The sequence below is a fragment of the Lactuca virosa genome, chromosome 1, assembly GCF_052849685.1.
Source record: "Lactuca virosa cultivar CGN04683 chromosome 1, Lactuca_virosa_CGN04683_v6, whole genome shotgun sequence".
NCBI classification, from domain to species: Eukaryota; Viridiplantae; Streptophyta; class Magnoliopsida; order Asterales; family Asteraceae; genus Lactuca; species Lactuca virosa.
The window spans coordinates 256,259,631-256,331,719 of record NC_136426.1 but is presented as its reverse complement, the minus strand read 5'-3'; the positions used below and the strand labels follow the sequence as shown (position 1 = coordinate 256,331,719).

The following is a 72,089-nucleotide window of genomic DNA, read 5'->3' as shown; positions in this document are numbered from 1 at the left end:
ATCCACCGCCAACCTCCGGTCCTCCTAATAGCGATCATGGGGCTTCTAGGTCTTCTCCATCCTTTCCATCGTTTTATCGGAAAAGACATGATGGTCGATCTCAAGTATCCTATAAAGCCTAGCACCATCCCATTTTGATTTGTTCCAGTAAGTTAATCTTCTCCATCTTCCACACACAAACACAATTCCAGTGTTGATTTCTCTTATTTCATGTCCCTTCAAGTAGCTATATTCAGTTTTATTGCCAATTACTATCTTCCTGGCATTCTATCTTCGTTGAATAGATGTTTATGATCTTTACCATGTAGTGTTGGGTGATCAAATCTTTCAACTTCATTCTCATTATCCTCAATCGATTGAATTAGATTAATTTTATGTTCATGTGTTGATTAATTACCACAAGGCTTTTGTTCTCTGTTTTTATCGTTGGAGTTATAACAGAAGCTTTAAAAGGTGCAATTGGTCGATTTTTGGGATATTAATCTGAGATGATTTTCACATGAGAAGCTTTAAAAGGTGCAAACGAGCATAAACAAGTAGTTAAATGTTATCAAAAGGTAAAAAACCTTTTTTTTGTCTAACTGTAGATAATAACTCCAAGATGAAGTTATGATTGTATTCCTTTTTGCAGGTAATGAGAGTTTAATCATATATTCTTTTATTCCTAACTAAAGTAATGTTTATAAAATAAATTTATGTTACTTGCTAATTTACTATGTTGTATGTATTCTGCCAAAATTTACAATGTTGTATGTATTCTGCCTAATTATCCTGTCAGAATTACAACTTGCTAATTTAATGATTCTTTTAGAATCTTTTTTGCCTATTAAAATGTCATCTATTTTGTCGGTTCATTTGGTGGATTAGTGTTTTTGTTAGATTTTGATGATTTTTTTTTCTTTTTAGGTTTTGAAGAGTTTGTCATTCATGTGGAGAAGAAAAAAAATATGGCGAACAAGAGTGTCTTATAGTAGAATGTATTCCGCCAGAATGTATAAAACGAATCTTAGCAGTATTATTCTTTCAGAATGACTTAGTGTTTTTTTGTTGGATTTTGATGTTTTTGATGCGTGATAGGAATGACATGAAGACATTATAGGAATAACGTGAAGAATGAATCAAAGATTGATCACACTCAAAGTTTAAGAATGTTGTTTTTTAAAAAGTACACTTGTTATTCTTTCAGAATGTTGACATTATTCAAGAATGTTCTTTTTGTATCAGAATCATAGATGTAATTATTTGATATATTATTAGTTCAAGAATCGATTTTGTATATTGTTTCATAATGTACTTATTCATGTTTTCTTTTTATTAAAGTATTCTTAAAGGATGTCATAAATTGTTATTCTAATAGAATGTCATTCTAACAGAATCGCATTCTGACAAAATAAAAATATTCTGATAGAATAAAATCGGTTATGTTAACAAATTAAGTTAGAATTAAAATTGAATTAATTAAAAAAAATTCAAAATTTTAAATTAGTAGAATTAATTGTCCCTAAAAATCCGAAAATTTCCTTTTATAAATGTAGTTAATTGTCCAAAATACCCTTTTGCTAAAATTTGTGTGATTATATGGTACATGTTATCCCATTGTAATATCATACACCCTCAAATCATGTCCATTGATTAATTCCATCTGTTGGTCCAGATCTGTGCATTTTGGCACACAATAGTTACTAAAAACAAAATAACCTAAGCCTATATATATATATATATATATATATATATATATATATATATATGAAAATAAGTGTTGTGTGTTGTCACAGATATGATAGGATTGGATAATTGTGTTATAAAATAGTCATCATAAATGAATGTAATATTTATGTAGATATTAAACTTGGACACTCCTTAGGAATAGTGTCCTCATGCTAATTTGGGTAGGAATCGGAAGTAAAGTTGATAATTAATTTGGCAGAAATGGTCCTTTTGTAACTGGTCTTTTGGCAGAAATCGTCCTCTGTCTATGTATGTAGTTATAGTTTTGGATCGTTTCTTTTAACGGCTCATATTTTGTCATTTTGCCATTTTCTGTGTACACGTGTTGTTCGTTTTTGCTGGTCAAAGTTGGATAGGTGTGCATGCTTTGGACACGCGTTATTTTCCTGTGTTTATCCTCCACATGTTTGTCTCTCCCTATTCCACCTGTTTCCCACCGCCAACAAAAGAGGTAAATCTCATCACCTCTATCGATCTACCTCATTTTTCCGAGTACATGTGACACTCCTGTGCTTTTCCGGTCATTCAGCTATGATTCCACCGCGCCGACCTTGCTCCAAGTCATTGTCGATATTCTCTGATTCATGTCTTCCAATCGACTCACCGCTTGGTCTTCCGGTTACAGTATCCACCGCCTCTGAACATTTTTGTTTCTTCTACATCCAACGAAATAAAAGTGATATCAGATACCTTTCTCTACGACTTCTCAAATTCTTTCGGTCATCGCCATCATCTTCAGCCGTCACCACCATCGACCCAACCCCAACGCACCACCATCGATCGTTCATCGCCCCCAACGCAGCACCATTGACCCCTTCACTGCCACAGACCAGCGTCATCGTCCACCATAATCAGCAAATCGCTTTTTGAACAGGTAGTGGAGATGGACGCCAACAAAAGGAACGAAGGTTACTGATTTAATCCATTCTCTTTAGTTATGTCAAATTACTTCTTCTTCATTTTTCCACCATCGTCTGAATCATTTTTTATCAATTGTTGTTTGATTTGAAGGCTTTATTTCACATCTCAGATTAACTGTGGTCTCCATCTTCCCACATCAAAGTCACTTTAAAGTCACCATTTTTGAAGAAGTTCTGAATTGGGAGTTCTATGTTTTAATCTTCTTCATGTTATAATTCTGGATTTGTGGTATTTTGAATTTCTTCATCTATAACCAAGCTTCACAAACCTTCTTAGTGAAAACAGAAACTAATTTGGGCTTATTTGATTGTTTTTTATTGTTCATAATGGGCAGATTTGAAGATGCACATCAACCGCTTGATGAAATGCTTCAAAGAATCGGTAAGCTTAGTTCTACTCCATCATCGATTACATACGCTTCTTATTTACACATTTTTGTTAATGATGTAAACATATATTTTTTTGTTAATGATGTAAACATATATTTCGCACCAGAGGTGGTGGAGCTTCTCAATAGAGTCCAACGGGTCATGCATTCTAATGTCATATCTCCTGGATCCACAAATGTTGTTTTCAAAAGAATTGGTTTTGCCATCCAGAAAGGGCTAGCGGCGCAGCTTGTTGCCCGTTTGCCTTCAATCGATATGTATTGAACTATAATCTATGAATGAATATATGTTAATAATAAAAAAAAATTGATCTAAAAAGAGGTTTTGATCGCCAATTTTATAGACTTTGCTTATCTAACCATTGGGTGTAGAGGCGATGGATCAGAAGGAGATATATCCTGATGCTAACATCATAAGGATACCGCAGATCACATTCATAATATTATAACCTCAAACATGGCTGAGGTAACATGAATCATTCATTCCTTTTATTTATTTTTCCAATGTTTTTATTGGATTTTCTTTCTTACTGATTACTCCATATGCAACTACAGGAAGGAGTAACCTAAATTGAGCCTGAAACAACAAACTGAGAGGCGGAGAAAAAATAGGTAAAACGTTAGCAAACCTGAAACAATGGTGATCTTCTGTGGCTGCAAACCTTTTGGTATGTATTGCCCCTAACTACAGATCAGATCCAACAAATGAGAAGAAAATTCTGCCCTGTAGCTTCACATTTATACAGTAAATCATTGTCTAACTTTTTTATAATTACAAAATGACAACAATAGTTACATCCTAACAGGTACCCCCTCCCTAAAAAGTTTACAGCTTCTATTCTTTAATATGTGTATTAAATACGTTGCTTTTCATATTACATTGCAAAAATTAACAGTGTATTAGACACTCAAAAGCTGAAAGAGTCCACTGCTATAAAAGTAGAACTTAAAGATCGATCCCAGGTAACATATTATTTCCAAATTTTTTTTTACTTTCTTAGATCAATTTCCTAACATATCTTCTAGCTGTCTAACATCCACGTTAAATTGACTTCTAAATGCAGGAATACTTCAAATCGGCTCCACAGTTGGAACTTACATCTATTTGAATTCTGTTATTGACAAAACAAAATCTTTAATATCTAGGTAAGACTTACCCGGCCTGTGGATGGTGGTATATATAATTTTATGAAAATATATTAATTTAACCGATTGGTTTGAAGTTATAATATAGTTGAAGTTATTATAGTTGATGAAAACTCAAAAGAAGTTATTATAGTTGATGAAAACTCAAAAGAAGAAAAAGCAAAACCACCTGAACAACGGTAATGCATTGGGTCCCATAATGGTTCGTGTTTTTTTAATCGACACATTCTTGAAACATCCATCCATTTTCTTTATTTTCTGTAAACTGACTTTTTAAATGGAATTAAAACAAAAAATTGTTGTATCGACTCTTGATAAAGTGGGAGATGAAACTCCATTGACAAAGAAGAAAGTCAATGAAAGCCGTGTTCTGAGGACAATATCTGGTGTGATCATAAAGTGGTGCCTTATGGTGCTATGTGTTGTTGATGTTGAAGCCGAAAATAAAGCTTCTTTTGGATTCATTTTATGGGTTCAAGAAGGGGGTATTCGACACATCTTAAGTTAATTCACTTCCCAGGTAATGACATCACAATTTTTTTTTCCTTTTCTGCTTTCTTTATAACAATAACCCGAATGATGCTTACAATATTGGTCTCATGTATCAAGTTCTTATGATTTAAGCATGAGAATGATAAGATATGAAGTTTCTAGCATTCTATTACTTAATAGCTTTATCATTCTTTTTCATATATTTTCTCTTCAGGTTGTTATACGTAATGAGATGTGATTGCATGGTGCAGTGGACATCAGCTATACTAAGTCTAGATTATGACAATAATCAAGATAAAAGTTTTGGGGGTGAAGTAGTGGCGAGATGGTTAATATAAGAAAATATAGAAAATTTTGTTGCATCATGGTTTTAATAAAAAAATTATTTCTATCAATGCAATTATTGCAAACTGGAAAATATTCTTCATTGTTCAAACATAAGCTCAAACTCATGCTTATTATTTTTTTTTTGACTCTTAATGTGAGATCACTCCCAATTCCAAACTTGAGGTCTGCAACATGATCTATTTTAACACTATTCATGGATGCTTAAGATATGTTTCATTATAACAGTAAGAATTGGCTTTTTTCATCTTAAGTCGTTGATAAACTGCAATCTATAGTTTACTCTTTGCTAGAAAATTAATATTTTGCACAAAATCAATAGTGAAGCCATCACGTTCCGCAAACAAATTGTCCATAAATTACTCAAGCACGAAGTGGCCAAAATGATCGGAGCTGTCTAAATCTATCCCCGCAAAGCGGGGTTCCTCATCTAGTTGTAATTATTTTTATCTTTTTGTGTCTATGTATTTTTACAACACGACTTAAAAATCTAATTTTATATAATAAAAATGCTATCTTCGATTGTTTATGTTTATTTTCAATTATTATAGTTTAATATTTCAGTCTATAAAGTAATCATTGTACTATTAATCTAAACATAAAAAAGTTGTTCGTCTTTTCAAAATATTTCATATTATTAATTTAAAGTAACAAGTATAAAGTTACATACTTAATATATAAGTTATAATAATCAAATATAAATTTTTGCAAATCTATTAATATGTCTCAAGTTTTAGAATTGTTTTATGTTGCAGACGGATGTAGTATATCATTATCATTTATTATATATAAATCTCATTTTTATCATTGTGCTTTTTTTTTCATTCTATACATATTGCATTGTACAAACTCATGATTTTATCAAATATTTACACATACAGAACATATATCATATATATATATATATATATATATATATATATATATATATATATATATATAGCTAGGTTCAGGTGTTTAATGTATCTATTGTGTTATTGTATGCATAAATGTGGGCCAATCAAAATTTAAAATATAAATAAATAATTAAATAAATAAATAAGGATAAATAGGTAATTTGATAATCAGTTTCCACAAATAATATCCTATAATTATGGTAAATATTGACTTTAGCTGCCTAGGTTTTCTCCATCGGCTTTTTAAAACCACCACATATTCGATCCCAACCATTACTGCCGATGTTGAAGGGCACAACACAACCATAATTACCGTCATCACTGACGGTCCTCCACCACTCGTCGCCTTCATCCACCAATGTCGGCCAGCAGGCGGAATCAACTGCAAGGCTCGATTTGAGACGAGCAGATGCAATTGCGCTGTGAAGAGGCATCATGGATTCAACCATTCCCAATGCCCCAACAATCCTGAAGAATAACACCATAAAGTTTAAATCGATTTTGCAGAATTTAGAAATAGGGTTGGTTGTAGTGCATGTTTCGGTGTGTTTTTTTGTATGTGTAATCGGTAAAGCATCTACCTTGAAGCTGCACGAGGGAGTGTTCTTGTAGATGACGAAAATGGAGAAATATGTACATGTTTTGGGGCTAGGGTTCTTGAAATTATGGTGGTTTGAGATGCGATTGTTCGCATACCAGACATTAACCCTGATCTGCTTGCAGATGCAATTGCGCTGTGAAGAGGCATCATTGAGGATATGAGTGCAAGCCCAGATTTTCAACTCCGAATCTTAGATCGTTCGCAGGTAAGAAGTTTGCAATATCTCAATTTTGACTTTTCTGTTTGACCATTCAATGGCGAATATCCTTAGATCAATCCAGTTAAATTCAAAACCCGATTTCATTTGCTCCGATTATCACACTACCTACTGCGAATTCAATACCATTTGTTCCGATTGTAATCACTATTCTGATTTTGACTTTTTATTGATTGATAATCCAAATTGAGATACAATGCAGTTCATGCGTTCATCATCTGTTCATCATAGGACTTCGAGATTTGCTTTCAACAAACATATGTGCAAGAATATTTTTATTGACTTTAACAACTTCTTGTAGAATAACCATAGAAAGGTAAGAATGTTCTGATCTTTTGCTTCTCGATTTTATTATATAACAAGTGGAGAATGTTCTGATCCATTGTTTTGACAAAAATTCAGTGGAGTGTTGATGGGTTTTGGGTTTGATTGTTCTTGATAGAAATGGATGAATGAAATGGATTTCTGGGGTTAATGTTTTACATGAAATTGTTTCTTTTGCTTAACAGAATTCGATGTGGTGTTTATTGCTTGAAATTGCCATGGAAAGAAGATTAAACAATAATAATGAGTGGTTGTATTTCTCATTTGCAGGTATACATGAAATCAAGAACAAGAATGTTCTTGTTTTCTTGGCTGGGAACGAAACGAGAGATATCAAAGCAAAACATGGTACATATGAAACTTACAACATTCTACTGGAATGGAATCTTGAATTCTGATTCGGTCAGAATAGATACTTGAAGATGAATATTGTATGGGATGAAGATGAACAATGACCACCAATCTTACAAAAAAAATGGATTATTCTACCAGAATAATATACAATATAATGAAGAAAATATATGTAATAGTATATTCTGGTAGAATGATTTATATATTGTGTTTTTTTGTTATTAATAAGTGTAACATTCTCATAGAATACTATATAAATTTTTTTTCTTTTCTAAGAATGTAATGAAATTTTTTTTAACTTGTAACCAAAATTTTGTTATTCTTCAAGAAGTTCATTAAATCAAAATATATATTATGTCAGAATGTGTATTCTTGTATGGCTCAATCATATTTGTTATTTTTCAATATATTGATAAACACATTCCGTCAGAATTTTCGAATTAGGAGAATTATCATCCATAGAATCAGATTTTTAAAATTAATAGAATCTATTTTCCCTTAAAATATGCAATTTTCCTTTTTTAAATTTATGTTAATTGACTAAAATACCCTTAGAATGAAATTAGATGGTATTTTTTAATTATATTTAATTTAATAATATGTATTATTCACTTTCCAAAAATAAGTAAAATGATTGGCCCACAATTATGCATACAATAACACAATACTTAGTTTAAATAAAATAACCTAAGCCTATATATATATATATATATATATATATATATATATATATATATATATATATATATATATATATATATATATATATATATATATATATATCAGTGTTGCAGAAATCGGTCTAATCGGCCGATTAATCGGTGATTAATCGCTAATCGGACCTCCACCGATGAGATTTATTGCTAATCGGTCACTATAATCGGGTTTGGTCAATACAGGTCAAACTCGGAATTAATCGGACCTAATCGGGTCTAATCGGACCTAATCGGACTTAATCGGACCTAATCGGGTTTGGTGAACGTAGGTCAAAGTCGGACCTAATCGGCCCTAATCGAACCTAATCGAACCTAATCGCCGATTAATCGCTTTTTTTGTAGGATTAAAATTAGATTTATAAATTTTTGAATAATTTTCTTCATAATTAGTGGTCCCCGATTAATCTCCCGATTAATCCCCGCCTAGCCGATTAATCCCTAATCGCTAGTCCACCGATTAGCGGCCGATTAGTGATTTCTGCAACCATGATATATATATATATATATATATATATATATATATATATATATATATATATATATATATATATATATATATATTAAAACAGAAACCTAATTACATCACCTAAAACAATCTGGCTCCTTCAATGTTTTTCATTGATTAATTTAAACCGCTGATGTCATCGTAACAAAAGGGAAATACAATACGCCTTTGTTACCGTTTATAACCATTTTTCCTCCAAAATAGGGATTACTCTCTTCCTCTTTCTCTTTCTGATGAAGATAATATCAAGAGCCGATGATCTCTCCAATTTCTATCCATGTTCTTCCTCTTCAAGAGACGATGATATCTCCAATTTCTATCCATGTTCTTCTCCATCAATGCATCTCCTACATCGTGTTTGTCACCAACAACTTGAAATTGAGATTCACTACCAAAGATTATTCCCATTGCGCTTTTCTTCTTTTCAAGGTATTTGAACTTTTATGAATCTGCAACTGGTTTTCCATTTTGATTATTCTAACGAGAATTTTGATTTGAATCACTCTTATTTGGGTTTTAGGTTTATATTATGCGTATCCGATTTATGTTTCTATCTATGGTTTTTTAGTAATCAAATTGAAATGATATTGATTCGTTCTGGATTTGACTGTGATTAACGAAATCAAACAGGCTATTGGATGTGAAGCAAGGTGTAAACAAAGATGGGAAGACAGTCCTCTTGGGTGAAAATTCTTAAAAAAGTACCATTTCGATTGACAAAATGGTTAAAATTCTTAAAAAAAGATAATTTGAAGATTTCTAAATAACCTGTATCATTTCAGATATTGACCTTTTGGTATAGAGCTCCAGAAGTCCTTTTGGGCGCTACTCATTATTCAATAGCTGTTGACATGTGGTATGTTGGCTACATATTTGGTACTCATTCTTTCTGAATTAATTAAGTCTGTTATGTATAAAGTCAAAAAAACACTAATGTGTTCTTCAAATTTGAAGACAACAGTAGTCAGAACACAGCCGATGACATTGTTACCACCTACACATACTATGATTATACTTCTGGATTCATCCATCATTGCAATCTTACTGATTTGGAGGTACTAATTTTGATTTCTACTACCAAACTTTCTTATAATTCGTCAACATTTAGGATCTTTACCCTAATTAAAAGAAAATTTTGTTTGGAATCATATTGATTAGTTCTGTTTTGTAGCATGATAAAATTATATTTCAACTATTTTTTAAAAGTATGTACACATTATATCATCCTACTTTGCAAATATGCAATAGGATCCCAATATTTGACTTTACCGGTTAGACTTTGGCCAAAAAGTTACTTCTTCGTCCCTTAATCTATGGCTTAATTCACTGAGTTTGTTATTCCGCAAACAAGATATTATAACAATAAATTTTTTAATTGTTCGTAACAAACTATGTTGACCAAGTCTATTATTGTCAATTTGTTTTAAGTTTAAATAACAAACTATGTTGACTAAGTCTATAATTGTCAATTTGTTTTAAGTTTAAAGGTAATCTCCTTAATCTTTGACTTAAGCCACAAAGTTTGTTATTCCACAAACAAGATTTTATAACAATAATTTTTTTTATTGTTCATAACAAACTATGTTGACCAAGTCTATTATTGTCAATTTGTTTTAAGTTTAAAGGTAATTTCCTTATGCCCAATGGTATAATCGTCAACACGAGCACATACTCTAGAAATTTTAATTTCTTTCATGAATCTTATATTCTTATTTATGCAGCATCATTACAATTATACTGTCAATCATAAACACTTTCCAAAATAATTATGTGTATATTTATCATGTTTCAATACATAGAATCCAGACATTTGTGATTAAATCGTTTAATAAGGAAATATTATCTTTAAATCTTTTCAAATTCATGTACCCTTATCAATTTCAAATCCGGTCATTTAATTATATCTTATTAATTATGGATGTAAATCATATATTTTTTTATAATTATTTTAACTTAATATAATATCAGGACTCATGTTTTCCAATTATACCATTTTCCATATTTTGTTATGATATATAGATATAGATATCTTATAAAATCACTGTCTACCATTCTATATATCCTTATTAACCCTATATAATATTACATATCATACAAATCACGAAAAAAAATTGTTTCTTCAACCTCTCAATCACGAAAAAAAATTGTTTCTTCAACCTCTCTTTACACTCGTTGCTGCCTACTTCCATCATCCATCATCGGTAACAGGTTTCATTATCCTTTGCGATGTTTGTTTTTGTTGTTATATTATGAATCATGTATGGAATGGTGTTTTGAATATGTTTATCATGTATGCAAACTGCTTTATTTTTTCCTTTCTTTCGTGTTAAAATATTTAATAATTCTAACTCTTCTTAATTCACATTCTGTCATCGAACTTCCTTTGCCGAATGCTATTTGATTTCTGTCTTTATTGAATTGAAAACTGTTTTTTTGGTGAAGGTGCGGTTTACACTTTTTCCTTCATTAAAACAACAATCGCTGTCAAGGTGCATAAAACCAACATTCTGGAATATATCGATGTATTAGGCAACAATGTTTACAAATAATATGGACCATTTATGTTACAATCTCCTAAATGAACATGTATTCAATATATTCTACCACGTGGATCATAATATAATTTCACTTTCAATGTTGTCTCATATTATCATTAATAACAATTATATTTCAACTATTTTTTAAAAGTAAATACACATTATATCATCCTACTTTGCAAAATCTGCAATAGGATCTCAATATTTGACTTTACCGCTTAGACTTTGGCCTAAAAGTTACTTCTTCATGCCTTAATGTTTGGCTTAAGCCACTGAGTTTGTTATTCCACAAACAATATTTTATAACAATGTTGACCAAGTCTATTATTGTCAATTTGTTTTAAGTTTAAATAACAAACTATGTTGACCAAGTCTATTATTTTCAATTTGTTTTAAGTTTAAAGGTAATCTCCTTAATCTTTAGCTTAAGCCACTAAGTTTGTTATTCCACAAACAAGATTTTACAACAATAATTTTTTTTATTGTTCCTAACAAACTATATTGACCACGTCTATTATTGTCAATATGTTTTAAGTTTAAATAACAAACTATGTTTACAAAGTCTATTATTGTCAATTTGTTTTAAGTTTAAAGGTAATTTCCTTATGACCAAGGGTATAATTGTAAACACGAGCACATACTCTACAAATTTTAATTTCTTTCATGAATCTTATATTCTTATTTATGCAGATTATCATTCCAATTATACCGTTAATCATAAACGCTTTCCAAAATAATTATACGTATATTTATCATGTTTCAATATATAGAATGCAGACATTTATGATTAAATCGTTTAATAAGTAAATATTATCTTTAAATCATTTCAAAATCATGTACCCTTATCAATATAGAAACAATCATTTAATTTAATCTTATTAAAAAAGATTTAATTCATCTATTTTTGATATATATTTTTATTTAATATAAAATCACGACACATGTTTTCAAATTATATCTCTATATTTGTTAACCAACTTCAATTCGATATTATCTTCACCAATATTCTTTAATTCCATTCTTTGTATAATCATGAGGAGTGTTATAGATGCTTCAACAACTCTATTTGCTAGAGGTGTTGGTAAAACTGTTATTTCCATATGTTCAGCAAATGGACATTGCTTACTTTTGATTTATTACCATATCACATTAGACAAACCTCACAATTGCAGATGCGTTCATTAAAATTAATAAGATATATGTTTTTTAGACTATTATACTAATTATTTTAAATTAATATATACTTTTATTTTAATATTAGATATATGTTATGTATGTTAGGACATTTAATATAATTATGCCCTATAGAACATAATATAATTTTAAGATCCATTTATAGGTAAAAATCTGTGTAATACACATGTTGATAACATAAATGAGCAAAAATAACAACGTACTTTGAAAGTATGTTGCTATAAATAACAGAAATTGTTCATGTTACTATTTTTTGTTAATAATTTTTTTTATAGTTTTTAGAACTCAATAAAATTATATATTTCAGGACATAATCCTAAAATAACAATCGAAATTATATAGGTTTTGTTCATAACCCTAAAAAAACAAAGTATACTTCGAAATTAAAAAAAAACAAATAATATTTAAATAATAAATTCCAAAGATGTTCGTATGTTTTTTATGCGTTCCTCCTCGTTTAACGCGGGTTATAATCTAGTTATATATATATATATATATATATATATATATATATATATATATATATATATATATATATATATATATTAATTTGAAATATTCATTATATACTTATAGATACTATCTTTGTAATTTGTTTTTGCAAATATTTAATTAGTCATTACGATTTTGAGTTATAATAATATTTTTTTTATTAACCATGGTTTCCACTGGTTTAAACCTAGTGTGTAAATATATATATATATATATATATATATATATATATATATATATATATATATAATTTCACTGAAAAATATTATTGAAACTAAAAAGAAATAAAAAAAATAAAAAAAACCATTTTTAATTTTTTTTCAACGAATATATCCATATATATGCGATTTTTATATTTATAAAGTCAAAAAAGATTAGATATCTTAAAATATTTGTTATGTATTTCTATTAGTTTTTTTAGTGTATCTAGGGTTTTTTGGTTTATGCATTTCCTATTGATCCTCCCATTATATATATATATATATATATATATATATATATATATATATATATATATATATATATATATATATATATATATATATACAGGTTCAAATGTGGATAAACAATTATTGTGTGGATGTAAAGATTAATGTGGACCGATCATTTCAAAAACCTAGATAGAGGTAAAATTGTAATCTTCACTATTAATTAATTTTGGTAATTAAATTATTAAATCATTAATCCCTTTTATTAAGCAAGTTTTTTCTAATGATTTAAAACCCTACACATCGATCCAAGCCCCAAAAGATGTGACAACTCGATACTTTTTCAGTCAACAAAAGTCAATTCCGTTAAATAAAATTTCGAATTTTATATATTCTGTTAAGCTCGTGAGGTTTAGTAAATGATTTAAAATATATAAATAAAATTTGTATAAGTTTCGGAACCAAAAACACTTGAAAAACTAAGATTTTTCCTCGAAAATTAACTGATCTCGTTCAGCACCACGTTTTCGGCCGAAAACCCTCAGGCCGAAAACGGATTTCGGCTGAGAAACCACTTTCCGGCCGAAAACCCAACCGCTATAAAGGTTTCCACCCGCAAACTTGATCATTTCTTCACCTTTCCACCCGAAACACTCTCAATTCTCTCCCAAGGATCATCCACAAACGTCCATATCTTCAAATGGGATCCTTTGAATCTTCATATTTTTCCTCAAAGAACACCAAGAACAGCCTTCATATCTTCAAGGAGCCGAAAACACCAGCAGAACCGCAAACCAGTTTTCGCCCGAGAACACCCTTGGAACCGAAAACCTCTTTGACACTTACACCATTTTTGGTAACTATTCCTAACATAAAGACAAGTGTTTTTTAACACTTTAAATTAATGGTTTCGCTAATTTAAATACAATTATGTGTTTAATCATCATTAGGATTCGATTAATTCCACGTACAACAACTCGATGGTCATCTTTTTAGTCCGCTATCCAGCTGCAAGCATACACTATCTATGAGTTCATACCCCTACATTTTCACTGTTTTTAATGTTTTTAGGGGGGATACAAGTAAAACACAAGGATTTTTGTGTTATTATAAAAACGCTTTCAAACAGATTAAAAACTTTTGCAATTGATACAAACCGAGAAATTTCTACATTTTATAAAAATATTCAGATATTTTTATCCCTTTTGTAACATGCTGAGCATAAGGGTAGTTTTCAACATACAACCATAATTGCAAGGTTTTCATTACAATACATAACATACAATCAGACTATGGTCGATATAGTTTGGGAACATTACATAACTTTTACAGAATTCAATACATGAAACAAGAACATACATACAAACTATAATAGGTATAGTTTGGGATACATTACATGGTTTTACTAATTTATGAACATTTCTCATAAACAAACATATAAACTATGGTAGATATAGTTTATGGTATACAATACTATTTTCTCGGATACAAGAGTACAATACTAAATAATTATTTAAGTATTTCTATTTTTACTCTACAAGTTATACATACAGTATCAAGTACAACAGAACACTACAACACTACACGTAAACTAGTTAATACAGGGTTGTGAGGCACTACTTCAATTGTACCATTCGGGGTGTGGAACTAAATCCTATACAATATAACCAGAGTCTCCTGGAGGGAGAGCATGAGATTTGTGTATAGATCTATACATGACTGACAATCCCACACCTGAACTGCTAGCTACAGTTAGGCAGGCATGCCTGGGGTGACAAATGTCACAACGATTCCGACGCCTGAAGAACGTTGTAGAGGTCACTAGGTCATATCAAGCATGGTTATACGAAACTCATAACAGTATAAACTAACCATAAGTTTACGGGATTTTCAACTCTTCAATTAGTTTTATTTTAATTAATAGAACTATTATACACTACAACTGGAGGATTCCAGGGAATACAAACACATGTTTTTATTTTAAGTAATAAAACTACAATACATTTCTGGTCGTATCCAGGGTTTTCATACATAACAATACTATACATTACTGGTGATATCCGGGGGTTTCATACAAAGGTTTTCAAACAGTACATTATTATACTTAACTACTGGTGGTATCCAGCGAGTTCATACAAGAGTTTTTCATACAAATCAATACAATACAAGATAGCTGGTGGTGACCAGGCATACATACAAATATATTCATATACAATTACAGCATAAAGTAACAAACATACATTTGGGTCTTAAGGTCTAAGACTACTTTTCATTACTAAAGAAAATATTGGATTTTCTTGAGAAGCATACAAACATTTTCACAGATTCAAGGACCAGATTTCATTACAAAAACATACTTATGAACTCACTAACTTAAATGTTGATAAACTTTCAAAACCACTTGTATTCTCAGGGAACCGGTAGACAGGTACACCCACAGGTTTTGAGAAGACGGAGCTTTTAGAGTCACGTATTTTGTACTTTTGGTTATACATTTTTTATGTCATACAACTATGTATTGAACAGATGTAAATACTATATTCAGTCAATGTAATGGTTTTGTTTGCTTTGATTACTATTATACAATCGTTGTGATAGTGTACATGACGTCCTCCGCCCACGAACGTTTCCGCCGTTCCGGTTTGGGGGTGTGACAAAAGACATCGACATTCTTCTTCACGTTCCCTCTCCATCGTCAGTCGCCTTCCTCTTTGCTCCTGCTGCCGGTTCTTCATCCTCATCGTCACTGCTTCTATTATTGAACGATTTGGATCCAAAAAGATAACGATTCTAAATAAGAGAAATACAAAGGTTTTTCAGTCAAGAGAAGCTCCTAAAAGTTGAAAAACGGCGATGGAATAAAAGGTTTTGACAAAGCTAAATCCAACCTCTAATATTGATTTTATCATCATGCCTATTTTTTATTCTAATTTTCATTATTTTATTCAATTTCAAACAAAAGTGAGTAAGTATGTAGAATGTAGAATCATGTGCATAATTTTTCAAATGGCTATAAAGAGATGAAAGTGAAAAAGAACGACAGTTTTTTCACATATTGAATAAATTTCATTTTTTGTTTGGGTGAGTATTCATTAAAAGAATTAAGAACAATTAATGATCCTTTTAAAATGGTCATCAAAGCAATTCAATATTGGCATGAATCATCGTTTCCTTGTATTTGGTCTTGATTATTGATTTTAATGGTTTTAATTCAATACTCAATGCATTGGAAATACTGAAATACACATCAAATGTGCATTAACGGCAAACATAATGTGTTTTTTGTTCTGTTTATTTTTTCAACATCACCGGTGAAAAGAATGAAAACTTGACAAAAGTCATGAATTAGTCACCTATAATGTATTCTGTCAGAATCTATTTGTATAACAGAATCTATTTGTATAAATGTATTCCATAATCTCTTAGAATAAATTTAATATGTCGGAATATCACTTGTATATATGCAAATCAATTCTTTAATTTTAATCTTCTAATTATAAGAAAATTGGTTAATTCATTCAGGAATCTTAAACAAGATCATGTGATATGGATGTTTTATGGTTGAAATCAAGTTAGCTTGCAACGATGAATTCTCTCAAGTGTATTTTTATATTCGAAAAAAAGATTAAGTGTCGTCTGGATTCTAGTAGAAGATTAAATACATTATGTATTCTGATAGAAAGTGAAGTTTATTCTATTTGAATGCATTCTGATTTTTAGATTTTTTAATGCTTTATGAAATCATTGTATGGTAGAATTATATGTTTCATAATTGTAAAAATTAGAGTCACGTGCATCATAAGCGAATGTAACAGAATTGTATGTATTCTTAAAGAATATTATTGTAAAAATCTTTTTTTGGTGTATCTCTAAAAAAATAATATTGTAGATTGGTAATGTTTGATTATTTGTATTCAAATTTCAAGAATCCCAAATCATCTTATCCATAATAATTAACAAAAAAATAAATCAAGAATGAAAGCATTTTTTCATAATAAAAAATTAAATTTTTATTATTGTCTGAGTGTATTATTTTAGAATATATTTAGATTATTGAAAAAAAAAACCTTATCTTTTAATTTTAAAAAAATCAGTTTTTTTTAAATGGAGAGAATTAATCTTGACCTAAAATCTAGAATTTTCCTTTTTTAAATCTATCTTAATCGACTAAAATACCCCTATAATAAAATTAGATGATGTTTTTCTATTATCTTTAATTAAAATGATTGGTTTACAATCATCCTTACATCCACGCAATAAGTAACATCCACATTATAACCTAGCCATATATATATATATATATATATATATATATATATATATATATATATATATATATATATATATACAGAGAGAGAGAGAGAGCAATGATCATTTGAGAACTCATAGTTTCCCGAGAACCCGAGAACTAAAGGTGGAATGTTACATCAAAAAAACGGATGACCAAGATCATTTGTGGCATTTTTGTAAATAAATAGGAACTTATTAGGGCGGGGGTATCTTAACTTAAAAGGGAAAGGGTATTATAGGAAACAAAAAAAATAATTTAATATTATCCTAAATCACAGATCTGGAGAAAAATATCTCGTTCTCTATCCCTCTCCCTCTCACTCTCTCTCTCTCTCTCTCATGGTTTAGCCTCCAACGACCAATGTACCTATGTCTACAACCATCGCCTACAACGACCTTTGAGATCGTGATTCATGACCACCGCCTACAACGGCCTTCGAGATCATGATTCATGAAATATCCGTCACCGTTCCTTCCTTCCTGCCGTCGTCGCCTCGTCTACTGATTGTATCACATCATCACTCAGGATCTTCTTTGACATCTATGGATCCACAATCGATCCAACTTTTATCTCCGATAATCATCAATTGACATGAAATCTGAAATCCTCCAACAATCAAAGCTTCTATATCACAAACCGTCCAAAATGTGTTGACAATGGCCATGCACACAACAACGACTTCTCATGCTCCGCTAAGCGTGAAACTTTCAGAGTTGACAACCTCCAAATTCAACCACAATTCTTCAGTGTAAGTTTTATATATGAATATCCTTATGTACAAGCATGGATGCTATTCAATTGTGTGTATGCTGTACAGTTTATGTTATTAGTTTCGCCTGATCAATTATGAAATGTTGTACTTTCTTTGAATCATGATCGGTAATAAAACTGAAATCAGATTGGTAAGGAAATTGAATCCTAAGTCTATTGGACATCCGTGCGTTAGAAGCTATATTATAATCTAGTTCTGTAAAATTTGTCGAATCCATAGCGTTTGATTCTCATATAACATGTATATGCTTAATATCTTACAATTTTAGGTTGCTAGTATTGAAATTATTCTGAAATTTAGTCATGCCTTTGTTAATCTAAGTTAGGCATCACTAACGTGTAAACGAGATGTGGTTGGATCATTAACTTCCTTGGCATTTCTATTTGGATAACATTTTAGCTCTTTTAAAAGTTCACACACTTGATGAAATTGCCTCTTGTTTGTTATAATTAAACTAAAACATCCACCTACTTGATCTACTTGTAGTGTGTGTTTCCATAGAAAACATCAAGTTTCTTTCTGCAGCCATACATGCAAAGCATCTGGGAACTCCAATTCAACTGTCAGCAACCTCCATAAATTAAAATTGGATGACCCCATTAAGAACATAGGTTTAGATGAAAATAGCTTCTGTTCTGTAGGTGTATGCACACATCCTTTGAGTGAAACTGAATCTGATTCACATTTGGAGGAGGAAAAAGTTGGAGTATTGCTTTTAAATCTTGGAGGCCCAGAGACACTTGTTGATGTTCAACCCTTTCTCTATAACCTCTTTGCATATCCGGTATGTGTATTTGTACAAATAATTCCTTTTTGAAAGTCTAAAGAAAGATTCAATGCTAATTTAGTTCCAATATTTTTCATCATGCTAACAATTTTAGTGTTTGGGACAGGATATTATCCGTCTACCAAGGCTGTTCTATTTCCTACAACGACCTTTAGCACAAATCATTTCTGTATTAAGAGCAAGAAAAAGTAAAGAAGCTTATGCTATTGTTAAGACATGCTATTGTTGATGTTTGAGTTTTCTAATTGACTTTCATCTTATTTTTATATTGCATTTCATTTTAGTATATATTTATGATTATAGTTGTTTGTTGTAGGCTGCTGCTCTAAATTCAGAACTTGAAGCTAAGAAATTACCTGCTAATGTCTACATTGCAATGCATTACTGGCATCCTTTCACTGATGAAGCTGCCCAACAGATAGTTAACTTATTATCATTTAATCGTCCTTTTTCATTGTAATTGCTCATTTGAAGACACATCTCCCATTTTGTTACCGAACCACAATTGATTTTCGTTTATTCTTTACAATTTTGGAGAATAAGTGGTTTACCATCAACATGGCATTTCAATTCCAACACATAATAATAATAATAATAATAATAATAATAATAATAATAATAATAAATTAAAGATTACCATAAAGTGGTCATCAATTGAGATTGTTAATAATGATGTTTCTTTTTTTATCCATGACAAATTAAGAGGGATGGGATCACGAGGCTTCTGGTGTTGCCTCTTTACCCTCAGTTTTCTATTTCAACAACTAGGTCAAGTATACGTGCACTTCAAAACATCTTTAGGTAAATCATAAATGCTTGATTTCATTTTCTGTCAGATTCTTGATTTTGAAACTCATTAATTTGAGTCACATCACAATCACATGCAGTGAAGACAAAGTTTTGTCTAAGCTTCATGTTGCTATTATCCAGTCTTGGTATCAATGATATGGTTATATCAAGTCTATGGCTGACTTTGATTGAAGAAGAGTCGCAAAGTTTTAATAAATCTCAAGAGGTAAGCTTTTTTGTTGATTGCTTTTAAATATTAAATACCCTGAAATCTCAAAGTGGAAGTGTAATAAAAAAGGATGAACCAAGAAATAGCAACCAATAGGTGAAATTTCTCTGAATGAAGGGAAAAGTGAAGAACCAAGTCAATATGCTATGCTAGAAGACGGTGAGGAGTTGGAACTAAAAGAACTATAAGCAACATCAAATCCATTAACATGTTATGCTCATTGTGCAACCAATAGGTTACATGGTTGCTCCCTTTGCAAAGACTAGGTTCATTTACTTGATACTCATTTCATTTCTTATTCTTGATTCACCAGTAAATCACATATGATTCACAAGTAAATCACATGTGATTCACAAGTAAATCACATGCGATTCACATATAAATCACATGTGAATCATAAATGAATGACATTTGATTCACATATGAATCACATTTGATTCACATGTAAATTACATGCGATTTACATGTAATTCACAAATGAATCACATGTAAATCACAAGTGAATCACATATGAATTGCATGTGATTCACATGTAATTCACATATAAATTGCATGTGATTCACATGTAAATAACATGTAATTCACATATGAATCACATGTAATTCATATATACATGTAATTCATATATGAATTACATGTGATGCACATGTAAATCGCATGTAATTCACATATGAATTACATGTGATTCAGATGTAAATCACATGTAATGCACATATAGATTACATGTGATTCACATGTAAATCACATATGAATTACATGCGATTCACATGTAATTCACATATGAATTACATGTGATTAACATGTAAATCACATATGTATTTTTGTTAGTGTTTTTGCATCAATCAATTTCTTTTTAATATTCTTGTAGATTTAGAAGAAATTGTGATGAATAATGAAGAGTTGAAAAATGATAAATTGAAGAAAATATGGAAATATTGACACGAAGACATGAAAATGCTTTGAAATTTGTAGCATTTTTTTTGTTTTTTATATTTTATTTTGTATCGAATAAAATACTTATTATATTGTGTTTTATAGATTAGTAAATAAAATTAGTTTTCTTATGATTTTTTTACAAATATTATAGTATAAGAAATATGCATATGCATTTGAAAAAAATATGCATATATGTACCTAAAATGTTGATTTTTTTGGTTAAAAAAGTTAGAGTTTTTTTAAAAAAAATATTTTAGTTTTTTTTTTAAATTTACTGATTTTTAAATAATTACTTTTTAAAAAAATGCAGTTTTTTTTTTTTGAAAAAAGTTGCAGTTTGTAAAAAAATACAGTTTTTTGAAAAATTCCAGTTTTTTTTAAAAAGTTTGCTGTTTTTTTGGAAAAAAATGCAGTTCTTTTTTAAAAAATTGCTGTTTTTTTGGAAAAAATGCAGTTTTTTAAAAAATATTTTTTTTTTCAATTTTTTTAAAAAATTCATGTTTATTGAAAAAAGTAAAAAATCTTCATTTTTTTTAAAAAAATCGAAAATTATTTTAAAAAAAATCTGAAATTTGATTTATTATGTTAATTTTTAGAACATTTTATTAATATTCCAATAACAAAAAAAAAATTAAACATTAAATGAGATCGGTAAGATGACGATCATGTCCTTAATGAGTTGATTTTGATCTAACGCTCCACCTTTAATTCTCGGGTTCTCGGGAAACTATGAATTGTCAACCGATCTCACCCCTATATATATATATATATATATATATATATATATATATATATATATATATATATATATATATATATATATATATATATATATATATATATATATATATAGAGAGAGAGAGAGAGAGAGAGAGAGATAGGTTCATGTGTTTTAACTAAGTATTGTGTTATTGTATGCATAAATGTGGGCCAATCAAAATTAAATAATAAATTAAATAATTAAATAAATAAATAAGGGTAATTTAGTAATTTGTTTAGTAAATTCCAAAAATAATCCCTATAATCATGGTATTGACCTATAATCATGGTATTGACTAATCATCATCCCCTGTGTATATATCCATCCCCCCTCTCTGTCCACTACTTTCACTCCTCATTCTCCAACCTTCTCTAATGGCGGAAATTGGGTTTCCTCTCCTCTGTATTCTTTTCACTTTATTACTCCCATCCATTCTTTCTCGCAGCCACTTACCCACTTCCACTGAAGAAACTTCGGAGCTCGATGTGTCTGCTTCCATCCAGAAAACCCTCGATGTCCTCTCATTCACTCCTCGCCCTTCACAGTCGCTAATGGCCTCGTCTTTTGACTCTTCATCATCTTCTTCGCTTCTCAGTCTGCAACTGCATTCTCGAGTCTCTGTTCACAAATCCTCACACCAAGATTACGAGTCAGTTATGTTAGCTAGACTCGCTCGTGACTCGGCACGAGTGGAATCCCTTCAAACCAGGGTAGATCTAGCCGTTAATGGCGTCAGTAAAGAGGATCTTAAGCCGGTAGACACTGAGCTTGCAGCTGAGGACCTGGAAGTTCCGGTAATTTCAGGTACGAGTCAGGGAAGTGGAGAATACTTCTGTCGAGTGGGAATCGGTCGTCCGACGAGTCAGGTTTATATGGTGCTCGATACCGGTAGCGACGTCAACTGGGTACAATGCGCACCCTGCGGCGATTGTTCCAGCAGTCTCTAGTTGTTCTTGTTTGGGTTGATTTGAAAGAAACGGAGGTAGGAAGGGATGGTTGGAAGGTGGTTCGGTGGAGGCAGGGAAGAAGAACCGAAATCAGATGTGTGTTTGGATTGAGGCTGTGAAATCAATGGGCAAGCAGAAGAAGAAGAAACAAAGGGTTGTTGTTGGCTGGATAATCACAGGTTTCTCTAATCTTCTTTCTTATTTTGATTGATTTACTATAAATCAATGAAGTTTAATCGATAGGTTTAAATGAGTTTTTGGGTTTGATTGGTTGAACACAAATCATGGTTGTTTTGGTTGCTTATTTGACAGATGAATGCTTCAACTGAATTGAAAGTTGTTTTCATGCACACCAAGCGCTCGCTAAAATGCTTCAACTGAATGGTATTTCTTCGTTTATAGCATTCTATCAAAAAAGAATATTTTTTATGATAATCATGAACATATTCTGTTAGAATTCCCCGAATTAATATAATTATTGGTAAATGAATTCCAATTCTATCATAATGGAATCACGAATTCCAATTATGTTGGAATGGAGTATGAATATTTTCTCACTAATTTATTCATTGGATTTGTTTCTACAGAAGCTGATGCTTGAAGAACGGACCACGCGATTTGAACGACGCCTCTTAGCAACATTATTCTTTTAGAATGTATTAGTGTTTTTGTTAGATTTTGATGTTTTTTTTTCAGATTTGAAAGTTATTTTAGTTTTATTCTTTAAAAATAAATGTAATTCTTAGCAATTGTTACATGTATTCTATAAGAATTAATGTAATTTTTGTTTTAATTATTCAATTGATGGTTCGAGAATTTTGTTATTCTACAAGAAATTTTTAAAGTCATGATCAAGAAATATGTTCAAGAATATTTTTATTATTTTATGGTTCAAGAATATTTTTATTTTTGAAGATACTCAAACATATTCTGTCAGAATGTCCGAACTAAAAACCTTATAATTTGTAAAATCGGATTTTTAAAATTAATAGAATCTTTGATCCCTTAAAATATGCAAATTTCCTTTATTAAATCTATGTTAACTGACTAAAATACCCTTCTAGTTAAATTAGATGATATATTTCAATTATATTTAATTAAATAATATGTATTAATCACTTTCTTAAAATAAGTAAAATGATTGACCCACATTTATGCATACAATAACACAATAATTACTTTGAATAGAATAACCTAAGCCTATATATATATATATATATATATATATATATATATATATATATATATATATATATATATATATATATATATATATATATATATATATATATATATATATATATATATGGGAAAAGTGAATATGTGGCTGTTATGTACCTAAACTTATGTATAAAACATTTTAAACGACGTAGTTTTAAACAAAACAAATCCAATTTCTTTTTCTCTTAATTTTGTTTTTAATAGAATACCATTGAATTAAGTTCAGTTATGGAATGAAAAAAATCAATTATATATATATTTTTATTGCGAATAATTATTGAAGTTTATAGAGAAAATAAAAACCAATATTTTTTAACGAATATAACTCAAATGTTTTGTCTTTCAATTGAAAAACTATATCCAATGATTTTGTGAAAAGCTTAATTGAGTTATGAAATGTTCTTTTATCTTTTATTCTATTACTTTTCATTTACAATTTAGTAGGGTTGATTAAATGGTCACGACTTTTAATGCTTTAACTTCGACATAATGAAGAAAAAGAATATTAATTTGATCGATTTAGTAAGTCACATGATTAAGGAAGAATTGTAAAAGAGATTTCATGATTAGTTTGGATATAAATGGATCAAAACTACATTGTTAGGGGGGTTCTATATATAAATTGTTAGGGGGGTTCTATATATAAAATTAGGTACATGACAGCCACATATTCTCTAAGCTATATATATATATATATATATATATATATATATATATATATATATATATATATATATATATATATATATATATATATATATAGAGAGAGAGAGAGAGAGAGAGAGAGAGAGAGAGAGAGAGAGAGAGAGAGAGAGTTGGTACCAAAAAAATCCGATGAGATGAAAATGCGATAACAGATTCCAGTTTACACGCAATATTGTTTGTCTTTGTCGTACTAGTATATGAGTTGTCCTAATAAATTTCTTTCCAATTAAATGTGTATAAATACCATGCGAATTATTTTCACATTTTCATGTCATTGTAGAACAGTAATATAATACTTAACGATGGTTCTTAGGCCTATTAATGCTGTACTTTTTGTGTTGTTGCTTTGTGTAGTTGACAATATTTGTTGTGAAAATCATGTTGGAGAGGAGACAACTCTGAGTGGATATCTTGAGGGTAATAGTCAAATTGGTTGTATCTCCAAAACAGACATATCATGTGGAGTTATTAAAGATATAGATGAAGGACATGAAGTGGTTAACCTCGCAGGAGGACTAGATGATGATATTAGAGAAGGACTCAAGGATTATATAAAAGAATCGCAAGCGGTAAGTGTTACATCATTGCCTGGTACAGTTGTAAACCAAAGTATTAGAGGCCTTATTAGTTTTATTCAATTTGTCCTTGGTATTATTAATCCGAACCCGGTGCTTGGTGGAGGGGATGGTGGAAATAATCAAGGTGGAACAGGTGGTGGTGGTATGTCTGGACGAGATGGAAAATGATGAAGTTGGAATATAAAAGCAATTTTTATATATAATAACAGGGGAGCAAACAGTTTGCTAACCATATAACCATATATGTTTTTAAGTAACCATGTACAATTTGATAGAAGATGCATGTTTTATATATTATATATGTATTATATATCTTATTAAATCAATAAAACCATTAATTATGAAATATTTGTATTAATTGTTATATTGAACTGTATTTTTATTATCAATATTAAACAAAAAGCTGTTGGCCGTAGTTTATGATAGGGGTGTTCAAAACCGGATATCCGAAAATTTCGGATAGTACCTATTGACATCCGAATCCGTATCCGAAATTTTGGATATCCGAAATCCGGATATCCGAGATTTCGGATATTAAACCGGATATCCGAAAATGTTGACCCTTCAAAAATATGTTGGATTACAAAATGAAGCATGTTTTAGCTACTTTGTAGCTATAAATGAAATATTTTTCACTTCGTTTAGTTCATTTAAGGGTCGTAAATAAAAAAAAAGTTTCTCTTGATCATTCTAATTAACACGGGAAGTGAAATATATTAATTTATTGCTTAAGATATGTATTTACGTTAGCACAAAACGGTTAAACAAATCAAACAAAAAATATATAATCAATATGTTTCACACATTAAAAAGGTAGACAGAGCAACATTACTTGATTGTGTTAGATACTTTTAAAAGTTAAAAGGTTGGCACTATTTAATTTCATTTTTTGATATTCATATGTGTTTATCATTAAAATCTAATGTACTCAACTTGGCAGAAACATGACATGAAATTATAGATACATTTCACTCGAAAAAACATAAAATAAACTTAGTACCCAAAAATTCAAAAAAAAAAAGCGTAATTAGCAGTGAAACATGCCAGATTAAAGTTAACAAACAAATACACAAATGCCCAACTCTTCCCAAATATTACTTTTTGAGATAAAAAAAATAATTGTAAAATTAAATATTTCGGATATCGGATATCCGAAATATCCGAAAATTCAGAATATGACTATCCGTATCCAAATCCGAAATACCGGATATCCGAATTTTTGATATCCGAAATTTCGGATAATTTCGGATCAGATTTTTCAGATGCGGGTATCTTTGAACACCCTAGTTAATGAGCATGGAAATTATGGATTTTAAAAATGATCCTTGCAATGAAATTAATTTATCTACATATGAAACTAACAATGATTGAGCAAAAACAAGCGATAGAACGAAAATATGAACACAATAAATATAGGAACAAATTCTAATTATAACACATATATAAAATTACTTAAAACTATATACACGTGTCGATATCTTGGAGAAAACACCAATTTGCGGCGTGCTTTTCGAGCAGTATATATAGTTTGTGTTTATGTCATTTGAGGAGTTTTTGGCATGTGCGATTGGGGGAGACGCTCGGCAGGTGTTTCCAGAGACTTATAACCAAAGAGTTATACTAGTGTACGGGGGTACGAAGGTTAAGCTATGAGATGAGTTAATGTATTTTATCGTGTTATTACATAATTATATGTATGTAAGTATTTTATAGTGGTTTGTAGATCCCGTGAGCTACAAGATTTTATTATACGATGCTCTTACGAACCGGTTGATTAGTTAAATGTTAATCTATTTTGTAACATCTAGTTTCAAGATGTTTCTTATTTTGGAATGGCGGACCATTATTTGAACAAGAAAAGGTGTCAAACTTCAAGGGATGAAGTTTGGACCTTAAAGGGATAAGGTTATTAGGCTAAGTGTATAAGTCGTTAGGAAAAAGTTGAGTTTTGGGCAAGAAGGACGTTTGTGCTATTGTTGAATTCGACCTTGTTGCTTTGGACCTTTCACAGCTTGCAACTTAGGGTGTCACGGAATCAAAGCTAGGCAGCCCAAGCCCACTTCGTTTTTAGGGGTTTATCCAATATTTAATGATGTTGCCTCCATATTTTTAGATCATTTGGTAGCCTCCATCCTTTGAGACCATCCCTTACCCTAACCCTAGCCTCCATATTATTCCCTCTCCATTCCTTTCTAAGTTTAAAGTTTTTGGTGCATTCTTGATGTTAAAGTAGGTGATTCTTGGAGCATTGGAGTGTTGCTTCAGTGTAGATTTAACATCCCTTTGTGTTTCTGGACGTGGGTGAGTCATAAAGTTCCTTCCTTTATGATTTTTTTCTTAGGTATTGGTTGATATATGTGGTTTTGGCCTCTTTTATGGATGTTCTTGTAGTTTGATCAACTCTAGGACTTGGTTATGGCCATTCTAAATTTATAGACCTCTGTCATGTGATAAAAGGGCCATGTATGCTTTCTCTTTAAGCCATGCACTTAGTTTTGTCATTATAAATGGGATTTTGGACCTAAGGTTTGAGATATTGTTTGCTTAAACCATTAGAATGGATAAAGTTGGAAACTTTACCAATTAGGACCATTGTGTGATTCGAATATGAGATTTGGAGCCTTGGAGGTACCAGACTTAATGGATTAAGTCCTTAAAGTAGAAGGTTGTTAAGTTGGATGTCATGGTGCGACCCTCTATGGGTCATGGGGCGAGTTTTGGAGAATTCCATGCTATTTTTTTCATTTAGTGTTACGCATTGTGATTGGTAAAGATGTATGACATGAAGGTCGTTGACCGTTGACTTTAACCTTGACTTTTGACCGTTGACTTTTTGACTAGTTTGACTTTTGGTGAAACTTTCGAAGAATTGAGTATTTGACTAAAGACTAGTCTCAGTTTGACATTAGGTGGCTTGTGTAGGCTATTTTAGTTGCAGAGGTCGTTGTTGAGCGTTTGTTCTTTAGCTGTAACAATCGGTAAAAATTGGTCAGAGTTCGACGGTCAAACCACCGCAAACCGCTATGTGAAAGACCAATTGTGGGTAACTTTATGTTTATATTGTATACGAAAGATATAATATTCATAATTAGTTTAAGAATATCAAAAAAAGCTCAAACCATCTATCACTAAGGATCGAATCGAAGATCACCAAAAATTAATTCTGTTTGTGTCGTTAAAAATAAAATTTTGCATTATGTATATCTGAGAGTTATGGATAAGAAATTTGAATAGATTACATTCTCCTGATCGGTAGATATAAAGAGCATCCAAAACGGAGATCGTATGAGGATTTGATGCAGATTTTAAGTTATAAAATCAGTATTTATCTGATTTTCCCGAAACGAACCGTGCACTGCTTTGTCTGAAATAGCTACGCTCCTCCTAAACTATTTTAAGCACGTTTTTGGACCCAGACTATGGTCTATTATTTTATTACATTTTATCACATTTTTAATCTCGACCAAAATTATATTCGTAAAATCTGTCGAATCTTAAACAATTAATCGCGGAACTTTAGACGTTAATTCCCAGAGTTCCGTATATCCAAATTAAAACCCGTCTGCATTTCTGGAATCACCACGACCAGGACAATAAGCATGAACTTTCAGAAAAGTTTTTACATGTCGGGATTTATTATCACACGAGTCGAGAAATAGGAACAACGTCACTAAGTGTATTTGACACATGTTTAATTTTGTAACGCCCCATTTCTGGTATGTGATTTAAATAAAGTAATTTTCATTTCTTAAGGGGTACTCGATGAGTCAGTAGCCCGACTCGTCGAGTAGAGGCGGGATTTGCACGCGATTTAAGTTGGCGACTCGACGAGTCCATATTCCCGGACTCGGCGAGTCTGCCAGTCTGGATGAAACCCTAATTTCAAGGGTTTGCACCCTATTTAAACATCTTATGTTCCCCAAGACCAGGCTCCCTCACCCACAAAGAGTCCCATACGAAACCCTAGCCGTTCTTAAGCATTTTTGGAGCATTTTCTCACTTGTGAAAGTTTTAGTGCATCTTGGGGATTTGGGAAGAAGAGAGAAGAGAAGTATTCAAGGGGAGCAAGTAGATCCCGACTTCTGGTTGCATTTCAGTCCCTTTTGAGGTATCAAGCTCGAATCTTTGCTTATTATCAATTAGATCTCTTGAGAAGTTTGTTCTTGTTGATTTTGAGCCCTTTCTAGACTTTAAGGTCGAATTAAGAGTTAATATGATGAATGGACTTCAGATCTAAGCTTTCGAGAGCCTCTTAAGCTCAGGGTTGCCACCTTTATTGAGCCAAGTTTCCATTCCAAGCTTAGATCTCTTCCTTTATCTTATTTTGGGTATTTGAGCTTCATATTAGCATGCATGCACGTAAAGTTAGAAACTTTACGTGAAAAACCAGCCCTAGGAGCCCAGGTCTATGAATGGAATGCACTGGATTCGAGCAGAATCGACTGTTTAGTAATGACATGCATGGGACTCGGCGAGTCGTTCTTCAGACTCGACGAGTCGAGTCGCGAGTCCCCGATTTTCCCCATTTGAGAGTTTAAGGTGGAATCAGTGAGTAGGTAATAGACTCCGTGAGTTAAGGCTCAGATCTAGTAGTGGAGGGACTCGACGAGTTGTTCATACAACTCGGCGAGTCAAGGACTGATCTCATTCATAGGATGAAGGAGGACTCGACGAGTTGTTCATACAACTCGGCGAGTCAGATGAAGATGAACTAGATGTTAGTATCGAATAAGAACTCGTCGAGCCTTTGCCAAACTCGACGAGTAGAAGCGGGTAGAGAATTAGAAATGATAATAGGGACTCGGCGAGTTGGCGGCCCAACTCGGCGAGTCCGGTCAACTGAAAGTTGACTTTGACCAGGAAGTTGACTTTGACCAGGGGTAAAATAGTCATTTTACCCTGAGAGTAGTTATCAGTATCTGATTTAGTGTTTATGGGATTTGTAGCCGGGGAGTTCTGGAGCAGCAGTCAGACAATTTCAGATTTAGCATCTCAGCAGCCAGCATTACGAGGTGAGTTTTCCTTCCAGTAGGAAAGGGTCTACGGCCACAATGCCGGCCCGTTTAGACAGCAGTAGTTCCGGACTTTGGTTCGATGCAGTAGTTCAGTATGCTTGATGTCTTTGTGATTCAGGCATGTTTATGTGTTAGTTAGTCCGGATTGCGGTCCGAGGCTGTATGCAGTATATGTGCTTATGTTATATGCTATGATTATGTTATGCTATGTTCAGTTAGCCTGGACTTCGGTCCGATGCAGGGGGCAAGGCCCCAGTTAGTCCGGACTTCGGTCCGATGCAGTTTCCGGACTTCGGTCCGATGCAGAGGGCAAGGCCCCAGTTAGTCCGGACTTTGGTCCAATGCATTTTCCGGAGTTCGGTCCGATGCAGGGGGCAAGGCCCCAGTTAGTCCGGACTTTGGTCCGATGCAGTTTCCGGACTTCGGTCCGATGCAGTGGGCAAGGCCCAAGTTAGTCCGGACTTCGGTCCTATACAGTGGGCAAGGCCCAATATGTGCTTTATATGTTATTGTATGGTATGTGGTAGTTTGGGGGAGCTCACTAAGCTTCGTGCTTACAGTTTCAGTTTTGGTTTCAGGTACTTCCGCTAGCAAAGGGAAAAGCTCGGGATGATGGCATCGCACACACCACAACTTCATTTTTATCTTGGGAGTTTTATTCAGATATTTTGATATGATTGATACAGTGTTTGTTTTGACACAGTTACTTTGACTTTTGAGTTACTCATTCTATGGTTCTTAGTACATATGACATTCGATGATGTGATTTTTAGTAATATTAAAACAAAAATTTTTGGGTCGTATTTTGGGATGTTACAAATTTCCCAAAAATATCTAACCAAAAGTCAATGAAGAATTTTAATTGTCGACACCGGTGAAGCCTCGATGAGGAAGAGACATCCAAGAAGCGACCACAGGAAAAACCGGTTGTCAACCCCTCTGCCTTTGTTCCCCTGTTTCCTTCACGGTTCGTCACTGGAGAAACCTACTCCATCCTCCTCCGTCCCTTCCCGTAGATCAGGGCTACTAAAACACCCTCTTGATCGGTGATAACAGATGCCCTTTCCCCTCCTTCACGTTTACCGTCGTGTGAGAAAAAGAAGAATGACAAGGAGCTGCCAGAGTAACCCCTCTAACCAATGTTGTTGGCAACGACGGTCATCAATCTCCGCCTCCGCCTTTGTCTTCCTTCCTTGAACAACACAAGCCGTTCCTCTATTACTAACGATGGCTGCTGCTATTGTCTTTTCGACTTGATTTACTGCCGGCAACAAAGGATTGGAAGCCGATTGGGGAGCGTCAGAGGTTAAATCCTCCTCCCCGCTGCTTTCGTTCGATTTCCTTCTCCGATTTGCTACTGCCGCTGTCCTATGTTCTGCTTCCGTGGTCCTCTTCTCGAATTGGTGGAGGTGAAGACGCAACTCCCATTTGTACATTTAGGGATTTTGGCAAAAACAAACCCTTAAATTGTAGTTTTAAATTAAAACCAATCCCTTGAAATATATCCTTACAAAGCAAGTCCAGGGTAGGAACGTTGATAGTGTCGGTTATAGGCTCATCTTAGATCCCAGATTTGTTTTGTTACCGTATAAAAATTTGCATTAGGTTTATACGGGGTCTTTGTTCACTTATACTAGTTGGAAGAGACTGTATTTAGTGCGATAGTTTGTGACTCAAAACAATAAGTGTCAATACCATAAATTAAGTAAGATAACACTTAATTAATACCACGACACGAATTTACAAAGTTTATAAATTCGAAACTTATGAGTTTTACATATAAACTATGAAAATGCTTGTACAAGGCTTTTAAGAGTAAATTTGGCTATTTTATATTTTCACAAAGCGAGATATGACTTTATTTTATATAAATTGGTATTTAAAACCCTTATATAAAAAACATTTTGGTCATGGGAACCGTAAAAATATGATATAAATTTGATTTACTTATATATTTATCAAATGGTGTACTTTTGGATTTGAGAAAGCAATATTTCTAAATGAGTCTAAATATAGTTTTATAACTCAATTATTTTATACTTTTGATAGAAAAGTATGTATTTATAAAGGCTGGTTAACCAGATAAATTTTATAAAACACTTTTGAGTATAAAAATACTTTGTGTCAAAACGTGTAGAAATCACCAACAATTTTGTTGACGTATCTTAATACATGTATTCTCAGGTTATTTAGAAGGTTATTTAGAAGGTTGGAAGTGTTCACACAAAAGAGTCTCTGTTATTTTTATTATACCTTTGTAAACGCTGAATTGTTAGGCGTGTGTCTCGATTTAACAATAGTCTTGTCAATGTAATTTCTATTTTGGTAATAATAGAAGATTATATTTGTAGTCTTCAATGTATGTTCAATAACTGTGATTACTGATTTACGCTACGCACCTCAGCGTTTCTGCATGCGGCTGGGGGTGACATTAGCATGGGTGAGTTTTCTCACTGTACTATGAGTGCCATTATATGGCCTTGTATGCTGGGATATAGGCACTGTCTGGTTATGATTGTATGCGTAGACTGGTTTTGTTAGTTATGCAATATTTGTTTCTTTATATGATGGGTTTATATGTTTGTCTAAGAGTCGATGACAACATCAACTTAAGTGTTGTGAGTCTAGATACTCATCTACGAGTTAATGACAATATCAACTAAATTGTGGTGAGTCTGGATACTTATATCTAGTAGTTGATGGAAAGATCAACTAAAGTGTTGTGAGCCTAGATACTCGATGTTATTTAGGCGGATCGATCTTGGTGCCAAGAGCCTTGGTTGTATTCTTCTATGTATATTATTGTATTTGGTATTTTAGGAAACTCACTAAGCTTTGGCTTACAATTATGGATTATATGTTTTCAGGTACTTCATCAGATCGTAGGAAGGCAAAGGCGTGCCTAAACACACATATCAATAATTTTACGTTTTGAGATTCTGCAATGAAATACCTTTTTACTCTGATTTTTGGGATTATGGTTTATGAACAAATAGTTTTACTGTGATTTGAAGGTTTGTAAATGATCGGATACACTTCAAGTACGAATGAAACAAAAAATAAATAACACAAGAGTTCTCTAAATGTTCCTTTCACCAAGAAAAGAGGTTTTGTCTTCACAAAGAAGACAGGTTTGTCACAAAGACAATTGCCACAAAGCCATGGACATAAGCACACCATTAGGGTTTGCCCTAATGTTGTATATATACTAATCTATACAAGTATATCCCTTGATTGACGGGATTGATTCTAATCTATACTAAGAACTGATCTTATCATACAGATACGAGATCTGATATATTCTATATTTATCTATAATAACTGCCTAATATACAAAAGATTACAATAGAACAACTATGCTATAAGATGACGTTGTTGAACTTGTTAAGCTGATGCTGGTATTGTCGACTCGTAGATGCTGACACTGATAGATCAGCATGTTATGTGTTTAACTCATCGGATCATAAGATGTGACCTTACATGATTATAATTCATTGAAAAAGGGTGTTTACTCCTTTTTAAAAACAAAAATTTTAATGAAAAATCGAGACGTTACAAGTTGGTATTAGATCCTGGTTTGAGGGATTTGGATGAACATTCATGGGATTTCAAACTTAAACTAAGGTTTTGAAAATTTTAAATCGTTATAAAAGGATAAAGGAGATGCGATGTGTACAGTCTGCCGATGATCGATTAGAAAAGTGGTTCCCAATATATCCACACTTGTTATATATATATATATATATATATATATATATATATATATATATATATATATATATATATATATATATATATATATATATATATATATTGAAATGTGAACTGCTAGAAATTTATGTTAGATTTATCTGATCTTTATAATATCCGGTTGACATTGAGTTTTCTTGCGATGTTCTACTTGAATTTTAAGCTAATATTATTGGTTGTTAGAGGAATTCTTTTGAGTTGTACATAATTAGTATTTCCTTTTTTTGTCTGATGAAGCCTTAGGGTAGATAAATCCATTTGAATATTTATCTCATCCTAGATTATGCACGACTTCCATTAATGAGGCTACTAGCGGCAATAATGGAAACTTTTAGTGGTACAAGAGCAAGGGTGGGAGTGATCCTAGAAGGAGATTCTACGAAGGTCAGTGATGTGTGCTTTTTTGAGTGTGTGTATGTGTGATTAGAACATTTAGCAGTAGTTTCATTTAGTGACTTTGGAACTTTGAGACAATTCTTGGGACGAGTACAAATAGGTGTGGAGGGTAGTATGGGCCCATACTGTCAGAAGCACATGATTCGTACAGGGATCATGAAGAGTCAAAAGGTTACTAAGTTGGTTGATGGTAGATAGTGTGGTATAGCACTAGGGTTAGATGTAGCCCATTTCTGTTTCTATCGATCTTTCGGTTATTGTTACTTATGATGAGGATTAGTATGGTAGTTGTTCGGGCCTAAGTGGGCATGGAAAAATAGGTTTAAGTGGTGCAGACCTACGTGATTTGGTTGATTCTAAGGTCTCTAGGTCCTTGTTCTAAATTGTACAAGTTTGATTCAAGAAACTGAAAAAGGAAGCAACTGTGAAAATCGATTTGGGGATTACAACCTTTGGTATGGTGGTCAACTGATGGCTTGTGTTTTTGTGTTTTACGACAGGCTTGTATGATAGGTTTTATAGGTTATAACAAAAAACGTGAAGTGAAACAACTTAACTTAGGGTGTAACATCCTGAAATGAGGTACAATTATTATTCTTGAATCTTTCCTTATTTTGTCAAAATTAGTCCCTAAATGTTAAAGTTTGGCAAGTCCGTACGCGGGGTGTACGCATGAGTACACGCAACACACTCATGCACCATGCAGCATCGCGAAGACCGCCTAGTACGCTGGACGTACTAGGCTCAGATGCAAACCCTAATATGCATTTGTCCCCTTTAAATAGATCATGATGGTCTCATTTCTAGTCACCCTTATCAGCCTCCAACCCTCTCTAAAAACCTAATCTCGTGTTTGTGGCTTGTGAGTGTGATTTTGCAAGTTTTAAGTGATTCTTGGCTCTTGTAGTTGAAGAAGAAGGTTAAAAAAAAGAAGAAGGTGCCATCAAGATTAGAGATCCAGAAACCTCCCACCTTTGTGCATCATTTTTAGGTATAAGGCTTATACATTGGCTAGTGGTCTTCAAGATCTCTTTAGTATAATATTTATGAGCTTAAGTCCCCATGTTTGGACCTTTTTAAGTTTGAGACTCTCCAGAGAGTTAAGTTGTCCTTTCATGCATCTTTGGGCTTCTGGTTGATAAAAATGTTTTCTTGATCTTTCCTTTGCCCCCATGCATGAGTAAAGTACCTTGGAATGGATGAAATGATGTTTTAGCCTATCCTAGCTATGAAAAGGCTTAACGACCACGACTTTATGAATTAATAGGTCTTAAATTAGTCAGATCTATGGATGGAGTGGTTGTCTTAACGGATTAAGACCAAAAATGTAAGGAAATGGAAGTTCGTGGAGTACACCGTGCATACTCCCAGTTACGTGCATGGTAGTCCAATGATGCCCCGTCGCATGCTTAGCCAGGTTGTACGCCCAATGTTAGGGGTAGTACGCCTATCGTACTCGCTGGGTGTTGAATTTCTGTTGACTTTGCTAATTTTGACTTTTGATCAAAGTTTAGGATTTTGGACCTAGGGAGGGGTAAAATGGTCCTTTTTTCCCTTACTAGGTTTAACCGTGCGCTTTGCACTCGTGAGTGGTTTGGACCTTAATTTTAACTAAGGTTAATTATTTTGTTAACTAGGCAGAGTCTAGATCCTGCAGATTGGGTGCTAGTTTGTCGTGTCATCAGTATCTGGTGAGTCTCCTCACTTACTCTTACTTGTATGGTAGGTTAGCTGTAATACCATGACCAACTGGGTCTAGCTGTTATCTTATGTTATGTTATGTGATGATATGATAATTTTTTGTGACTGGGGATGCTGATAGCCAACCAGGGGTTGCGGATAACCTTACGAGCATGCTGTTAGCTCATCGGGACTACTGATAGTCCCAGGGTTGTAGATAATCCATAGTTGTTTACTTATGCTGTGTTATATGTGGTATCTTGGGGAACTCACTAAGCTTTGTGCTTACAGTTGTTGATTTGTATGTGGCAGGTACTTCACAAGACTACGAGAAGGCAAAGGTCTGATTGTACATACGCGCCGGGAATTTACTAATGGGACATGATCTTTTATGTACTCTAATAACTATGATATTTTTGGTTGTGAGATGAATTGTAATTGATCTGGTTGTGAAACTATGTTTTTGTAAGTTTTTAAAAACGAAAAATTTGGTCTAAAATTTGAAGTGTTGCATAGGGTCTCATATCATTCTTGCTCAAGTGTATGTGGACGATATCATCTTCGGATCTATGTTTTCTCTAATTGAGAGAAATAAACTATTAAACATCAAGAACCCTAGCAAACCCTAGGTATGTCGAAAATACTTGGGGTTTACATACCTCTTGATTATTATAGCAAATAATCACACAAATAATCCTTTCATGAAAACCTTAGAAAGCAAGCACCAGAAGTTTTAGTGCTTCTAATGGTTTGTACCCAAACCCTAGTAAAAAGAAGACAAGAGAAGAGAGAGGAGAGGGGAGCAAAATTTCGGCTCTTACTTTAAGTATATGGTGGATGATATGGCCTTATTTAACTATGTATTTTAGGCCACAACATGTTTTCGGTGGTGTTTGGACTGAAATCACATGTGATTTCGGTTAAGCCTTTGGGTTCTGGACTGGGCCTTGTTATTTGGTCTAAGTATATATAGTGTTATTTCAGCCTTGTAAAGGGTGAGAGATGTTTTTATGTGACTCCATAAGCCAAGAACGTGTTCTAGAGAGAAACAGAGAGAAAACCGAGTGTAATTAAGAATCTTATGTACTAGACTATCATTAAGATAGTGTGCATTGAAGATTCATCTTGTGTTCTTGTTCCATATCACGTTTTGCATCATTCACTTGATTGGGATTCCACATCATAAAGTGAAATCGATTGATACATCACAAGTTTGGGTTTTACAGTTGGTATCAGAGCTAAGGATTGGTTTCAATCGGGTTATTGCAAAATATTAACGGTTTCTCTTGGAGCTTCTTGGTGTTTTTGATTTATTTTTGACAAAGTTTTTGCCATTGTTCTTCGTGTTCTTCACTATTTTAGGGAGTTTGATTGAATTTGGGAACAAATAATTGAAAATTTCGTGTTTTTGGTAAAAAATTTGCGAGATCTCGGCGGCAGACCACGTTCTTCGGTCAAACCCTAGGAGATCTCGATGGCCAGCATCGATTTCGGTTAGGGCGCGTGTTCTCGGTCAGGTTGCACCTCATTCTCGGTCTGCAGTCTTGCATGTTCTCGGTGCGAGATCTTGATCACCTCCACTTCTCGATGTTCAAGATCTCGGGTAAGAGTATTCGGTCTCGCATTCTCGGTGGTATTCTCGGATTTTCAAGATTTCGGTCAAAAGGCCTCTCATTCTCGGTCTAAAACTTAGTTTTTGTTCCTAAAGCTTCGTATTTGGTCAAAAAGCCACGTATTCGGTTAAATACCCTTGTTTTTTGTCTTGAAGCTTCATACTCGGTCTAGAAACTTTTGTTCTCGATCAAGGTTATTCTTTGGACAAAAAGTTTGACTTTCAAGTTTGACTTTCAAGTTTGACTTTCAAGGTTTCAAGTCAAAGGGTATTTTTTGGCTTCACAATAAAATCTATTTTTTGGTAAATTTTTTTTTGGTGAATAATGAGTTCTTCAATCACCAAGGTAAGTGAAACCTCATGTTCTCAATCCTGTGATGACAAAATAAATAAATACCGTGAATATAATGAGTTATTAATTAGGGAAATTGAGGACCTCAAATATGAAGGATATACTCTCAAAAAGGCCTAAAAGCCCTTCAAAGAAAAATTAGAGGCCCAAACCAAAGACCTAAAAAGAATTAAGGAAGAATATAGCACCAAATGTAAACACTATGACTATACTAAAGTGAAAATTGTCAAAGTAACCGCCGAACTTGATGAATTAAAAGCTAAATATAAAGATGCTAAATTTAACTTTAAGAAATTTGACGTATTAAGTGAGGTAGTTGTGTCAATGATAGAAAAACAGTTAAAGTTTAAAGATAATCAAAATAAGGGTCTAGGGTATCATAATGTTCCACCTCCCTTCAATGATAACTATATTCCACCCGTTGAAAACAATGAGGTAGAGATACCTGCTCAGTATGGCCAGCCCCCTGTACCAGCTTAAGTTAAGACTAAACAATCCGGACCAACTGAGAGTATTGAGGTGAGCGATACTAATGCTTCTACTTCATGTGCAGGTAAAGTAGTGGAAGATGAGAACAAGGAGAACATAAATAATTCTAGTTCTTTTAATTCTGTTGATTGTCTAACCAATGTATCTTAGAACTCTGAATCTATTGCTTCTAATTCTTTTACTTCTAATGAACCTGCTGTTGGTAAATACAGGCCACCAAAACAAGTGAAACAGACTGCTTGCTGTAACTGTGCTTGTGGAAACAATCAAAGACATGGCATGGGCACGCTACCAGGGACAAGCAGAAACTGTTGGATAAGGTGTCTAAGTCCATAACTATATTTGGTATGTACTTGACCCGACCCGTCATGGTCCATTTGGGTTGCACTTCACCGGAGCAATTTGTATGTATAGTCTTTTGAGAATAGTGTATTTATGATTTATTAATATATTATAAGTTATAATATATTAATATGAAATCATATTATTTAATTAGTACTCATCAATAATTAATTTGGAATTAATTTAGTGATCCAAACAGGCTAGTATAATATGGATTCTAATAGTATGGGCCAATGGATTATTTAAGATGGGCTAAGCTTGCATGGAAGTCCATGGAGCTTTTAACCCATGGATCCTATGGAAATGAAAGGTCATGGGTATTAGGGTTTACATGGATGTAACCCTAATCCTCCATAGTATATAAAGAAGTCCAAGGCTCTAAAAATCGGCACTAGTGTGTGAGACTTGAAGCATAGCCGATTTTGTGAGCTTAGTATACTCTCTCAAGAACTTCCAAGTTGTTGTGGTGATTTGTATTTCCACTTGAGGCATTCACATTATTGGTGCAAGGCTCTTAAAGCTCCAAGCAATCAACTACAAGAAAAGGTATGTATTTCTATCTAGTTTTTTTATTGTACAAGAACCTACAATTGCATGCTAGATAGGACAATGCTTTGGAAATCAATTTTGCATGTATAATAGAGAAAACATAGTTCCAAAGCATCTAGGGTTGTATGTGCACCTTAAGGTTGTTAGGATGCTCAAAACCCATCAGAAACAACTTCTACGTGAAGAAATATACATGTTTCCACTGTGGAACACTTGGACACATTGCCATAAATTGTCCAAATCGTGCGTATGTTCCCTACTACAAACAAGGTTGGGAGAATATGCTAAGAGGGAGATTCTCCAAAGAAACCCTTCGAGGTCACGTTCACGCAATGGTGACTGGAATGCTAAAAAGGGAAAGAATCGAACTCCCATGGACAAGATGCCAAATTCAAGAGATGGTTCAGTTAAACAAAGATCGGTTAGGTCGAAGTCATCTTGGCGATCGTTTTCAAGTTCTAAAATGAGTGTTGAGGCATTCACCCGATCAAACAAGAAATGGCTTAAACCGGACTACAGATGGGTACCAAAAATTCACACTCCTAAATCATCTAATAATTCTAACATTTCTTCATCTTCTATGTCTGATAAACAGGATATGTCATGGGCAAGAGTATCTTGTGTAGATAGTAATGGTTGACCCAACTTCAAAATGAACTGGGTTCCCAAGACCAACTAATCATGCACTATGTGCCGGAGCAGCTATGGAGGAATATCATCAGACTTCGGTATGTTAATAGTGGCTGTTCCAAGCACATGACATGAGACATCTCTCAACTGCACGACATTCAAATCATTAATTGAGGGTGTGTGTCCTTTTCTGGAAGGGAGAAAGAAAAGATCACTCAAATGGGGGCTGTTTGTAATGGTGTGTTGAATTTTGAAAATGTCAACCTCGTTCCGGAATTGAGACACAACTGAGGCTGAATACGCTGCTGCTTCGGCTTGCTGCTCTCAGGTTATCTAGATGCATCTTCAATTGTTGAATTACGATTTGGGTTTTCTTCTCGATACTTCTGATTTTTTCTTAAAATGATTCGTTTTGAAGACAAATTTTTAAATTTGCACTTTTATTTTATTTTCTTTCTTCCCCATGCACAAATTAAGGGGGGGGGGGGGGGGGAATCAAAAATACAAAAAAATTGTAAAATCAAAAATACCAAAAATATGTTTTCTTTCGTAAGTGTTTTTGGGAAGTGATATGAAGTTTAGTGTTAAAGAGAAATCTGAAATACGTGTAATGCACAGAAGCTAAATTGTTTAGACTTTGTGTTCAATGTGCTGGTAGGCACGAAGGATTCAAAATGAAAAGACTAGACTATTGAAAATGAAAGGACTTGACAATGTTAACTCATCTGGACTTAGATAGTTACATTTGGACTAAACATAAAACGCTTGGATAGATTGAGCAGTGAGATAAACAAGGGAGCCAACAAGATACATTAAAGTTACTTATCATCTAGAATTGTGGCTTAACACTTCTTCGACGTATGGACTTATGTCCTTAATTCTGGTGCTGATAGGGTGACTGGGGGTTCTGATAAAGTAGGTCTGTGTGAAATTGTTTTTCTTTCTTATCCTCTATGTCAGTCATATGTTGCCCCCTTTGCGTGATCGGAAGATCCGACCTGGGATGCAACATATGCATCTCTATCTATGCTTCTCTCTATCTATCTATGTCAGTCATATGCTGTCCCCTCTACGTGATCGGAAGATCCGACCTGGGACACAACATATGTATCTTTCTACTTCCATCTATGTTAGTCATATGTTGTCCCTCTGCATGATTGGAAGAGATCTGACCTGGGATACAACATATGCATCTTTATATCTATCTTCTCTCTTAAATAATTGAACACTGACCTAAAGTAAAGAGTTATTTGGAATTCCTTGATTGCTAGGGTATGTCGTGAAGTGGGGAACACATTCTAGTGCACTTAAAATTGAATTAACTAAAGGCCGACTCTAGATCTCGCTGCTGAATTTGAGTGGACAACATTATCCTTGGTCGTCGTCAGCTAAATGGTTTATTTAGGAATATAGTTGAAATGTTTTGTCACTTATAATTTGTCCAACTTGCATATATCATTTATGTTCAAGTGGAACACAATATTGGTGATTGACCAGAGCTATTCATGCAAGTGTGTGCTGGTAAACGATATTAATTTGCTTGACAACTTTTGATCCCAAAAGTTTTTGTTTTGTACATTTTGTATCTTATTTTTATTTGTTAAATTTGTTTATATTTTTCCTCTATGCACAAATTTAGGGGGAGAATAAAAAAAACCAAACAAAAATCATAAAATTCCAAAATCCAAAAATATGTTTATTTCTGTTTTTTATTTCTTTTTCAGAAAAAGCAAAAATCCAAAAATATTAGTTTTGAGCTATTTTAATTTTATTTTTATTTTTAGTTGTTTTATTGTGTGCTAATTTTATTTTTATTTTTGTTTTTATCTCAAAATGTCATTTGTCTTAAAAAAGCAAATTCGAAAGGAAGAAGAGACTCAAGGAAATTGTATCAGAATTTTCTGATCAATGAGAAGAAACGTGAATTGACGGTCATTACACTTCACACTACTTTCATAAGGAATTGAAGACATAAAAAGTACAAACTGTCAGTTAGGCAATATCTTTCAAAGAACTGTCGTATTTAAGGAATTGAAGGTCTGAAACTGTACAGATTGTCAAATTGGTCTTGTCAGTTTTCTTTACCTAAGAACTGTCATGGCACCACGGTGATTCACCCAACCGGGAAATAGATATCGCTGAATGTCTCGCCAAGGGCCAAGTTAACTTGTTAACTTGAAAAACTGTGTTGAGATCTTTGATCAAGGATATGCAGGGGCTAACAACAAAATAATGTTGGGTTTTGAGCATTCTAACACTCCTATGGTGTACATGCAACCCTAGAAACCTTGAATCTATGTTTTCTCTATTATACATGCAAATATTGATTTTTCCAAGGTTTCATCCTATCTAGCATATCATGAGGTATATGTAATATAAAAAGCTAGTAGAATGACATACCTTTTATTGTTGCTTGATTCCTTAAGACCTTGTGAGCCTAGCACCCCAAGTGTGATGCCTCAAATGTTTCACACAACACCAAAACTCTTGGAATGACTTGATAATAGAACACTTGTATCACAAATTAGGCTAGCCCTCTCCTTTTAGTCTAAGTGCTGATTTTGCTCCATATGAGGTTCCTTATATAGTGTCATGCAATTAGGGTTACACCATGCAAACCCTAATGTGCATGACCTTTTACTTTCTCCGTGATCCATGGGTTTTAACCTCCATGGAGCATCCATGGAGCACCCTATGGGTTTTAGCCCAATCTTATGAACCATGGATCATAAGCCCACTATATAAGAATGAATGATTTACACAATCAATCCCCATACATTTAATTAGTCTCTTTTTTATCATAAAATTAATTCCAAATTAATTCTTGATCAATACTAATTAAATAATATGATTTCATATTTATATATTAGAGCTTATAATATATTAATAAATCATAAGTTTCCTTTTTTCTCATTTTGTCTATCCAATTGTTGTGATGACATGCAACCCAAATGGACCATGCCAAGCCGGGTCAAGTACATACTAAATATAGTTATGGACTTAGACACTTCATCCAACAGTATCCCACTTGGATAAGTCTAATAACTATAGTTACATGTATGACTTCAGGATCCGATAAGCAATCGTAGCTCTTTCAAAGTCTCGCGGAACTAGGATGATGTGCCATTTAAGTCAAGTGATCATATAATACTCTTTTCTCAAGATATCAGTTGGACTAATACATGGAAGACCGTCGTACTTATTGTCTAGCAGTTTGTTTCCCGATTTCCTATTTGTTTGACATAGAACTTAATCGAACACATCAATTTAGTTCTGACCGGGCCCGACAAATAAGTCAAAAAAAAATCATTTAGGGGCCCAAGATATCGCTTCTAATCCTCCAAGGACTAGAAGGAACAGATAAGCTTCGACTCATATGCTTGTAGTAACTATTCATCAAATTGTACACAACAACACGTTTTATAGCATCAAGTTACTGATGCGTTTTCGTACTATCAATGTACAGCCAACTCACAGTTCAACAACTCATATCTCTTGGCTTGAAGAATCATATGATATTACCGTCTCACGATCACTCGAGATGAATTCCATGAAGTGATACAAATGAGCGTGGGTTGAATCCAATACCCAGACCTTATGAGTACTCATGAATGTTGCAGAAACCATTGCTATGTCTAATATAATTTAGACAAATCTACAAACCCAATTCATGACAGTCTTATATCAATACGTACTTCCAAAGTATGATCGACTGTGGATAGTTTGAATAATAAAATTATTCTGGAAGTTAAAACATGCAAAATGAAACAATAGTAAATGAATAACATAAGCCAGTACCATACTAGTAAATAAAAACACCTTTTATTTAAACATCAAATGTTGATTACATTTCAACTATTACAAGTTTTGAAAGCTATCTAACTACTAAAACTAATATCATCCTTCAGCCTGATGCTCCTCGCATGCTGTATATGCTTAACCCTACTCAGTCCCTTCGTGAGGGGATCTGCTGGGTTCTCATCTGATGATACCCTCTTTGCGACGGGGAGTCCTTCTTCTATACGATGTCTAATGAAATGGTATTTTCTGTCTATGTGCCTAGATCTGCCGTGATCCCTTGGTTCCTTGGCTAAGGAAACTGCACTCTCGCTATCACAAAAAATCTCCATGGGCTCCTTTACAGTTGGTACAACTCCAAGGTCTCCAATGAAGTTGTTCAGCCATATCGCCTCCTTTGGTGCCTCGCTTGCTACTATGTACTCTGATTCGTAAGTAGAATCAGCTACTGTCTCCTGCTTGGATCTTTTCCAAGTAATTGCTCCTCCATTCATGGTAAAGACCCAACCCGACTGAGAGCGGAAATTATCCCTACCACTCTGAAAGTTGGTGTCGCTATAGCCCACCACTCTCAAGTCATCACTCCCACCGAGTGTAAAGACCGAGTCCTTAGTCCTCCATAGGTACTTGAGAATGTTATTCACTGCAGTCCAGTGAGCCTTGCCAGGGTTCCCTTGATATCTGCTGACCATGCTCAAAGCAAAGGCCACATCAGGGCGAGTACAAGTCATAGCATATATGATCGAGCCCACAGCGAAATCATATGGTACATGAATCATCTCAGCTATCTCAGCCTCTATACTCGGACTCTGAGTCTTACTCAGTTTGGCGTTACTCTGGATTGGTAAGTCTCCTTTCTTGGAATCCTGCATGCTGAACCTTTTCAGCACCTTATCCAAGTAGGTACTTTGACTAAGTCCAATTTGTCTCTTACTCCTCTCTCTCAATATCCTTATCCCTAGGATATAGTTAGCTTCTCCAAGGTCCTTCATAGTGAAATACTTCCCAAGCCAGGACTTTACCTCCTGTAAGGTTGGGATGTTATGTCCTATGAGTAGTATGTCATCCACATACAATACCAAGAAGCTAACTATGCTCCCACTAGCTCTGACATATACACATGACTCATCTTCGCTTCTCGAAAAGCCAAACTCTTTGACTTTCTCATCGAAACAACGATTCCATCGGCGAGATGCTTGTTTCATTCCATAGATGGATTTATCAAGCTTACACACTCTATTAGGGTACTTGGCATCGACAAAACCCTCTGGCTGATTCATGTAAACATCCTCAGCCAACTTTCCATTAAGGAAAGCGGTTTTGACATCCATTTGCCATATTTCATAATCATGAAATGCAGTAATGGCTAGCATAACTCTAATAGACTTAATCTTCGCTACTAGTGAGAAGGTCTCATCATAGTCAACTCCCGAAGTTTGAGTAAAGCCCTTTGCAACCAGTCGTGATTTGTAGGTGTGTACCTTCCCATCCATGTCGGTCTTTTTCTTGAAGATCCATTTGCACCCGACTGTCTTATGACCCGGTACATTGTCAACCAAGTTCCAAACTTGATTGTCATACATGGACTAAATCTCGCTGTCCATAGCCTGCGTATATTTAGCAGACTCAGGGCCTGCCATGGCTTCCCTATAGTTGTTAGGTTCATCCATATTTACCAGTTTACTATCACTGATAAATGTATCACCTTCTACATTAATATAGAAACCATAATATTGCTCAGGTGCATTCCTAACTCTAGTGGAACGTCTTAGAGGCACGGGCTCGTCAGTTGATTCAACAGGAGTTTCCTCCTCAGGTTGATTGCTAGGGATTGAGGTTCCTTCACCACTTGACTCTTGAAGCTCTTCAAGGTTAATTTTCCTCCCACTTTTTCCTTGGCTTATGAACTCTCTCTCATGAAAGACTCCTCTCCTTGCCACAAAGACCACATTATCACTGGGTCTGTAGAAGAGGTAACCAAAGGATTTTTGTGGGTAGCCGATGAAAATACACCTCTCACTTCGAGGTTTGAGCTTGTCGTGAGACTCGCGCCTCACGAAAACCTCGCAACCCCAAATCTTGATGTGGTCCAAAGTGGGAAATTTCCCAGTCCACGTCTCCTGAGGTGTTTTGGCAACCTTTTTAGCAGGTACGAGATTAAGGATATGGGCGGCAGTCTATAAGGAATACCCCCATAATGAGATTGGTAACGAAGCTCGACTCATCATTGAACGAACCATGTCCAACAAGGTTCGATTGCGCCTCTCAGCCACACCATTCAGCTGTGGTGTCCTAGGAGGTGTCAATTGTGAAACAATTCCACATTCCTTAAGATAGTCAAGGAATTCGATGCTAAGATACTCACCACCCCGATCGGATCAGAGCATCTTGATCTTCCTGCCCAACTGATTCTCCACTTCCTGCTTAAACTCTTTGAATTTTTCAAAGGTTTCCGACCTATGCTAGATTAAGTAGATATAGCCATATCTGTTGTAATCATCAGTAAAAGTCACATAGAAGCTGTTAGCATCCCTTGTGGCAATTCTGAAGGGTCCACACACATCAGTGTGTATAAGGTCCAACAAACCTTCACCCCTAGCACAAGTACCAGTGAAGGGTGACTTTGTCATTTTTCCAAGTAAACAAGATTCGCAACTATCATCTGATTTTAGGGTTAGATCATTCAAGTTATCTCTTTTACAAAATCCGTAATTGTATTGAGAAATTGAGCAAGTAACAAGCACTAAACTGATTTCCATTGAATAAATTTAGGTAAATCTTATTCACAAACTCTTACGCTCCCGAGCTTGTGAGGAGTATTGGGTGTTGTTGGGAACATTCACATAAAGTTCAATGAAATCTTTCAATTTAATTCTAAGAGCTTGTTTAGATTAGGTTAGTAAGGTTAGGGTTAATCAAAGAGCTTGTTTTGGTTAATTAATGTGGTGAATGGGAAGTGTTAGAGCTTGTTAACACTTTCAAGTACCAACTTAGATGGAATTGAGCAAATATCATGTTATCTTGGAATCGCACTGCTAAGTTGTCATACATGGAGTTGGAGTCCATACAAATTCTGAGTTTAATTCACTCATTTAGCTGTTTACCTGTGTTTTTAATTGTTTGTTTAATCATTGCATTCTAAACCCCCCTCTCTTTACTATTATTGACCACAGTACCTTGTGCAAAGAGGTATAGACCAATTGTCCCGTGTCTCTGTGGATCGACCCGACTTGCCTTGTACTACCTTTTAGTGCAATATAATAGTTTTATTTTGGAGTATATCGTACCCCTATTATTTGTTGGGTTTGATACGCCTAATAAATTGGCGCCGTTGCCGGGGACATGGTGTTACTAATTGTTTATGCGAAGATCTTTCCTTATAGGTACACCACTGCCAATTGATTCAGAGATATAGAAAACTACAAAGAAGTTAAGGAAGCAAGCCAAGATTCGTAAGAAGAAACCGGGCTCCGGGACTTCTTCATCATCTAACCCTCCTGTAATCAACATTTGGGAGGACATACCCCTCTCAAGTGTGTCCGCATCAGAAACAGAAAGTCTCTCACTCTCACCACAGCCATCCTCACCCAAAAATACCACTCCACCACCTTCACCTTAATATCCCAAACACTACACCCACAAAAATTTCAACCATTACTCACACCATGGGGGATAACCATGGAGGGAATCGACCTCCAAACCCACCACCCAAACAAACTCTCCGTCAATGGTCGAGGCAAGAGGTTACTCAACAACCTATTTGCATCACATATCCGGCAGCCACCAACTTAGAACTAAAATCCGGACTCATCCACTTACTTCCCACCTTTAGAGGCTTGCAAAATGAAGATACTCACAAGTTTCTAACTGAATTCCATGTCGTATGTGTGGGAATGAAACCACACAATGTCACGGAGGATCAAATCAAGCCTAGGGCATTCCCCTTCGCAGTGCAAGATGCAACTAAAGACTGGCTCTATGACCTCCCAACGGGGATGGTTACCACTTAGGTAGATCTTGCACGACTCTTTTTAGACAAATACTTTTCGGAGATGAAAGCTTCAGCCCTACGGAGGGAAATCATTGGAATCAAGCAGCATAACAGAGAAGCTTTTCACACATATTGGGAGAGATTCAAGAAAATTTGTGCCCGATGTCCAAAGCATTGAATCACCGAATACCAGCTCCTCCAATACTTCATTGAAGGCATGACTCCAATGGAAAGAAGGCTTCTTAATGCTTCAAGTGGTCGATCTCTACCCGACAAGACTCTAACCGAAATCCGCAACCTAATCAAGAACATGGCTGAAGATTCTAAACATTCAAGCCATGATGAAGAATGGTACATGGATGCACCTCGAGGTGTAAAGGAAGTCCAAACTCCTCAAATTGAAGCTCAATTATCCGAGCTTACGAAAGTGGTAATGATGCTAGCCAAAGACAAAGGTGTGCAACCCACACCCCGCCCTTGTGGTATTTGCACTCAAGTAGGGCATCCAACCGATATGTGCCCACAACTTCAAGATGAGGATTATGCGGAAGCAAATGCTTTAGGAGGATATTCTGGGTCAAACCAAAGGGGATTTGAGCAGCCACAGAATGACCAAGGATAGAGCAACAATCAAGGTTGGGGAGGAAATCAACAAGGAAATTATCAACCAAATCAACCACATCAATACCAACAAAGACCACCATTTCCTCAAAATCAACAAAGACAACCTATTCAACCTCAAAATTTCCAGCCAAGGTATCCAACACAACCACCTCTACAAGCGGGTTCCTCAAGCATGTCACTAGAAGATATTGTCAAAAGCCTTGCCACTAGCACTCAAAGCTTCCAACAAGAAACCAAGGAAAGCATAAAAAGCTTAGAGCAACAAGTGTCACAACTGGCTCAATCTGTGAGTAAGATGGAATCACAAGGCAAGTTACCATCTCAAACCGAGAAGAACCCAAAACACAATGCATGTGCCATTACCTTAAGAGGTGGGAAAAGCTATGAAGGTCCAAGGATGTCGGATAAAGAAGAGAAAGAGAAAGAGATTGAGGTAGAAGAAGCTGTCAAAGAAGAGGAAAGGAAAAATACTTCAAAGTCAAAGAAGCCAATAGATACCGAAGTGAAAGTCACACCAACTCCATTTCCTTCAAGGCTAACAAGCACAAAGAGAGAACGGGAAGATGACGAAATCATGGCAATGTTCTGAAAGGTTGAAATCAATATCCCTCTTTTAGATGCTATTACACAGATTCCTAGATATGCTAAGTTTCTTAAGGAACTTTGCACATCTATGAAAAAGCTTAAAGGAAATAAAACTGTGAAAGTTGGGGAAAACGTTTCGGCCGTGTTACAAAAATGGCTACCAAAAAAAAATGCAAAGATCCGGGTGTATTCACGGTTCCTTGTAAAATGGGTAACCTTTTTGTGCCACGTGCCATGCTAGACCTTGGGGCATCAATTAACGTCTTACCCTATTCAATCTATAAAACAAAGGGAATTAGACCTTTATCAAAAACTGGAGTCATCATTCAACTTGCCGACCGGTCTTTGGTACACCCAAAAGGTGTATTGGAGGACGTATTAGTGCAAGTCAATGAACTTGTATTTCCCGTTGATTTTTATATTTTGGATATGGGTGATGAAACCACCCCACAATCGAGCTCCATCCTTTTGGGGAGACCTTTTATGAGTACCGCAAAAACAAAAATAGATGTAGCAAACGATACTTTGTCTATGGAGTTCGATGGTGAGGTGATCAATTTTAATATCTTTGAAGCTATGCGTTATCATAGTGATATTCATTCTTTAAATTTCATAAATGTTATTGATTCATGTAATAATGATTTTTTGAGTTGTCAAGCCAAGATGTGCTAACCGCCATCTTGAGCAAGCATTTTGATGAGACAGGGATCAAGAATCTGGCTGATAAGTACACTTTGGAGGATGAGTTGATTGAAGCAATCAACTACTTGGAAAAAGCACAACCTATGAGAGTTGAACCACCGTGCATGAAGCTCAAAAATTCTGATCCGAAACTCCTTCCATCCATAGTACAACCACCGAGTCTTGACTTGAAGACTCTTCCCGACAATCTCAAGTATGCCTATCTTGGAGAGGAAGAGACATTACCGGTGATGATTTCAACCAAGCTAGCAAAAGAAGAAGAAAAAGAGTTGGTTGGAATTTTGAAAAAGTACAAGGAGGCTATTGGTTGGACCATTGCAGACATAAAGGGGTTGAGTCCATCATTATGCATGCATAAACTATTGATGGAAGAGGACTTTAAGCCGACCCGCGAAGCCCAAATGAGATTGAATCCACCTATGATGGAGGTGGTGAAAAAGGAGATCATGAAGCTCTTGAATGTAGGTGTAATCTATCCCATTTCTGATAGTAAGTGGGTAAGTCCCGTGCAAGTTGTCCCGAAAAAAGCCGGAGTCACCGTTGTCAAAAACTTCAAAGGGGATTTGGTACCCACCCGTGTGCAAAACGGGTGGAGGGTTTGTATCGATCATAGGAAGTTGAATGCTTCCACCCGCAAAGACCACTTCCCTTTTCCATTCATCGATCAGATGTTAGAAAGATTGGACGGGAAATCTCACTATTGCTGCCTTGATGGTTTTTTTGGTTTTCACCAAATTCCGGTTGCCCCGGAAGACCAAGAGAAAACCACATTCACATGTCCTTTTGGCACCGTTGCGTATAGACGCATGCCCTTCGGCTTGTGCAATGCACCCGCGACTTTCCAACGATGTATGGTGAGCATATTTTCAGAATATGTCGAAAATATCATAGACATTTTCATGGACGATTTTACTGTTTATGGAAATTATTTCGATGAATGTTTGCAAAATCTCACCAAAATCTTACAAAGGTGCATTGACACGAACTTAGTCCTTAATTATGAAAAATGTCATTTTATGGTTGACAAGGGCTTGGTACTTGGACATGTGGTTTCACAAAAAGGTTTAGAAGTTGACAAGGCCAAAATTGATGTTATTAAGAGCTTACCAGACCCGACAAATGTTCGGGAAGTGCGTTCTTTTCTTGGTCATGCAGGTTTCTATCGACGGTTTATCAAGGATTTTTACAAAATCACGGGGCCGATGTGTCAACTTTTACAAAAGGAAGCCGATTTTGAGTTTGGTGATGCATGCAAAAGTGCATTTGATCATTTGAAGGATTTATTGAGATCCGCCCCCATCTTTCAACCGCCAAATTGGGATCTTCCATTCAAGATCATGTGCGATGCTAGCAATACCGCGATTGGGGCAGTTTTGGGACAAAAGGTGGACCGAGCTCATCATGTAATTTACTATGCATCCAAGACCCTTGATAGTGAACAAAGCAACTATACTATAACAGAGAAAGAGTTGCTTGCTATTGTCTTTGCGTTAGAGAAGTTCCGGCAGTACCTCCTTGGAACCAAAGTGATCATATATTCGGACCATGCAGATATAAAGCACTTACTTACCAATAAAGATTCGAAACCGAGGTTAATACGGTGGATGTTGCTTTTGCAAGAGTTCGATATTGAGATCAAAGATAATAGCGGGAAAGAGAACCTAGTCGCCGATCATTTGAGCAGAATAGTTCAACCCGAAGATGCGACTCCCATTCATGACACATTCCCAGACGAGCACTTGTTTTCTATCCAAACACCACCTTGATATGCGGACATATGCAATTTCATGGTCACGGGGAAGTTCCCACCCGATCTCACAAGGTACCAAAAGGGATAAGATCAAGAAAGATGCGAGAAGGTACATTTGGGATGAGCCGTACCTTTAGAAACATTGTGCAGATCAGGTAATAAGATGATGTGTTGAAGAACATGAGGTACAATCTATCCTCAACTTTTGTCATAGTTATGCTTGTGGAGGGCATTTTGGTCCTCAAAGAACTGCCAGGAAAATTTTAAACTGTGGATTTTATTGGCCTCGACTCTTTCATGACTCTTACATTTTTTGTAAAAGTTATGAGAGATGTCAAATGAAAGTTCCCGAAATCAAATGCCTTTGACCCCCATCTTGGTTTGTGAAATATTTGATATATGGGGTATTGATTTTATGTGTCCTTTTCCTTCATCCTTTGGGAATTTATACACCCTTTTGGCTGTTCATTATGTTTCCAAATGGGTAGATGCAAAGGCAATAAGAAATGATGATGCTAAAGTTGTTGTAGATTTTGTTAAGGCTAACATCTTATGTAGGTTTGGAACTCCAAAAGCCTTGATCAGTGACAGAGGCGCACACTTTTGCAACAAAACTCTTGGATCATTTCTCAAGAAGTATGGAGTCCAACAGCGGGTGTCCACAACTTATCACCCGCAAACAAATGGACAAGCTGACGTTTCAAACAGAGAAATCAAGTCCATACTTGAGAAGAAAGTGAACACAAACCGCAAAGATTGGTGTTTGAGACTAGAAGATTCCCTTTGGGCATACCGAACTGCATATAAAACTCTAATTGGGATGTAACCTTATAGACTTGTGTTTGGAAAAGCCTGTCATCTCCCTGTTGAACTAGAGCACAAAGCTTTCCGGGCTGTCAAAAATCTAAACATGAAGATTGATGAAGCGGGTGTTCACCGAAAGTTAGAGATTCAAGAGTTGGAGGAAATAAGGAATGAAGCATTCGAGAGTTCACGCATCTACAAAGACAAGACCAACGCATTCCATGATAAGTACCTCTCCTGTAAGACCTTTGAGATTAGTCAAAAGGTATTACTTTATGACTCTAGACTTAAATGGTTTTCCGGTAAGTTACGGTCTCGGTGGGTGGGACCGTTCATCGTTACTAATGTATTTGATCATGTTGCAGTTGAGATTAAGAGTAACAAAACTAGAAAAGTGTTCAAAGTTAATGGCCACAGGTTAAAGGTCTTTTATGAAGGTTTCCAAGAGAAAGACATTGAGGTTGATAGCTTGGAACGCCCGTACTACATTGAGTAAATCTACAGGGCAAAGTCGAGCCAACGACTTAAAACAAGGGCAACTAACCGGGAGGCAACCTGGGGGTATTTCTGTCTTTTTCTTTAAAAACATTTCCATTTCTTTGAAGTTTTTTGTTTTTAATGTTCCAAATGCATTTAAACATGTTTTTAACTCACCAAATGGACATCGGGATGCAAAAACATTTCATTTGAATGAGAGGGGATTTTTGGGTTCAAAAAGTGGGAAGTGGCAAGCAGAGCCGTACACGGCCGGTGTTCATTTTTGCCTTATACTGAACACGGGTCGTGTTCAATCGAAAAGAAAATTTTGGCAATCAGAGGGGTACACGACCCGTGTTCATTTTTGCCTTATACTGAACATGGGTCGTGTTCAGCATTTCCCATGAATTTTGACCCCAACACGGGCCGTGTGAATTTGGCCTGTTGGAACACGGGTCGTGTTCTCGATTTTCCATGAATCTTGACCCCAACACGGGCCATGTGAATTTGGCCTGTGGGAACACGGATCGTGTTCCTGCAGCAGACCTGATGGTTTTTAATGCATAAAATCGTGTTTTTTTGCCTCATTCATCCATAACTCACCCCCAAAACAATTTCCCTCTTCCAAGAACCCCTAGGTCCGAAACTTTCACAATTTTTTTTGTGCTTTTGGGCTTGATAATTCATGTAGGCAAGCTTAGGGATGTTGAAGAGGAGGTTCTCACCACCAACTGCAAGGCTCCAAGAACGATTCGGTGAATTCTTTCCATATCTTTAATCGTTTATATTTTGCTTTAAAATTCAATATGTGTGCACTTGTGACTGTTTTAGAATCTTACCCAACCCGACTACCATCGCCCACCACCTTCTGGTGATTAGATAGGTTGTTCCGCCCTCTCCAAGCATCGGGGACGCTGCTTATATTCAAGCTTGGGGAGGGGTATAGTTGTACACTATGTTCATTCATGCATTTCATTCATATTCATGCATATGCATTTCATTCATATTCATGTATATTTAAAAAACAAGTAGCAAAAAACAAAAAAAAACAAAAACAAAAAACAAAAACAAAAAACAAAAACAAAAACAACAAAATATTTTCTTTTGCACCCTGCATTTTAAAATATAAAACCCAAAAATATTTTTCCTCTTTGCTTTAGTTCCAAAGTTTTTTGCATCCTATTAAAAAAACTTTATACGAGATGATGACACTCTTTACATATGATAACTCCATGAAGCGGGAAAACGAGAAATCAAATGAAAAACAAAATACTCAAGGCGACCGGATGGTTACCGGAAGTGTAGAATCAGCTGTCATAACTAGGGGACCCAAACACCGTAATTCGAGACCCCAACCTTAGATAATTAAAAAATGGCATACTGAAATGTTTTTGTGGGCGGTAATAACAACTTTAGGATGATTTACTTCTGAATGTTTAAAAAGAATCTTTTTCGGGAACTCTGGACCCACAGAACACGGACCTATTTGTTGACATGCGTTACCCTCGCGGTAACAGAGAGCTTAAGTATCAGATCCACACAGTCAAGAAAGAAGAATGGGTACAACTATCATATTAAATACCCAAATCAGAATTTCAAGTACTTAATTGAAGAAACTTTCAGAAATTCAAAAGTTGATTGAAGAATTCAAAGCTCAAAATGAAGATACAAATTCAAGTTCAGTCAAAATCAAAATCCATCTCAAAGTCAAATCTGGCGAATGAAGAACTGTCTGATATGATACTTGTGGCTCTCGAAAAAGTGAAAGCATAGGAGTTGGGGCCCTTCGGGTGGGCTCACTGTTTCAGCGAAAGCTGATTCGCCGTGACGGGTTCTTAAGGATGCGTCGATTCTGATTCTTGGCCATCTAGTCTTAAGGACATGAGATCCGGACTGTGTTATTTTCGCCCATAAAGCCAATTAAGGTATGAAGTTTAAATAAAACTATGGTTGGATTATTGGGTTACACCGTTTCGGGTCTTCCTCACTTTGGGAGCCTGTGATATGTGGAAGGAACCAGGATGATTGCCTAGGTATTAATGATTGGAGCCACATTGATGTAAAGTCTGATGGTACTTATATAGATAAATTACTTGTGTTCTTAAATTTCTCTTTGGTTCCTTTTGTTTCTTTAGTGCTTTTGTACATATTTTTTCTTTTTCATGGTTTTCATTGCATGCATTCATTCCTAGCCTTTAGGATGTTTCTGTACCTTTTTGCTCTATGTTTCTTTTTTCCATCTAGAAATCGTCCTGTTTCGTCTGATTCTTGTTCTTTCTTGAGGACAAGAAAGGTCTAAGCTTGGGGAGATTTGTTAGGTGCATTTTGTGCACCTTTTTGCACATCTTTTAGCCCCTTTTTATGCATTTATTTAGCATAATTGTTCTTCATTTGTCTTGCATTTAATCATATTCATGTTAGTCTCTAGAACAACCTTATTTGCACACTTTCATGTCTTTTTCAGGTAAACCGGAGGTTGGAACGCACTTTCGGAGGTGCCGGGAAGCATTGGTGAGGATTTCGGGATGATTGGGCGAAGAACGGAAAAGTCAAAAAAATCAAGTTTGGAACCGGTGACAGAAGACTACACGACCCGTGTTGGATTTACACTGCAGAATGGACACGGGTCATGTTGACCATTTGGGAGCTGTTGACTTCACTGAACACGACCCGTGTCAGTTTAGTCTATTTTGACACAGGTTGTGTTAGCCTTGCTGAGCAGTTTTGAGCATCAAACTTTGGAGTTGGAATCGAGGATTAAAGGTCATTTTCCATTCAACACGACCCGTGTTGATTTGCTCTATTTTGACACGGGCCGTGTTCGACCCAAAGACCAACTTTTGGCAGGTTTTCCTATCTTTCATATTACGGGGTTAGGGTCATTTTTACACATACACATCATATCATAGCACATTTTGTGAGGGGATTTCGAAGGTTTTTGCAAGGGTTTGATCGTTTAGCATTTGGAAACATTATTTCTCTTATTTGTAAGTTGTAATTGCACATTATTTCCATCTTTTCAACTTGTGATCTTGTTCTAGCCATGTGTGGCTAGAACCCTAGTTTCTCCAACTTCATGTCTTGACTTCTAAGTTGTGATTTCAATCATATGACTTGATGTTTGCTTTTAATTTCTATCTAGTGAATTTGATTTTGCTTTAATCGAATGTTTGATTCTAATTGTGATTCTTATTGGCCATTTGAATTAGGGTTAGGTCATTCAAGTTATCTCTTTTACAAAATTCGTAATTGTTTTGTGAAATTGAACAAGTAACAAGCACTAAACTGATTTCCATTGAATGAATTTAGTGTAAATCTAATTCACACACTCTTACGCTCCCGAGCTTGTGAGGAGTATTGGGTGTTGTTGGGAACATTCACATAAAGTTCAATGCAATCTTTTAATCTAATTGTAAGAGCTTGTTTAGATTAGGTTAGTTAGATTAGGGTTAATCAGAGAGCTTGTTTTGGTTAATTAATGTGGTGAATGGGAAGTATTAGAGCTTGTTAACACTTTCAAGTACCAACTTAGATGGAATTGAGCAAATATCATGTTATCTTGGAATCGCACTGCTAAGTTGTCATACATGGAGTTGGTGTCCTTACAAATTCTGAGTTTAATTAACTCATTTCGCTGATTACCTGTGTTTTTAATTGTTTGTTTAATCATTGCATTCTAAACCCCCCTCTCTTTACTATTGGTGACCACAGTACCTTGTGCAAAGAGGTATAGACCAATTGTCCCGTGTCTCAGTGGATCGACCCTACTTGCCTTGTACTACCTTTTAGTGCAATATAGTAGTGTTATAGTAAAATTCAAAACTTTTGATGTATTTAAGAAAAGATAATAGTAAAATTCAAAACTTTTGATGTATTTAAGAAAAGAAGAAACATAAGAAAACATATCTTTCACATATATTTTCCGGATATAGAAGAATGATAAGCGTAAGGGTATTCATCTTGAGTATTAATTATAAGGAAAAATACAATGAAAATTGCATTTTAAATCAAGTTTCCGAATTTAGAACAAAAGAGCAAATGTAAATAAGGATTACTTGTTTACAGTAGATTTTAAAATAAAAACAAAATGTATATATGATAAAAGGCATATATGAATATATCAAAGTTGACTAAATCAAAATTATGCCTCACGACTATACACATATTAATTGGTCAGATTGATAAGGGTAGACTTATAGTCTGTATATATGCGTAGGAACATGGTACCAAGAGAAGCAAAATAAACAAAAACAAAGTTAGACCATGTATTGTGTGATTATTAGGAGTGTGCAAGATCTCAAATCAGATAGAGAGCAATAAATAAAGTGTGGGGGAAAGAAAAAGAAGGTAGCAACGGTAATGATTGCTATTGTTAAAATTTTAAGGACAATATCCGTAAGTAGATCTAAATCTTAGGTTGAGATATATTTCAACTTCAATCCTTGATGTATGTTGACGGTTACATAGAAATGTAGAAGTTTTAAAGTGTTTGCTAAAGTTTACTAGAAATTCACGAGTTATCTATTAAGTTAAACTCTATTTGTGAAAAAAAGAAGCACTACAACTGGTAATTGAAAATCTCACAGTTTTGACCTTTTTAGGATTGAGTCGAACAATGGTTAAAACGGATAAGGTAAAACTTGGTATATTTAAAAGAATAATTACATTTTGTTGAAAGTGTGTCACTGGAAGTTAAAAGTGAACACTAAGTTTTGCATTGCTGTAAAATTTGAAACTTTATAGATTATAAAACTAATTTGAAATAAAATAAACAAATAAGGTATGTTTGAAATACAATCATTAGAGATGTCTTATGAACATGTTTGAAGTAGAAATTTGCATAAATATCATGTTGGGTTTCAAGAAAACACATTAAAGTAAATTACAATGTCTAAATGAGAAAGCGGTTAAAAATGTCAAAACAAAAGTGGTTTGGAAGATCTGAAGAAGCTTTTACACATAATATGAACTTGAATGTCATATGTTTAAGTTTTATAGCATAGAATTTAAACACTCTTATAAAAGAAAATGTCTCTAAGTTTTTTGAAAACGTGACAAACTGGTAAGAAAGGTCTAAAATGGTTTATACGCCCTTAAAAGCACATCTATCCATTGAAATGGATTTGAAATGAAATTGAAATAACAAGGTTAAAACCAATACTGGTTAAATTGAGTTTTGATGAAAAGTGTTAGGTTAAAGCAAGTTGTCAAAAGATTTTAGCTAGAATATGGCTTACATTCTTAGGAAAGGTCTAGTAAGTTGTATGAAGTGGTTATAAAATATTTTATCGATGATAAATAAAACCGATGAAGCGAAATAACTTTTCGATGGAAGATTAAGAAGTAAGGAATAGGTAGATTAGTGTAGCTGATCGTACCTAAATACTAAAGCGAGTACAAGGCGAGTATAAGGCGAGTACCGATGTCTTTTCCCAAAGATAAAGGACAAGAAAAATTGTTTGTAAAACGTTTTATGGTGTCAATACAGTTTCGTGGCCTTTTATAGAGATCAAAGGGATATCATATGTTAAGTTTTAAGCTCAAGGTGGAAACAAGCTAGAGCTAACTCGTAGCGTAAAAGGAAGGTCTCACATGTTAGTGATAATGGGTTAAACCTCTGTGTTTCCTCATGAGTCGAATCCAGAATGCCCGCCATTGGTATCTAAGTGATTACTTAGTGGCGAATCATCTACCTCCTTGCGCGATGTTCCAATTCTCATCTGTGTCGGTATTGAAACGCTTTTCCTATTTGTAACTCTAGTACGAAGACGATGAAGAGGTATTGAGGTATAATTGGTATTGGTTTCGACATAGGATTATTACTAGTGTCTATCTAGCTACTAAACTTACGTCTAAAGTCAATAGCTACCAAGGAATACTCATTCTCGGTACTAAGTGGATTGCTCCTAGAGTGGCTAGTGATATAATCTAACTGGTTAGCCTAGCACTTGATAAGTATAAGAATATTTCTAAATAAGACATTGTGGTAAAAGTGTACTTAGTTTCTAGGTGTACCCGGATGAATGCCTATAATATGCAATGCCCATATGCACACCGAAGAATTTTGTTCTTCAAAAGTTCAAGTTAAAAATTGTTTTGAACATAATTCTACTATAACCGTTTCTAGCCTCACATTAATTTTCCTTAATTAAACATAGCTGGCCAGGCTATACTTAAATAAAGTCAAATAATGCATACTCGAATTAGTTATACCAGTAGTATGTTAAGTATTTTAAAAATTATTTGAGAATTTTTGCTATAGTTGTGGTTCTTCAAAGGAAAACCGGTATTCTCTATAACCTTCGGCTCTGATACAATTTCTATCACACCCCGCTAAAGCGGAAACACGGGGCGTGGCAGTACAAAGGGTCTCATAGCAAAAGTTAAGGACAAAACCAACCATAGTATTAAAAATCATTACAAATTTACAATGAGTTTGAACAACTTTTTAAAAGAAATTACAATGTATTTAAAAGTCAACACATGCAAATGTTCCTACGTGTTGTGTCTCTACGTGCCTCTTACAAGATGATTCCTGAAAAAGCATGTAAAACGAGCGTCAACTATAAAAATAGTTGGTGAGTACTCAAATATTTTAAAAATAATATTGGTTTCATGAATCGAAATCAAAGTTTTGATAAAAGTTTCCATAAATGAAAATATATTGCAAAATTGAGTAAATAAGTTGCATAAACAAAGTTTGTTGTCATCATGAGAAATAAAGTACGTTGCCCAAGTGAGTTGCAACATTCATATTCTCAGGGGAAATAAAGTTCGTTGCTAAAAGGAGTAAACAAGTTTCATTGCTATAATGAGAAAGCAAGTTCGTTGCTACGAGAAGCAAACAATTTCATTGCTAAAACAAGTAAATAAGTTCTAGTAACAAAAGTTCGTTGTTATAATGAGAAACAAAGTTTATTGCTATAATGAGAAACAAAGTTCATTGCTATAATTAATAAACAAGTTTGTATGTATATGATCAAATAATGAGTTCCCAACCAAGCCTATGACCGATGCCCTATCAAGATCTATGCTTATCGTTCCATACATTATATGGTATCATGTACTCCAGCAATCGGGCGAGTGAGGAGTTGTCAATTCCTAATAACACTATCCATAATGACCATCAGCTCAAAGAGTTAATGGTTGGAGTAAAGTGTAAGGGAAGGGACTTAAGACGATAAGGCCTCATGTTTCAAGTTGCATAGACATACATAAAAAAAATATAGCAATCAAGTTTGATAAAAATCAATTTAAATACAATGAACAATAAATAGTTTTTCGGACATGCTTTTCCACCCCAAAACATAAACACCGAGATAAACAATAAATAGTTTTTCGGACATGCTCACAATGCTCACAATGGAGTAAACTGTAAGGGGGAGTCGTGAATACTCACAATGGACTGAGATGATGCCAATGATGTCTTGATCTAAGTTCCACTTGTACCACTACCGATTCCTACAATAATGATATACACTAGTGAGTCTCTAATCGAAATCTAACACTAGTATACTTACTACTACAATAGATTTATGCCTATATTGTGTCAAAATTTAATATTATTAAGTTACAAACATTTTTCTTTGAAATTTAGATTTCTATGAATCAATTTGTTGTATAACAAATTCAAATGGAATTTCTCATTATTGAAATGTTAAAATTTAACATGTTAGGGGTGTTCCAATGATTAAATATTTAAAAACTAAGCCAATTTAGTTCCAAAAATTTCCAAACTTTGCATTTCAGTTTTAATTAAAGTCAAAGATGTTAAGATAAATTTTCTTAACAAATTCAAATGGAATTTCTCATTATTGAAATGTTAAAATTTAACATGTTAGGGGTGTTCCAATGATTAAATATTTAAAAACTAAGCCAATTTAGTTCCAAAATTTTCCAAACTTTGCATTTCAGTTTTAATTAAAGTCAAAGATGTTAAGATAAATTTTCTTGAATTTTTGATTTGTCTAGCTATTTTTCACCATTTTAATTTCTTGAATAATCATAAAATCATGAAAATACTAAACAGTTAATAAAAATTAACAACCTTCTGATTTTGGTTCTAACTGTACTAGAAGACTTCCAGATAAATTTCCATAGATAATAGATATGCATAGCCATTTTTCTTATATTTAATTCTCTAAATAGATAAAAAATTCATGAAAAATAGCAATCGGTTAATAAAATTCCCCAAACTTTGTGCACTACTGTTATAAAACATATTCAATATGGGAAAAATATAAAAACAGATTTTCAAATAGCTTAACATGATTTTTCGGATTTTTGTGTATTTATTCTATCAAAATAGAGATAAATAGGAAATTATTTCAAAAATTCCCCAAACTTTTTGTACTAGTGTTATTACACATATATAAGCTGGGAAAATATAAAAGTTGGTTTCCAAAGAGTTTAGATATTTCCTTTGTTTTGTTTACTTAAGTAAGAATTAATTCATAAATAATTATTAAACAGATAAGGAAAATTACCAAAATTTTTTTTCACTTTACATAAAGTGCACGTAATCTGGAAAAAATATCAAAATTAGTTTTCAAATAGTGTAACCCGATTTTATGATTTTTGTGTGTTTGTTTTAGCAAAAATGAAGATAATTAGAAAACAGTATGTAAAATTTCCCAAACTTGGAGTTCCACTTTCATTAAACATATATAATCTCGGAAAAATGCCAAAGATGATTTTCATATATAGGAGTCTGATTTTCATAATTTATGTGTATTTAATAAATAAAAATTTGAATAAAGAGTAAACAGTTATTATAATCCCTGAAAATTTTGTAAAATTATTTGATGTTGTATACAATATAGGAAAAATATCAAGAGTCATTTGTCAATAGTGGAGTCCGATTTTTGGATTTATGAATGTTTAATCTTATGAAAATAGAACAAAAATTGCATACAAGAGAGAAAAATCATCCAACTTTTTATATAGCATCCTAATGTAATATAAGATGTTTTGGTAAATGTTCATGAATTTTGGATGAGTAAAACTATTTTTGCCGATTTTAATCCATTATATACTCAAAAATCGAGGAAAAATATAAATACATTATGAAAAATCGTCAAAATATTTTTCTGAGTATAAAACATGACTTAGAAAAAGACATAATTATTAAATGATATTTTAATATCTCGAAACTTGGTTTTATAATTTATTTGAGACAATCATAAAGAAAATTAAAATCATAGAAAACTGTAACAAAAATTGATGAAATTTCATGCGAGATGTTTATTACCTTTAAGGGTCATCCTCAAATGTATCCAGGATTTATGGACCTCAGAAAGTATTTTATATGATTTATTTATCTATTTTCTTGCAATAATTATAATAATTCGAGCAAAATGAATTATTTTCTGAAAATTTATTGATCATCTTATTTTATTGTTTGGATTATGGAAAAAATCGTATTTGAACATAAAAGAAGTTGTAGATATTTATTTGGGAATAAATCCTTTATGAACATATTTGAAAGTTTTTAACAACAAAATTTGATCATCTAACATCTAAACTTGAAGATCTTCACATGCATGTTGGTTTGAAGACCATTCATGAGTTTGAAATGTTCAAAAGTCATTTTTGAAAGAAAACTTAGGGTGCATGTGGTATTTTTCCACCAAAACGTGTAGAAAAGTGCATTTCCTTGATTTTGACTTAGGTTTAGGTCATTGATCTTCACCATTTTGTAACATGAAAGATGTTTTTGGTGAAAATCTACCACCACCATCATCAAATCCGAAGGATAGATGAACATGCATAAGATTTTATCATGAAGAAAGATGAAGATGAAGAAGATACTAAAAATATGTCGAAAATAAAGAGGTATAACAAGAAAACTTATAAAAAATTATTATGGATCTTCAAAAGATGTGTATGCTTTACCTTTTCAATGATTTGTGCCTTTAAAAACTCTATCTAAACTTGTAAATTTCTGGATTTTGGGGCTGATTCATAGAGGGAAATAATGGGGGGTTTTAGAGAGAAGAAAAGAGTGAAAAGAAGGATTTCATCTCTCTGGATATCCAATCTCTTTCGGGTTTCTTTCCACTAAAATGGGTCACCGAAATAAGGAAATGTGTGTTAACATATGAATAATGAAGTGGAAAAATCTCTCCCACATAAGTTGCTTCTACTATCCGATTTTCTTTAGAGAGAAGGAAGAGAGAAATTTAGAGAGAGAAGTAGAGTGGTAGAGTGAATAAGTGAGTGAATTGATTGAGTTTTCGGGAAGAGTGGTCCTGGGAGGGATGAGGCTGATTTTTGAGTGGACATAGGAGATTTTATTTTATTGTATTTATTTATTTTATATTAATTCCTTAATTTTTATAATTTTTCTTTCAATTTATATAAAATGTGTATTTGTATATAAAATTTGTTCATAACTCTTGGATTTTTAACTTATAAATGTAAAGTTAATGTTAATGAATTAAATTAATTTCCTTGATTACATTTCAACATTTCAAAATATGTTAATTTGATATTATAGTGTTCATAAATTTTTTATGAGATTTTAATATAAAACTTCATAAATTTGAGTTTTTATAACTTTTAGGGTTTTAAGGAATTTTGTAAATCTTTGGATATCAAAATAAGTTGAATCTTTGAGACTTCAAACTATTTTAGAGTTTCATAACTCTTATTGAAGTTAGAAATTATGCGGTAATTTATTTTTATCGGTTTATTGGCATTCTATGTAGTGGTTTCGAGATTCACGTGAAATTGAAGAATCAAGTATACTAGTCCTAGTTTTCAACTTTGACTTAAGTTCCTACAAGACTCGAACCTAATTTATACCAGTAGATCAAGTGCATGATGTGTCTACATAATTCATGCAAAGATGTTCAAGTTAAAGAATGACCCGAATATGGATAGTCATTACAGTTAAGTAGTTGTAGAATTCACATACCAATGTGAATTCTAAGTACACTATCCTTCGATTCTACTTGTTTCCAAGTTTCTAGTATGTTATAACATAGCTCCTAGTTACAAAGTATAGTATGTGTCATGCCTATATGTGCAACTAAGTTTATTCAAATATAGATCTGTCTCAAATTTTGACGGTTGTCACAATGTACCAGGTCGAAAGACAGTTGTGTGCAAATTGATCTTCAAGAAGAAGACTGACATATAGGGGTGTTCGTTTGGATGGATTGGTTTGATCCGATCCAATCAAGTGAATCCAAAGTAATTTCGGTTTTCAAAACATGAATCCGAACAGTCCAAACAAAATTCAAATCCGATCTGATCCAATCCAATTATAATTCGGTTCGATCGGTTTTAATAATTCGGTTTTCAACAACCGAAATATTTTAAAACGACATATAATTATAATTTTATCCAATTTTACACAAGAAGCAAAACCAAATTATTTGGTTGTGATTTAAAATTTGTAAACAACTACTAAGAAGATATATTACAGTTTAATATTTTATAAATAAATTTTTTTGAGAGAAAATGAATATTAATATTTGATATTAGGTGGAACTTTTTGAACCTATTTGAAAAATAAATTACAAAATAAATAAATAATTAAAGATATATTAAAAGTAAATAAATAATAAATTGTTATTCGGTTTTTTTGGACTATTCGGTTCTTATTTTATAAACCAAAACCAATCCGAAATCCAAAATAATAATTCGGTTTTGTTGAAAACCAATCCAAAAATCCGAATATCCGAACCAAATAGTCCAATCTAAATTGTCCAACTGGACAATTCGGTTTTATCCGAATAATGAACAGCCCTACTGACATAGATGGAAAAGTAAACACACTATCAAGATTCGACTGGTTGTGAATGGATTTACTCAAAACCCTAGGGTTCTCTACGATGAGACCTTCTCACCAGTAGCCAAGATAAAATCTATTCGGATGATGCTTGCCATAACTTCATTTCATGACTATGAAATTTGGCAGATGGATGTCAAAATCGCTTTCCTTAATGGGAAGTTGGCTGAAGATGTTTACATGAGTCATCAGAGGGTTTTGTGGATGTAAAGTTTCCAAATAAAGCGTATAAGCTTGAGAAATCCATCTATGGATTGATACAAGCGTCTTGCAGCTAGAATCTTTGCTTCCATGATAAAGTCAAAGAGTTTGGTTTCTCTAAGAGTGAAGATGAGTCATGTGTGTATATCAAGGCTAGTGGAGTATAATGACTTTTCTGGTGTTGTATGTCGATGACATACTACTCACGGGAAACGACATTCCAACTTTGCAAGAAGTTAAATCTTGGCTTGAAAAGTGTTTTTCCATGAAAGACCTTAGAGAAGCAGCCTATATTTTGGGGACCAGAATCTTGAGAGATAGAAAGAAGAGACTAATTTGAGTTAGTCCAAGTACAAACTTGGATAAGGTACTAAAGAGGTTTCGTATGGAAAATTCCAAGAAATGAGAGCTACCTATCCAGAGAAATACCAAATTGAGTAAGACTTAAAGTCCTTGTACAGATGAAGAGATAGTTGATATGAGTCGGGTACCTTACGCTTCTGTTGTATGGTCGATCATGTACGCTATGACATGTACTTACCCTGATGTGTCTTTTACCATGAGCATGGTTAGTTGCTCTCATGGAAATCTCAGTAAGGCTCACTAGACAGCGGTTAAGAACATTCTCAAGTATTTAATGATGACGAAGGACGTGGTTCTTGTCCTTGGTGGCTATGATACGTTGAGAGTGAGTGGGTACAGTGACACTGGTTTTCAGACAGACAAAGACAACTTCTGTTCTCAATCGGTCTGGGTGTTAACTCTAAATGGTGGATCAATAACTTGGAATGTTTCAAATAGGACACGGTGGCTGATTCAACCTGTGAATACGAGTACATAGATGCAAGTGAAGCATCAAAGGAGGCAGCTTGGCTGAAGAACTTCATCGGTGACCTCGGAGTTGTCCCGACCATTCAGGAGCCAGTGGAAATTTTATGTGATAATGATGGAGCGGTTGCCTTGAATAAGGAACCAAATGATCATGGAAGATCAAGACACATTGATAGAAAATACAATTTCATCAGATATAGAGTAGAAGAAGGTCACCTCATAGTGAAGAGGGTATCATCAAAAGAGAATCCTATAGATCCTTTGACGAAAGCTCTGAGTAGGGTCAAGCACAGTCAGCATGCTAGGAGCATTGGTCTGAGAGATGATATTAGTTTTAGTAGTTAGATAGTTAGTTTGAAACTTGTAACAAAGTAAATGTAATTGACTTTTGGTGATTAAATAATATAGAATTATTTATGAGTTGGTTTACCGCCTTTTGTCAATTGGTTATTATCGTGTTTCCTTTTGCATGTTTTACTTCCCGAATAATATGATTATTTGAATCCCACAATCGTTCATACTTTTGGAGGTAAGTAGTGAATTAAGACTGTCATGAATTGAGCTGTAGATTGTCTAAGGGAGTTAGACATGGCAATAGTATTGCTGCAATGTTTATGAGTACTTAGAAATTGTAGATGTCGAATGTTGTTGTGAGGTGTCGAAGTTCATAGATAGTTTCGATAGTTTGTTATTTTATTATAAGGGCACTTAATGTATCGAAGTTTTCAGTGTTCAGTCCCTTATATTTTTTGTGTGCTTTCATGTTTCCTATAAATATGGATGTGTACTAGAGATAGAAAGAACTTTCGTCATTTTGTCTAAACACTCTCTGTACTCTTGAAAGCATAATTGAGCCAAATAGACATTATTTAGATCTCGTGTTCATCATTCTTACTTTAATCTGATCTCATAATTCATACTCGATTTCATTACAACTACATTTGATCTCAAAGCAGGATTCATAGAGAATTGTTCTGATTTTTTGATTTTTTACAAAAGTTTCGAGTCTCGTTCTAGATTTCAATTTTCCGCCCTTTTGCTTTAGAAAAACATCTCAGATCTTCTATTGTGAGTCAATTCTGCATTCTAGTTGTTAAATCGAGTGTTCGATTGTTGAATTTTGAGTGTTTTAGCTGTTTGATCTGAATTTGATTTGAGCTTTCACAAAATTTTCCGTACAACAATGGCGAACTTTAACATGAACACGATGACTTCTTACTCTCATCTCCTTGGTTCATCAACGAAGATTCCGATGCTGATTCCTGACTTCTACGATTAGTGGGATGATCGAATGGAGAATTACTTGAACAAAATTGTTGAAGAACTTTGGAAGTGTATTCTCGGTGATGTTCGTCCACCTGCTGCTGTTCAGAGTAATGGAACTTCTTCCAATAATCAAAATGTTAGTGAACAGACTGAAAGATTATTGAAGAATGAAAAGAAGTGCATGAGATAACTCAGAGGTGCTCTTCCTCCTGTTGTTTACAATTACATGCGTAGCTGTAAGACTGCAAAAGAGATTTGGGATACTTTGAAGGAAAGGTATCAAGGAAGTAAAAAACGAAAATCAGCTCAGTAAAAAATTGTCTGTTGGAGTTAAGAGAATTTAAACAGAAGGAAGGTGAATCCATTATGATCGTCTGAATGAACTCATGTACAAGTGCAATAGATATGGGATCACCCGGTCGACAATGGAGTTCAATCTCACATTCATTATGGGACTTCGCAAAGAGTGGCGAAATGTTATCCTGATGGTGAAGACTCAGCAAAGCTTCGATTATTTCTCTTTGAATGATCTTTACAATCTGTTGAAAACTCATGAATCCGAAGTAAATGAAATTGCTGAAGAATCGAAGATCGGTCTAGGTGGTCCGCTTGCTTTGGTTTCGAAAGTTACTAGAAGGGAAGCTGAGAAAGAGGTTTTTGAGAAGGGAAATTCGGAAGATGAAGGTGTGATCGTCAACTCTGATGACGAAGCTCTTGCATTTTACTCTAACAATCGAGTAAAGAAAATTTTCAAGAAGCCGTTCAATGCAAAGCCGAAAACAAGTGATGTGAAGGGAAGTTTTGCTGGAAAATATGGGAATGATGAAAAGAAAGTTGAGAAAAAGGAAGTTCGTGCTGAGGAAGAGAAGAAAGAGAAAAAGCTGAAAGGTGATTCTGGATTCGACGACCATTACTGTAATGGGGCGAATCATATGGCCAATGACTGTATGCTGCGAAAGCGAGATGAGAAGAAGAAAAAGGTCAAAAATGAAGCTTATTACGTTGAGAAATTAGAAGAAGTTCGTGCAAAGTCGAAGGGATTGTCTCTGGTGGCCAAAGGTGTGGATGAAGAAGATGGAACATACCAGATTTGGTCATCTGGTTCTGACGACGATGAGATACGAAACCCTACACATGGGGCTATGTTCGCGATGCATGAGGAAGGAGAGGAAGTGAAAATTACTGGGAAGTGCTTTGTTTCGACTTCTTCACGCAAATCACCAACGACTTTTCAGGTACGTTCTCTTTTACAATCTTTTAATATTCCCTCTAGTGCATATGATTCGATTCTATCTGAGTTTGATGCAGTTATTACTTATGTTAATGATCTACTTATTTCTACTAGTAATGATGCTAAGAAGTCGAACACACAACTCTTAGAAACGCAGAGGATGTTGGAACCGAAGAAAGTGAAAATAGAGTACTTAGATTTACAAATAACGAATCTGATGTGTGATATGGATAGTTTAAGCCCTGATGTTAAATTGTTGTTAAAACAAAGAAATATCTACTGTAACTCAGCCAAACGTTTATATAGTAAATTGATAGCATTGCATCATTCATTGAATATTAGCAAAAAACAACATATGAAACTTTCGCCTTTTTTAGCATTCGAAAGGGAGAAAATTGACTATATTTCCTATGATTGTGAAAAGACAATTGCTGAATTCGATAGGGTTCCAGATAATAGATATGCATATGGAGTAGTGAAAATTGATGAATGACTGGATGATAATGAATTGGTTGATATTTTAAATGAAACCTTGACCAAAAATCAACAAATAATGATTTTGAAAAGAATTGAGAATTCAAAACTGACCCTCAAACAAATTTTGCTGATATCAAAGATGATTCTGATGATATTAGTGAAATTGAAGAGGAGGAAGTTATTGATTGTTATCAGTTGTCTGTCATTAATGTCACATCAATGGCTAAAGGCAAAGAAAAATGTAATGATTCTACGGTTTAAGTTGACACTACTCGACCCTTAACTTCGAAAGTTAATGATCATGACCATGTGATTGTCGAAGATAGTCAAACAGACAGTGACGATGAAAATGATGATGTTCCGAAAGAAACAACAATTCCAAGGGTTGTAGTTGATCAGGTTTTTGACGAAACTGAGAAATTCAACACAATTATGAAGGAGAAAGGTTCTCATTACCTTGAAACAAATACAGTTGTGTATCCGAATTTCAAATGCTCAGACGAGGTTATCTTTCCAAATCAGGTTTTTGTCACAACAGGAAATAGTGATAATATTAAACTGAGTTTAATAAAATGATTGAAGAAGATAACAAGAAAGCATCAAAGGAAGGATTTTTCTCAAATCAAAGTACTGTCGAAAACAATTTAACAAAGAATTCTTACATTTTTCAACGACAAAAACCTCAACGAATTTGGGTTGAAAAATCTAAAAATTCAAAAGATGTTTCAAAACAAGTTGACACTGTTTCACAACATGTAAAAATTAATTCTCAAGCATTTAAGGGACAAATTGAAAGGATTTCGAAATAACGTGGTATTTCAAAGAGACAAGCAAGACAGAAAGTTTTTTGGCAAACCATTGAGTCTCGAAAGAAACCAAATGTTATGCTAAATAAATCATCTAAATAGAAAAAGTCTAAATCGGTTCATGCTTCTTCTCAAAAGAAAGTTGAAAATAAGAAAAATTCCGCTCTAATTCAAAAAGATTTGTCTCCACATAAACCACAAAATGATTTTTAAAAGTCTAAAACTCAAGAGTCAAAATCAGATTCCCAAACAAAAGGTCAAACATAAATTGCAAAGTGGTTTACAAATCATCAATCAACAAGGAATTTCAATTCAAATCAACAAACAAGGTTTTCACAAAATCATTTTTCAAGACAAAACCGATTTTTGAATAAACCAAAGTATGTTCATAATCGTTTCTCTTCTAAAAAAAACCGGTGTTTTCAACTCAAAAGTTTGATAAATTTCATTCTAAAAGAAATGTGACTTTCACACCACAAAAACCAAATTTTCCCAATACTCCTATGAAACAAGTTTCCAAAGTTTCGTATGTCAAAGGCATGTTAGATGTGAAAAACATTAAGCATTGGCTCGAACGAAAAGGGAAATCATTTTAATCTGGAAAGTTTTCTCAATAACAAGTCAAGGATGCTTATGAAAAGTATCTGAATGAATCTTCGAATGGAAGTTCTTCATCTAAGGAATCAAATCCTTCGGTTAAACAATGGAGAGCTATTTCGAAAGCAAAGGTTAATGAGAAACGAACTGAGAAGCAAAAGGCGAAATTCAATGAAAATTCTAAACCTGTGAATGATTACATTTCTGTGCCTTTAACTAACGAAGTTGACTTAATTGATAGTATCAAATCTAAAGTCCGTAATTGGATCATAGGATCTTCTTTTCACAATGCTTGTCAATCTAATTACCAAGGACCCAAACAGCCTTGGGGACCTAAATTCTTTCACTGATTGCAGGTTTTGAGTGACGAGCAATATGATGACAAATGGTATATTGACAGTGGTTGCTCTCGTCACATGACTGTAAAGAAGGAAAACTTGCGTGATTATCGAAGTCTAGATAATGCTGGAGTGGTGAAGTTTGGGAACAATAACAAATGTTATGTGAAAGGTTATGAAAAAGTAACGAATGGGAAATTCACAGTAAACAAGGTAGCTTATGTCGAAGGTCTTCCACATAACTTGATAAGTGTTTCGCAACTTGTTATGGGCACTGGCAATCAAGTGGTGTCTAATGAAGAAGGAAGTGTGATTTCGAACATAAACACGAAGGAAGTTTTGCTTAAATCAAAAATAAAAGGCGATATGTTTACTCTCGACATCAAACCAATTGTTGGGATTCCCTCAGTGTGCTTACTTTTGAAAGCTTCATCTGATGTTAGTTGGCTCTGGCATCGAAGACTTTCTCATTTGAATTTTCGAATTCTGAATAAATTGGTGGTAAATGATCTTGTTAGAGGTTTAACTGTGTTAAAATTTGATAATGATACTTTGTGTGCAACTTGCAAACAAGGAAAGCAACATAAACAAGGTCATCCGATTGTTATTGATTCCAAGATTGTTGAAACTTTGGAACTTCTTCACATTGATCTTTGTGGACCCTCAACTGTTGAGACTCTCAACAAGAAGAGATACATATTGGTCATTATTGATGATTTTTCAAGGTTTACTTGGGTATATTTTCTAATACTGAAATCCGAAACTACTCAAGCAATGATCGACTTCATCAAGCATATTGAACTTTGTTTGAAGAAAAAGGTTCGAAAGATCAAGAGTGACAATGGCTCAGAATTTAATAACAATGTTCTTTATTCGTTCTTTACCGAAAAAGGAATTTCACATAATTTCTCTTCACCTTACACTCCTCAACAGAATGGTGTTGTAGAAAGGAGAAATCGTTCACTTTGCGAAGCAGCAAGAACAATGCTCATATATGTGAATCTTCCATAATATATATGGGCCGAAGCAGTTTGCACTGCATGTTTTACTCAAAATCAATCTTTAATTCATATTCGTTTTAACATCACTCATTATGAAATTATCAACAACCAAAAACCAAATGTTAAATTCTTCCATGTCTTTGGTTACAGATGCTTCATTATGAATCTCAAGGATAATCTTTCGAAATTTCAGTCAAAAACTGATGAAGTGTAACATACACGTTCAGTTATCGTGTTTTGTTAATCTAAAAATGAATATTATTAAATATTAACAAATCTTCAAAAATGGTCCTTGTGGTTTCACAAAATCTGAAGTTTGGTCCCTAATTTACAAAAATCTCACGGATCGTCCATGTGGTTTCAAAACTTTTAACAAATGGTCCTTTTCGCTAACTCCGTTAGCTTTTAGCCGTTAAGTGAAGGGCATTTCTGTCATTTCACTACTACAAGGACCATTTATGAAGTTTTGCCTTATTTTAAAAAAAAGTCCCACCCCTCTCTCTCTCACTCTCGATAAAAACACCCAGATTTGCCTTTTTCTTTTTTCTCCATCTCCACTGAGTTCTGCTTCTCCAACTCCACTGAGTTTTGTTTCTCCAATGATTACAAGTGTTTCATTTCCAGATTCAAGGTCCAAAAAATTCCAAGACCCACTATGGAGATCTCCAGCTCAAGTGAATTCGAGTCGCCGACAACCGACGA

The 72,089-nt window shown here is 34.1% G+C and overlaps 1 protein-coding gene and 1 pseudogene across 1 annotated transcript; both read left to right on the top strand.

The window, feature by feature from the left end:
• The first annotated feature begins 18,228 nt into the window (after positions 1-18,228).
• On the top strand, positions 18,229-19,899 carry LOC145129399 (ferrochelatase-2, chloroplastic-like; annotated as a pseudogene).
• Positions 19,900-52,471: 32,572 nt separating this feature from the next.
• On the top strand, positions 52,472-52,861 carry LOC145129372 (uncharacterized). The gene is made up of 2 exons (XM_079064069.1): positions 52,472-52,667; positions 52,731-52,861. The coding sequence occupies exons 1-2, from the start codon at positions 52,472-52,474 to the stop codon at positions 52,859-52,861; spliced, it is 327 nt and encodes a 108-aa protein (XP_078920195.1).
• The last annotated feature ends 19,228 nt before the right edge of the window (positions 52,862-72,089 follow it).

Excerpts from the sequence above, each read along its gene's own strand:
- LOC145129372 (XM_079064069.1), top strand. The coding sequence starts at position 52,472 with ATGAAGATTGATGAAGCGGGTGTTCACCGAAAGTTAGAGATTCAAGAG. Across the intron at positions 52,668-52,730 it reads TAGACTTAAATGGTTTTCCG|TTGAGATTAAGAGTAACAAA; the intron begins GTAAGTTACGGT and ends ATCATGTTGCAG.